This window comes from Lissotriton vulgaris, chromosome 5 (assembly GCF_964263255.1).
Source record: "Lissotriton vulgaris chromosome 5, aLisVul1.2, whole genome shotgun sequence".
In the NCBI taxonomy this organism is placed as follows: Eukaryota; Metazoa; Chordata; class Amphibia; order Caudata; family Salamandridae; genus Lissotriton; species Lissotriton vulgaris.
Window position 1 is genome coordinate 456,697,394 of NC_141693.1, and position 72,089 is coordinate 456,769,482.

Consider the following 72,089-nt stretch of genomic DNA (forward strand, 5'->3'; position numbering starts at 1 on the left):
ACGTCAACACAAACTTGGAAACAAGAAGGCCTCATGGTTCAACGAGGATCTCAAGAAGTCCAAGAAACTGTGCCGCTCCCTTGAAAAGGCCTGGAAAAAAGACCCATCCGCCAGCAACAAGGACGCCTTCAAAAGCGCCACCCGTACTCACCACCAACTCATCCGTAAAGCCAAGAAAACAGCATTCAAGGATCGACTTGACAACAACGCCCACAACAGCAAGGAACTTTTCAACATCGTCAAGGAATTTTCCAAACCCTCGGCCAACTCCAACGACATCACCCCCTCTCAAATCCTCTGCGACTCCCTAGCCTCTTTTTTCCACAACAAGATTGCTGACATCCACAACAGCTTCGACAACCAATCCGGAAGCCAACCCACCCTACCATCTGCTGACCATCTTCCCCCCGCAAACATCCTTAACGCCTGGAACCCAATCTCCACGGAGGACACCATCCGCCTGATGAATTCCATCCACTCTGGATCCCCCACAGACCCATGCCCTCATCACATCTTCAACAAAGCAGACTCCGTTATAGCTCCGCACCTCCGAGACGTCATCAACTGCTCCTTCAATTCTGCTATCTTCCCTGAAGACTGGAAACACGCTGAACTCACCGCCCTTCTGAAAAAACCAACAGCAGACCCCACCGAACTCAAAAACTACAGTCCCATCTCGCTTCTTCCATTCCCGGCCAAAGTCATCGAGAAAGCCGTCAACAACCAGCTCGCCGCCTTCCTCGAAGCCAACAAATCACTCGACCCCTCACAATCTGGCTTCCGAGCCAAACACAGCACTGAGACCGCCCTCATCGCAGCAACAGACGACATTCGAACTCTACTGGACAATGGAGACACAGTCGCCCTCATCCTCCTCGACCTCTCTGCAGCCTTCGACACAGTCTGCCACAGCACCCTTTTACAACGCCTCAGAAACATCGGAATCCAAGGAAAAGCACTGGAATGGATCACCTCGTTCCTCACCGGAAGAACCCAGAGAGTCCGCCTCCCACCATTCAAGTCAGAGGCCACTGAAGTCATCTGCGGTGTACCTCAAGGATCCTCACTCAGTCCCACCCTCTTCAACGTATACATGAGCCCCCTCACGGCCATCGCCCGCCAACACAACCTCAACATCATCTCTTACGCGGATGACACTCAACTGATCCTCTCTCTCACCAAGGACCCCAGCACCGCCAAAACTAACTTACACGAAGGAATGAAAGAAGTCGCCGAATGGATGAAACAAAGCCGTCTGAAACTGAACTCAGACAAAACAGAAGTCCTCATCTTAGGTACATCCCTGTTGGACCTGGGCCTCTTGGCAGGGTCATCCCTAAACTTTTTGCCTTCCTCCAATACTCTCTCTGACCTGTTTTTGTTGGTTTAATGACTCTGGGCACTTTACCACTGCTGACCAGTGCTAAAGTGCATATGCTCTCCCTATGAAAAGTGTAACTGTGTTTGGTATACCTGATTGGTTCATTGGATTTACTGTCAGTCCCCAGTAAAGTGCACCAGGAGTGCCAGGGCTTGTAAATGCCAATACTGCTAGTGGGCCTGCAGCGCTGGTTGCGCCACCCACAGAAGCAGCCTTTTAAAAATGTGTCTAGGGTCTGCCATTGCAGAACCTGCGTGCAGTCTGGTACTGTCATGCTGGCTGGGCAAGTGCACCCACTTGCCAGCCCCTAAACCTTCCCTTAACTTCATATTAGTCACCCCTATGGTAGGCCCTAGGGCAGGGTGCATTGTAAGTGTAAGGTAGGACATGCCCTGATGTGTGTGGCATGTCCTAATAGTGAATTACAGCCAAATTCGTTTTTCACTATTGTAAGGCTACCTGCTCCCCTTAGGCCAGGATGGGCTGCTGGAATTATTACACTCTATAATCCCAGCAGGCTCAGGGAGCATGGTAGAAAATAATGTTTAGTATGCCTGAACTCAGAATAATAAAATACTTCTTTTTATAAAGTTTATTTTAATATCCTGTGTTTGCAAATGCTACTTTTAGAAAGTTAGCATTTGCTTGCCTAACCATTTCAGCCCGCCTCTGCAGTATGTGTATCTGACTGTCTGGGATGTGTGAGTGACAGGGCTGGGGGATGACAGGTGGTGAATGCAAGGATTACACCTTAGTGGGAGGTAGGAGTTTCCCTGGACTATGCATCAGGCTGTGCTCTGCCACCACAATGCTGGCTCCGCCCCCCTGGGGAGCGACTGATGACTCAGCCTGCACCTGGCCCAGGAAGGGCGAAGCCCCATCATCAAGATACTCCTGGCTGCCCCTGTCCACACAATGCTGGCTCCACCTCCTGTGGAGCGTCTGATGTGCCTGCCCTCACACTGAATTCAGAAGCCAGAAGTACCCCCAACAAGTGCTCAGAGGCTGAGAGCAGTTATGCAAAGGCCCCCCTGGCCTGTGAGAACAAAAGAAATGCAGTATAAAGGTAGGAGCCCTGCTCCTAAGAAATTAGAATCCTGTTTTACCACAAAGAACCTCTGCCCGAATAGAAGGAGAAGAAGACGCCGGAAGGACTGGCCTGCTGCTTGCCTTGCTGAAGAAGGAGAGGAGAAGACTTTTTGAAAGACTTTGCAGACTTGTGCTCTAAACATTCTCCAAGGGCTTGATTGAGCTTGCCCCCTGAACTGAACCCCAGGACCAGTGGGTTCTCCTGTGCTTTGGCTCGTCCCCTGCCTGAGGCCGAGTATTTCCTCCCGCCGGAGGTGAAATCTGCCCCCTCTCGCCCCCTCCTAGGGCCGTGGTACTCGGGAGCCAGCCTGCCCTCTTGCCCTTGAGAGCCTCGCTCCGACCGGAGTCGCTCTCTGCCCCAGGGCTAAGGCCGGCCGCTCCTCTACCCCTGCCTGTCTTAACGGAGCGCCTGAGCCTGATTTTGACCCCTCCCGCCGGAATCCCGAGGACGTGAGCCACCTGTAGCCTGGACGGCCGCCCGTGCATTGCCTTTGCACCCGGCCGCCCCGCTGTGCTCTGCCCCCAGGAGAGGCCGCGCTGCACTGAGAAGGGAGCCCCCTCGCTGTACCGTCGGTACTGAGGGCCCCCTGTGCTGCGTGTCACCCCCGGAGATCCTCCGCTGTCAGACGGGATCCCAAAGTGCTAACCGGACCGAGTCGCGCTGCCTGTGCCGACTCGGCCCAACCCCATCAAAGAAGAGGAAGTGTTCGTGAAGTGCTCCTCAAATCACCACCGGGCTCGGGCCCGCAACTTGTGTTTCCCCCGAGCCGAGCAGAGAAGCATTCCTGAAGACGACATCAGCCTTCCCTGTGCCTTGGCCCCAGAGGCTCCTCTCATCGCCTGCTTGCTGCTCCACAGCTCAGCCCCCACCTCTGGAAAAGGCCCAGGGTTTTTCGAGGCTCTCTGTTGTCTCCATTCAAAGCCTACCGCGAGATGCGTGAGAGTTGGTAGGGGCCGAGTCAGTTTCACCCTTGAAGGCAGGAGAGGCGCTGCAAGGCACGCCGAAGGCCGGGGAGAGACCCAAAGCCCCAGAACAGAGAGAGGCTTTCTTTTGAAAGGCAAGAACACGGAGAGAACTGTGGAATTTGAGACACCAAGTGAGACACCAAGGGAGATAAAACGTAACAGAGCTAATGTTGGAACATTGAAGTTCAGAAATCCGCAGTAGAAGCAAATTACCAAAGAACTTTCCCTTTTTGAACTGAAACTAAGAACCTTTGCCTATTTACAACCTGTGGTGCACCAGAAACGTTATTTGGTCTTGTGATAAGTCTGACCTAAGAGATATATATATTTTACATAAAGAAGCATATTTTTATATACTCACAGCCTGGTGTCCATTTGTGGGGGGATTGGTGTATTTTACTGTGTGTGTGATTACAAATGCTTAACTAACTAACGCCTGGAGAATAGCCTTGGCTGCTCACGCCACGCACCTAGAGGGTGAGCAAGGGTCATTCTAAGGGGTCATCCTTCGCCCTGACTTAGAGGAGAGGGTCCCTGCTTGTCACAAGTGCATACTTGCGCCAACCAGAGACCCCCAATTCTAACTTTGGACGCAGCGGTGAGGATTGGCGAATTTGCATTTGTAGTTGACATACAGTGAATTGCTGATCACCACATAGTGAGAGCAGACCTATAACGCAGCCACAGATATCCATTTTGTTTAATTTTGCTGGGAGATCTCCATGTGTTTTTGAAGACGTCATGCCTGGTTCAGTGAGGATGGAAAAGGCAGCAACCAGATGCTTGTCGCCAGAGGAGTTGGCAGACAGGGCAGCAACCAGGGCACATGAAATGGAGATGGCGAGATTAAAAGGACAATTGGAAATGGAGAAGCAGAAATTGGCAATGGAAGCGCAAGAACGCCAAAGAGCTCACTACTTGAGGATGAGAGAACTTGATTTGGAGCTTGAAGCCAGGAGGGCTTCAGCCCAACATCCAGAGATTTGTGTAGCTCGCAGATGGAGCTTTGCTGAGTTGGAGGTGGAGTCCAGCTCAGCTGGTGGCAGCAACATTCAGGTACCTAGTGCTGACAGCATAGCGCGCGCACCTAGAGATATGGCACCTGACTTGGAGGGGGTTAACTTACACCAGGAGGTTCAAGGGCATGAGGTAGCTCCAGTAGTGCGCAGCGTCCCTGAAGGGAATAGGGTGGCTGGCGTAGGAGTTCATGGTCCTAGTGGTGGGAGGGATCCCCCCATGGTTGAGGTCCTGGTGGGTGAGTGTAAGGACCGCCCAGAAGAGTGTGGGTTGTGTGACAGAGACAGTCCGATACTGTCTGGCCAGTCTCAGAAGAATGGTGTGGAGTATGTGTGTGAGGCGCTGGATGGTGAAGTGAAGGATAGTTTGGTTAACCCTGCTAGGGGGCTGTGTAATCCAATTGTGGGAGAGCATACTTTAAGTCCCAGTTTTCCAGAGCTATGCCAACACCTGTTTGAGAGTGAGTTCTCTGACCCCAGGGAGCTCACATTGAAGGCAGACCTTGTGGTGGATTCCAGAGGGTCTGGAGAGGCATTGGGGTGTGATCCTGTGGGGAGTGGCTCAGGTATCTTCCAGCCCAGAGCGGTGGAAGTGGCACAGAGTAGCCCAGCTAGGTCCTGTAGTAGTGAGAGGGGTGTAGGGCCTCACGTCCTGTCCTTGAGGGGAAGGAGTGAGAATGGGTTTTGTCCCGGTAGTGCCCAACCTCAGTCTCAGAGCCTGGATGGTTCTTTAAGGGAACACCAGGTGGGGAGCCTAGGCTGTCCGGAGGAGTCACCCTCTGTGGGGGATCCCCCAGTGGCTAGAGAAAGTGGAGCCTCTGTAAACAGAGGTCCAGTAGTTCTGGTATCTGGCAGTACCGCTCCAGTTGGGAGGGTGCAGAGGTCCAGATGGAGGGGCGAGAGGGGGAAAGAGTCCCCAGTGGAAGAACCAGTGGGTCAGGGGCCAGCTGGCAGGGCTGCGTCCCCAGTGAATGACCATGGGGACACCACTTCTGTCCTGGGGGATCTTCCCGCACTGTCAGAGGGACAGAGGCTGGGAGATCTGCGCCAGGCAGACTGTCGCACGGCACATGAGCTATGTGCCACCCTCAGGGGGGGCATGCGTGCTCCCCGGGAAGTCCTGGTGCGCCAGGCAAGTGTTCAACTGCAGGGTTGGGTCCCTGAGTTGGAGAGCCAGGTTCAGGTGTTGTCTGACCTGGAGGGTGGGACCACTGTAATCAGTGTCCTGACCCATGTCACTTCTAAGGGTACCACTCCAGTGGGGAGTGGGCAGTACTCTGGAAGGGGGTGCAGAGGGAGAGAGTCCTTGCCTCTGACCCCGGTGCAGTTTGAAGGTTTAGACCCTAGGATAGAGGGCCAGGTGCAGGGTGTCCCCCCTGACCTGGTGCCCCAGTTGCAGGATAGCACCCCTGAACTGGTGGGCGAATTGTGCAGGTCACCTGCCTCAGGTGCCCTGACAATTGTGGAAGGGGGTACCACTCCAGGTGGGAGGGTACAGAGCCCCAAGGAGGAGGACCGGGTGTGGGAGAGCCCACCCCAGTTTTTTGTCCAGTCGCCAGGTACAGGCCTGGAGCTGGTGGGTCAGTGCCAGGATGACATACCTGACCTAACAGGAGGGAGAGTGGACAAAGGGTGCCAAGCACCTAAGGCTACTGCCCCCCGCTCTCTGAGGCCACAGAGGTTTGAGAGCCCTGAGAGGCATGAGGCCTGGGTCTCAGCCCTGACTACTGTCAGTGGCCACTGTGATTTAATGATTGTCTGTTGGGACACACCTGTGAGCAAGTTAAGGTTAGAGGCTGCACAGGTGGTGTCCACAGAGGAAGAAAAGGGTGCCCCATGGATTAGCTGGGTGAACCCTGAGAGTATGGACAGAGGATTTGAAATAGGTTCAGATTGGCGTAGAACTGGAATGTGCCCCTGCTGTTGCGGGCCAGGTCCAGGTTCTATCGCCCAAAGCAGGGAAGCCCATCACAGTGGTGATTGGTCTACCCTGCGTTTTGGCTGGAAGGGGGTTGTGTTGGACCTGGGCCTCTTGGCAGGGTCATCCCTAAACTTTTTGCCTTCCTCCAATACTCTCTCTGACCTGTTTTTGTTGGTTTAATGACTCTGGGCACTTTACCACTGCTGACCAGTGCTAAAGTGCATATGCTCTCCCTATGAAAAGTGTAACTGTGTTTGGTATACCTGATTGGTTCATTGGATTTACTGTCAGTCCCCAGTAAAGTGCACCAGGAGTGCCAGGGCTTGTAAATGCCAATACTGCTAGTGGGCCTGCAGCGCTGGTTGCGCCACCCACAGAAGCAGCCTTTTAAAAATGTGTCTAGGGTCTGCCATTGCAGAACCTGCGTGCAGTCTGGTACTGTCATGCTGGCTGGGCAAGTGCACCCACTTGCCAGCCCCTAAACCTTCCCTTAACTTCATATTAGTCACCCCTATGGTAGGCCCTAGGGCAGGGTGCATTGTAAGTGTAAGGTAGGACATGCCCTGATGTGTGTGGCATGTCCTAATAGTGAATTACAGCCAAATTCGTTTTTCACTATTGTAAGGCTACCTGCTCCCCTTAGGCCAGGATGGGCTGCTGGAATTATTACACTCTATAATCCCAGCAGGCTCAGGGAGCATGGTAGAAAATAATGTTTAGTATGCCTGAACTCAGAATAATAAAATACTTCTTTTTATAAAGTTTATTTTAATATCCTGTGTTTGCAAATGCTACTTTTAGAAAGTTAGCATTTGCTTGCCTAACCATTTCAGCCCGCCTCTGCAGTATGTGTATCTGACTGTCTGGGATGTGTGAGTGACAGGGCTGGGGGATGACAGGTGGTGAATGCAAGGATTACACCTTAGTGGGAGGTAGGAGTTTCCCTGGACTATGCATCAGGCTGTGCTCTGCCACCACAATGCTGGCTCCGCCCCCCTGGGGAGCGACTGATGACTCAGCCTGCACCTGGCCCAGGAAGGGCGAAGCCCCATCATCAAGATACTCCTGGCTGCCCCTGTCCACACAATGCTGGCTCCACCTCCTGTGGAGCGTCTGATGTGCCTGCCCTCACACTGAATTCAGAAGCCAGAAGTACCCCCAACAAGTGCTCAGAGGCTGAGAGCAGTTATGCAAAGGCCCCCCTGGCCTGTGAGAACAAAAGAAATGCAGTATAAAGGTAGGAGCCCTGCTCCTAAGAAATTAGAATCCTGTTTTACCACAAAGAACCTCTGCCCGAATAGAAGGAGAAGAAGACGCCGGAAGGACTGGCCTGCTGCTTGCCTTGCTGAAGAAGGAGAGGAGAAGACTTTTTGAAAGACTTTGCAGACTTGTGCTCTAAACATTCTCCAAGGGCTTGATTGAGCTTGCCCCCTGAACTGAACCCCAGGACCAGTGGGTTCTCCTGTGCTTTGGCTCGTCCCCTGCCTGAGGCCGAGTATTTCCTCCCGCCGGAGGTGAAATCTGCCCCCTCTCGCCCCCTCCTAGGGCCGTGGTACTCGGGAGCCAGCCTGCCCTCTTGCCCTTGAGAGCCTCGCTCCGACCGGAGTCGCTCTCTGCCCCAGGGCTAAGGCCGGCCGCTCCTCTACCCCTGCCTGTCTTAACGGAGCGCCTGAGCCTGATTTTGACCCCTCCCGCCGGAATCCCGAGGACGTGAGCCACCTGTAGCCTGGACGGCCGCCCGTGCATTGCCTTTGCACCCGGCCGCCCCGCTGTGCTCTGCCCCCAGGAGAGGCCGCGCTGCACTGAGAAGGGAGCCCCCTCGCTGTACCGTCGGTACTGAGGGCCCCCTGTGCTGCGTGTCACCCCCGGAGATCCTCCGCTGTCAGACGGGATCCCAAAGTGCTAACCGGACCGAGTCGCGCTGCCTGTGCCGACTCGGCCCAACCCCATCAAAGAAGAGGAAGTGTTCGTGAAGTGCTCCTCAAATCACCACCGGGCTCGGGCCCGCAACTTGTGTTTCCCCCGAGCCGAGCAGAGAAGCATTCCTGAAGACGACATCAGCCTTCCCTGTGCCTTGGCCCCAGAGGCTCCTCTCATCGCCTGCTTGCTGCTCCACAGCTCAGCCCCCACCTCTGGAAAAGGCCCAGGGTTTTTCGAGGCTCTCTGTTGTCTCCATTCAAAGCCTACCGCGAGATGCGTGAGAGTTGGTAGGGGCCGAGTCAGTTTCACCCTTGAAGGCAGGAGAGGCGCTGCAAGGCACGCCGAAGGCCGGGGAGAGACCCAAAGCCCCAGAACAGAGAGAGGCTTTCTTTTGAAAGGCAAGAACACGGAGAGAACTGTGGAATTTGAGACACCAAGTGAGACACCAAGGGAGATAAAACGTAACAGAGCTAATGTTGGAACATTGAAGTTCAGAAATCCGCAGTAGAAGCAAATTACCAAAGAACTTTCCCTTTTTGAACTGAAACTAAGAACCTTTGCCTATTTACAACCTGTGGTGCACCAGAAACGTTATTTGGTCTTGTGATAAGTCTGACCTAAGAGATATATATATTTTACATAAAGAAGCATATTTTTATATACTCACAGCCTGGTGTCCATTTGTGGGGGGATTGGTGTATTTTACTGTGTGTGTGATTACAAATGCTTAACTAACTAACGCCTGGAGAATAGCCTTGGCTGCTCACGCCACGCACCTAGAGGGTGAGCAAGGGTCATTCTAAGGGGTCATCCTTCGCCCTGACTTAGAGGAGAGGGTCCCTGCTTGTCACAAGTGCATACTTGCGCCAACCAGAGACCCCCAATTCTAACAATCCCCCTCTGCAGGGGACGACTCTTGGTGGCCGGAAGCCCTTGGAAAAGCACCCATCCCGACAGACCACGCACGGAACCTTGGCGTCATCCTGGATTCTTCACTCTCAATGAACAGACAAGTCAACGCCGTATCCTCTTCCTGCTTTAACATTCTTCGCATGCTCAGAAAAACATTTCGCTGGATCCCCTCCGAAACAAGGAAAACAGTCACCCACGCTCTAGTCACGAGCCGACTGGACTACGGAAACACCCTCTACGCAGGTACCACCGCTAAACTCCAGAAGAAACTACAACGAATCCAAAACGCCTCAGCCAGGCTCATATTAGACATCCCACGCAACGAACACATCTCTGGTCACCTTAAAGACCTCCACTGGCTACCCGTCAATAAGAGGATCACTTTCCGACTGCTCACCCACGCACACAAATCACTCTACGACATCGGACCAGATAGCCTCAACTCCCGACTGTCCTTCTACACCCCCTCCCGCCAACTTCGCTCTTCCAGCCAAGCCCTCGCCACTGTACCTCGCATCAACAAGACCACCATGGGAGGCAGATCCTTTTCATACCTGGCTACCAAAACATGGAACTCACTCCCCGCTTACCTTCGCCTCACCCAGAATCACCTAGCGTTTAGAAAGCAGCTTAAAACGTGGATATTTGACAATTGATCCTCCTCCCCTTCCTAAGCGCCTTGAAACCCTCTGGGTATGTAGTGCGCTATACAAATCTTGTGACTTGACTTGACTTGACTAGCACAGGGGCTCCTGTGAACAGGACGGTTGCACGCCGCCATCGCCCAGCACCGGGCGACCCAAAGTTCATCAGTCAATACCCCACCCCAGACAGTTTGGTGGTGTAGGCCTCTACTTCTCAGGGTGCATTCCCTTCCACCCGTCTGGATAGGGAACCAAGAGACTGGACACTTTAGGGAAGAAGTTGTTTTCTTCGTCCTGCCTGGCATTGCGGTCGGTGAATACTGCATGCTTATTGGGCCATTTCTCCCACTCTCTTTGGGAGACGGTTGCGCACGTGCTACCACAAGTCCCGGAGGAGGCCCGGGCTGTGCTCTCCCAGGTTGTCAAGTACAGGAGAGATGCAGCAAAATTCACCATTCTGTGTGGTTTGGATACGACCGATTCGCTGGGCAGGTCTATTTAATCGATAGTGGCCTTGAGGCACTACGCCTGGCTTCGCACAACTGGCTTCTCGGGGGATGTCCAAGCCAATTTGATGGACATGCCCTTTGAGGGAACCCGCCTTTTTGGGGAAAAGGCTGACTCTGCCCTGGTCAGGTTCAAGGACTTTCAAGCTACGGCCAGATCCTTGGGCCTCTCCTCCACTCCTGGTGGCCAGTATTCCTTTAACCCTTTTTGTCGCAAAGGAAGTGGTATCCAGCCGTGTCAGCCCTATCCTAGCCACCATCCTGCACAGACTTCCCAAGCCACGCGTGGATATGGACATGGTACATTCAGTCCTTGGAATGGAGGTCAGAAGTTGTCCGCCACACTGCCACCTGCAGGCTCCAAGCAATCCTAGGCTCATTCTGCGGGACCACACTACTCCAGTGGGTGGGAGAATTTGTCATCATCTTCCCCGCTGGAGATCTATAACAACACAAAAGTGGGTCTTGTAGATCGTCCAGGAGGGCTATTTTCTTCATTTCCTTTATTTTCCTCCTACTATTCTGCCGAGTCAGGAACGGTGGCGGGGGATTACTTAAAACTGCTCCAAGAGGAAGTTACGGCTCTTTTGGCCAAAGGAGCTATAGAAAGGGTTCCAGTTTCAGAAGTAGGCAGTGGCTGTTATTCCCGCTACTTTCTGATCCTGAAGAAGAACAAGGGTCTTCGGCCCATTTTGGATTCTCGGACCGTTAATCTCTTCCTCAAAAACGAGAAATTCAAAATGCTCACATTGACTCAAGTCTGGTCTATCTTAGACCAAGGAGACTGGATGGTAGCTCTGGATCTGCAGGATGCCTATTTTCACATTTCCATCCTGCCAGGCCACAGGTGTTACCTACGGTTCAAGGTAGGACACGAGCACTTTCAGTTTACAGTTCTCCCCTTCGGCCTTACCAGTGACCCTTGGGTGTTCATCAAGGTGATGGCGGTGGTTGCAGCTCTTCTGCACAGGTTAGGGGTTTCAGTCTTCCCCTACCTCGAACGACTGGCTGTTGAAGGCGTCCTCACCCCAGGCAGTCGTCTCTCACCTTCAGACTAAGGCGGACCTCCTGCATTCACTGGGGTTCTCTATAAACATGCCCAAGTCACACCTGACTCCTTCTCAGACGCTCTCTTTCATCGGAGCTGTTCTGGACCCTGCAGTTTCAGGCTTATCCTCCAGAGAAGCAAGTCCATGATATTCAGGTTATGATTCCAACATTTCATCCTCTATCCTGGATTTTGGTGAGGTTGACTTTGAGGCTGTTGGGCCTCATGCATCCTGTTGGTAAAACACGCGAGATGGCGTACGCAGGATCTGCAGTGGGAGTTCCAATGGGCACAGCATCAGGGAAATCTCTCCGACATGGTTCAGATCTCGGAAGGAACTGCGAAGGATCTGCAGTGGTTGTTAACGAACCGAGATTTGGTCAAAGGCAGACCTCCCTCCCTTCCCCAACCAGATCTCACAAACGTGACAGATCTGTCACTTTTGGGATGAGGCGGACACTTGAGAGGGATGGAGATCAGGGATCACTGGTCTCCAGCGGAGACGGGGTTCCACATAAACGTGTTGGAGCTCTGAGCAATTCGCTTGGCATTGAAAGCATTTCTTCCCTCTGTCAAGGGGAAGTTGGTGCAGGTGTTCATGAACAACACTACCGCCATGTGGTACTTCAACAAGCAAGGTGGGGTGGGGTCATGGACCCTTTGTCGAGAGGCCCTGCGTCCCTGGGCATGGCTAAAACATCAGGGCATAACACTGGTGGTTCAACACCTGGCAGGTTCTCTAAACGCCAGGGCGGACGATCTCAACTATCGACGCCTAGCGGATCACGAATAGAGTATCCAGTCAGAGGTGGCGCAAGGTCTCTTTCAGCAGTAGGGAGAACCTTGCTCAAATTTGTTCGCCTCCGAAGAAAACGCGTAATGTCAGCAGTACTGCGCGCTGGAGTTTCCAAGGCGGCTATCGCTCGGCAACGATTTTCTGCGCAAGTGGAGATCGGGCCTGTTGTACGCCTTTCCGCCCATACCACTCCTGCCCAGGGTTCTGAAGAGGATCAGGGGTGACCATGCCCAAGTCCTCCTTGTGGTGCCAGACTGGGGAAGGAGAGTCTGATATTCAGAGCTTCTGAGCATGAGTTTCGATCCTACGATCAGGCTTCATCTGGTGGAGGATCTTCTGTCGCAGCAGCAGGGGAGGGTTCTCCACCCGAACCTGTCAACTCTGGTCCTCCATTCGTGGAGATTGAACGGCGGCAGTTGATGGCTTTTGACCTTCCTCCTGAAGTCTGTAATGTTATTCTGGTGGCCAGGCGGCCTCCACTAAGTCCGTATACGCCTGCCTTTGGCAGAAATTTGTATTATACTGTACAGAAAGGTCTATTGACCCTATTTCTGCTTCTCTTCCTACTGTTCTTTTATTCATTCTGACCCTTGCCCAGTAGGGTTCTGCTTCGGGAACTCTCAAGGGTTACCTTTCTTCTCTGTCTGTTTTTTTGCGAATGCCAGACCAAACTTATCTCTTTAAATCTCCTATTTAAATAGATTTCTAAAAGGTCTGGTTCACTTGTTTCCACACACGTCTTTTATTATGCCACAATGGGACCTTAATTTGGTCCTCACGTTTTTGATGCAGTCCTTTTGAGCCTTTGCACAATTGTCCCCTCTGGCTGTTGACTATCAACAGCTATTTTTTCAATTTTCCGGGCCTGCTGTAATACGTACACGCCGGAAAGGAATCCCTTCAGGGAAGTGCATCGTAGGACTAAATAGCCACAAGCATTTTATTACCTGGGGACATCAGAACCATCGCACACATCGATTAAAGGACCACATCAGAATTACCAGCCAATGGGGGAGTAAGAATAAGGAACACATACACACCAATTGATGAAGGAATAGCGATGGGAATAGAAGACAATCATTAGAAGTTTGACAATAATCCCAGTGCAAAAACCGCCTAAGAATATCACAAAGTAAGAATTGGGATATTAGTTCCTTACCGCCGTGTGAACGCACAGGTGATGCTGTACTAAGGAGAAGTAAATTGTTTGGTCCTGAAGAAGGTGGTTGTAGACCAAGTTAACCGCCAAAACGCGTCAATGCTACATTGACAGTTAAATCAGGAAGGGTCAACACTAGTGAAGATATTGGTTATGAGATCCAGCCTAATGTTGTACCACAAAAAACCTTGGTTAACATTCTAAAGACAAAGTGTATTGTCGTGGGGTTGCTCTTCTCCAATACAATTGTATGAATTATGTACTGTAATGTGTTTTTAATTGCTTATTTTATTCACATTGAGTAAAATGTGTTTTTAATGTCTTTTATTGTTCTAAATAAAATAGCCAGCTGTGTACACAAATGTTGAATTAATTACTTTTTTTCTTTTACAAATGTTTCATGTATGCATGTGTTAGTTTCCAACATTGGTTGGAACAGATCTTGATGTTGTTAGCGTTCTTTCATGACCAGCAACCAAAAGGGAAAAATTGTTTTTACATTAAGTAATGTAAGTGCTCCATTCCCTCTTGGTGAATATAGAGCCGCTCTCATTTCTTTGAGACTATCAAAACCGCCTTCTTAATGGAGATTACATCGACCAAGAGGGTGAGTGAGTTACAGGAGTTACCCAGCTTGCCTCCTTATGTTATGTCCTTTCAGGACAAGGTGGTGCTTCGCACCAGGGGATCTTTTTTACCAAAGGTTGTGACCCCATTCCACCTGGGTCAGTCCAGCATTTTACCCACCTTCTTTGCTCCCCCACATCCCTCTAAGTAAGAGGAGCGTCTCCATCGACTGGACCCAAAAAGAGCATTGTCGTTCTACCTTGACCGCACTAGAGAGTTAAGGGTGGATGACCAACTCTTTGTGGGGTATGTGGGTGCAAAGAAGGTAAAGGCAGCACAGAAAAGAACCATCTCTTGCTGGGTTGTTCTCTGCATTAAAATCTGTTATGCCTTGGCGAAGAAGCAGCCCCCTGAGGGTTTAAGAGCCCATTCCTCCAGGGGAAAGGCTGTGACTACGGCTTTGGCATGGGGTGTCCCTGTCCAAGACATCTGTCAGGCAGCGACGTGGGCATCATTGCACACATTTGCGAAACATTATTGCCTTGACGATCAAGTCCTGCAAGACTTTTGAGTCTAGTCCATGAGTGTGCAACCCACCACCGGGATGGTATGGCTTGGGTAACTGATTCAAAGGTAAGGAATCTGCAGCTAGAAGTCTCTATCAGATGAACAAGTTACTTACCTTCGGTAACGAATTATATGGTAGAGACTCTATCTAGCTGCAGATTCCTTACAGCCCCACCCATGCCTTCCCGTTTTGCGGACTGATTTAGTAGATCTAGGGTTACTCCCCTTTCAGGGACCTAGTTTTGCACACGTTTATATCAGTCACTTCGTGGCTCTGCCCTTCTGGTGTGGAAAAACAAAAAGTACTGATGTCAGCGCATGCCAGGGTGGCACCTATGTAGGCATAGCAATGTCGTAACCGACGCAACCGACGACACGCGGAGCCGAATGGAGCCACCTGACATCGCACACAAGGGATATTGCTCAGCAAAAGTTACCAGATCCAGCCTGACAACTGGGAAATTCAAAGGTACGGAATCTGCAGCTAGATAGAGTCTCTACCAGATAATGAGTTACTGAAGGTAAGTAACTTGTTCCTCTTAATGTAGAAATCAATTCTTTAATCTATAATCGTCTCCCTGATACATTCAGATTCTCCAAATCTTTGTCTGTGAAATCCAACCTGTATGTCATTTGTAAAGCTTTAGACTTCTCAATGTCAAATCCATACATTTGTGCAACTTCAGAAAAAGTCTCATGCACACTTCTTGCTTTTCTCATAATATTTTTACATAAGAATAACAACTCATCTTCCTGATATTTACTCAGTCTCTCTGGACTAATTCTACCTGTAATATTTTTTCCCAAATCTCCTTTCAATGTATTTACATCTATGTATGCATCTTTATTCTGACCACTGCAACCAGGAGCTATGGGCCCGATTCACAGAACTAACTTAAAACAAAATCCTAAACTTACTACCATTTTGGTATTTGCAGAAGGCACTTACTAATTTTGGTATTCACAGAAATTAGGAGTCCTAACTTTAGGACTCCTAAATGCCTTCTGTGAATAACGAAAGTCTTAAAGTTATAATTTTTCTCAGTTTAGGAGTCGTAAAGTTAGGACTCCTAACTTTAGGACTCCTAAACTGAGAACAATCCTACCTTTAAGACTTTCGGAATTCACAGAAGGCATTTAGTAGACCTAAAGTTATGAGTCCTAACTTTACTACTCCTACTCTGAGAAAAGTCCTAACTTTAAGACTTTCGGTATTCACAGAAGGCATTTAGGAGTCCTAAAGTTAGGACTCCTAATTTCTGTGAATACCTAAATGAGTAAGTGCCTTCTGTGAATACCAAAATGAGCAAGTGCGTTCTGTGAATACCAAAATGGTAGTAAGTTTAGGATTTTGTCTTAAGTTAGTTCTGTGTATCGGGACCTAAGATTTTACAAAATTTGAGGAGTTGGATGAACAATTTAAGTCCAAATACAAGACCTATGCAGTACGAAGCTCTTGAAGAGTGGGATTATGAAGCATATAAGAGAGAAAGGGACAGACAACAGAATATGTACAAAAATACAGTGAGTCGGTATTCTGAAGCAAAATGGGATGCTCTGAAAAAATTGTGGAGTAGAGATACTGCTGAAGGAACTAGGATGTTTCCAGTGAAGGAGATTGAGTCGACTGGAGGAGAAAAAAATAAAGAGAAAAAGAGAAATACTGAATCACAAGAGAAGGATACTAATATGAATAATAATACAGATGATTTTGTTGAAGAGATTTCTTGAATACATTATTAATGAATAGACTTCTTAGTATTAAAAGTACCATTTGCTGGAAATGCCAAATTGTCATCTTGTTCTGTATATTTCCTCCAATTTTCTAGCAAAGTACAAGTATGGTATCCCCTTTCTATCGCCATAAATGATGCAGGCGTACCTTCAGGAGCTATAAAAACTCTTTCTCGAATCATTATTGGCTGATCTTTGCAATACAATGTTTTCACCAATTTAATAATCTTCATGTTTTCTTTTTAAATCTGTAAAGTTTGTGCTAGTAAATATGTTTACAAACTCCCTTACGTATTATGCTTCTCTGCTTCCAATCAATGTTATTTTACTCTGTCCAATCTCAGCGCGACTCACACCAACTAACCTATTACAGCGCTGCACTTTTGGTGACGTGTACTCACTACTGACCAATACCAGCGCGGATCTTTTTTACGTCAATATCACTCCTTCTACTGAACCTCCCTTTACAAAATCAGCGTCAATGTATTTTCAAGTCTTTTGACAAACAATAGCGAACTACATAAAGACAGCTTGTCTGCTCCACTAAAAGAAATACAAAAGTATTTTCATGCACTCTACGCAATTTCTACACTCCAGCACAACCTCAACCAGGGCGATAATGCTCTCTGACAAGTGGATAATTCTCGGGACTTACCCAGTTGCGCTTTCTGAAGTGACCCAAAGAAACCTCCACCACTTCACTCAACAAAAGTTCCTTGTGCAGTAACTTTCAGTTTGAAGACAGCCTAGTGCCACCTCAATAACAGACAACACACATAAAGCTTAGTGTATGCCACACTAAGACAGCCCTTAGGTTTATCCCGGGATCTCAGACCTACAACTGACACATTGGGAGATTTTTGTAAGCTCACTTATCCACACCAACCATTATATAATAATCAGAAAGGTAACTCTATTGATGGGCCCATAAGTCATTATCACTCAATTAACAATATCAAAGGTCCTCCGATGAATCTTTGGTAGAGCTAAAAGTGACTAAATAATGAAAGACGGAATGCTATTTCTCCACGAGGACCTACAATGAAGAAATACGCTATACATAGATCATTATAAACATATCCAAATGTAACTCAGTACCTTAGAAATAAAGACAAACACTATTCTTTTCTCATTAGTTTTTCTTGCTATTTCATAAAATGAATGGTCAAGTACAAAATACAAATTAGAATGTCATTATTTGGTTCATAAAAGTACAATATAGATTCACAATAATCATAACAGTTCATTCATGAAACATCAGAACATCAGGTATAGAGGAGAGAGAGAGAGAAAAACATCAGCTGAGCAACAGTTCACTTACGAAATGAAATACTAATGCACAGCGTGCAATTAGTCTGAAAAGCTAACCCCATGGCCGTTAGGGTGTAGCGAGTGCAGCATCATCAGCGGATGATGTGCAAAGTCTCTAGGAAAGTCTCTTAGGATCAGCAGGTATTGCCAACCAGAGAATCAGGAATCAGCATGGCATTCAGCATAACCACGAACGCAGAGACAGGTTACCAATCTTGTGAACGAGCCGAGGAACACTTTCTCACACAAATCTTTATAGCACGCTACTTCCTTTCTTCCATTAAAATGTTGCAATCTCTCTCTTCAGCAAGCCTCTCTATTGGTTATTCACGATGACATGACAATCTACTGACAGTGAATTTACTACTATTTTCTAAACACTCTTGGTCTAAATATTGTATAACTTCCAAGAGAGGAAGAGGAAAGGAACCTGGCTACAAATGTATTCTAAACATTAAAGTAGTTATATTCATATCATCTACAACCCTCGCTTAAACAGGAAAGAATTCTGAAGACCTATTCAGAACAGGCAAAATATCTGCACTCTAGGGAAGCTTTTGTAACATTTGAAGGACAGGAGCATGGAAAAAGCATGTCCTCTAATATGAGGAAGACAGAATAACATTCAGTTAGTATTATTTTCATTATTTTAGCTAAGAAAAATCAAACTATCGAGCCTTGTGCACATTTCACTCTCGTGTTATATTAGTAGTTTCACCCAAAGCATGCATTTGGGTGGATTTCATTGAGAAGATTTTATTTACAAAAATCGTGCTCCATCAATCCTCTGAAGCACTACCTGGTATTCTATGATGTTGAATCACTATATATAAACTTCCCACAAGTTGATACTTTCTAGGACACTGAATACGGGCTGATTTGACTCCCACCTCATTTGTCATGAAATGTGCAGCGATTTCCATGTAAAAAAACGTTTTCTTATTTCAGGACCAACTGTATTGGTAGGTCAATTGGACCTCCTTGGTCAGCACTTTTGCCCCAAGCATTGGCGAATATTTACGTGCACCGTTTCGAGACCATGCATATTTACCCCGGGTGACAACCCTTTCCAGGAGAACCACAAAGTGTGGAAGAGTCATATAGACGACAATTTGGTGATTTGGGAGGGGGACTTAACCTCTCTGAACAGAGAATGGAATGGCTAAACACGAGAAATAATAATCTTAAATTCACCTGTGAGTATAGAAAGGTTTCCCTTCCATTTTTGGATCCATTGCTATACCCTAAAAAGGAGGAGCGTTCTGAGACCTGTGTACAAGAAATCCATTGCCCTTAATTCCCTATTATGCTACAGCTTCCATCCATGAGCACTACGAAATAACCTTCCGTTGGGGCAGTTCCTCAGGATCAGAAGGAATTGTACTGAAATCGACAATTTTTTTTTTTTTTTAAATTTTTAAAACCTTTATTGAAAAAGTGCACACAGCTATTCAGCCTGACATCCCGGAGGCAAGGCAGCATCGTGAATCAGAAGAGCAATAGTGCAAGAGCGTTTTTAAAACAGTACTGTGAAGGTTGTTTTTATATTTTATATAATAGAAGGAACATTAGAATAAGGAAAAAGGAAGACGCCAAGGGCGTCGAAGAGTGGCAATGGAGCAGGGAGAGCCTACGAGGTGCCAGAGCGGGGCAGGGAGTAGCGTATACTTGAGCACAAGTATAGAAAAGTAAGCAGGATATAGGGGGGGAGAAGGAAAGAACAGGATTCAGCAGTGTATCATAAAACAGTTGGTGTCACAGGTTATGGCGACAATGTTCATCCAAAGAAACAGGTTCAGGGGCAAGCAAATATCTCCCCTGTAAGCATTCCAAGCCCCCCACACTTTCGACCACTTCCGTGGTTTACCCCTGGCAATGTAGACCGTCTTTTCTCTAAACATGCACCAATCCATGTTGGCTTTCCACTGTACCACCAGGTCCGAGACGTCGGTGGTTAGGCTGGAGGTCTTGAGATCGAGGGACTTCACTCGGTCGTTAGTTTTCCCCAAGTCAGCCCTGATAAGAGTAAGGTCCACAGCAAGAGTGTCCACCTTGTGAGTCAGGACCTCATGTTGGTTTTGCATTTCTGAGCGAAGTCCCGCAATGGCCCCCAGAACGTCACTCAGGGTAGGCTCAGAGCCTTCAGGCGAGCCCGCACGATGAAGGTCTTTAGAGGAGGCCACCACAGTGGGTGAGGTCCGTTGCTGAGCATATCTGTCGATTTTGTTTAGCTGCGTCTGGGCCGCCCTACGAACACCTCTGTTCGACGACCTGTCGGGGTCCCCTCTGCCAGCCATGTTGGGTCCCAGAGGAACAAAGGGCTACTCCGCCCGGGCAAGGGGCACACGAACAGAGCCGAGGCAATGTCAGTAATCACACCAGGCCGGTAGTAGGCGACTCCGCAGCCAAAGCACTCCGTCAGCAGTGACCTCGAAGAACCGCTTCGCATTCCAATCGTGCGGAGCGTCGGTGAAGGCAGCAACCACCCAGGAGACAATGGCGCATCCCTGGCACGGAGTTCAGCTCGACGTAGTTTCGTCTAGGAACCACCAATTTAGACGCGGAAAGCAGCTCCCGTATCTGCGACCAACCACCAAGTAGAATCCACTGACGTGGAGCAGGATTTCTAACAGGATATTTGCGGAGGGTCGGAGGGTCCGCGGAGGTCCGAGCTTACGCGGCCATCTTGGTTGCCCGCGAAGCTCCTCCAGAAATCGACAAATTTAAGCAACACATAGCCACATTGGGCACCTATTTTGCCCCACAACAGTATCCACAGGACCGTATTCACAGGGCAGCAAAACGAGCTGGGAACAACAACAGAGAGGCTCTCCTCCAGACCTACTCTAAACACAACTCAGACAAATTGGTTTGTGTCAGCACATATAGCCACCTCACAAGTACTATTAATAGGTTATTAATAAGAATGAGCACATTCTTAACACAGGAGACAAAGTGCTCCTAAACCCCTGTTTGAACTTAAACCGTGTAAGAACAATGGAGACCTACTGGTCCATACCAGACCACGTTCCACCGTTTAGAGAGGGTACCAGGATACTCTGTTGTCTCTGTCCCTGCTGAAGGGTCAGTTTCTGTGTGGCTCCTGTTCAGTGTGTCATCTGACACAGCCTACTATCCGGTTTGACCTTGGCCTCATGACACCGCGAGAACTGATAAACATATTAATCGCAAAATGGAGGGGGTCATCTACCTCATTACCTGCCCCTGCAAGTTTCTGTATGTTGGCCTGACCACCCCCAAAGGTGAATCGAGGATAGTGGAACACTGAAGTTCAGTGAGATGCAAGAAATCACACACCAAACTCACAAGATAGCAACTTACATATGGGCTTAATGAGGATGACATGAGGTGGGTGGTCCTAGACAGACCCTATTATACAACTAATATGGGCACTCTGGAGACAGTACTCTTCCAGAGAGAATAACTCTGGACTTTCAGAGTCAAAAGTAGCACACAGGGCTTGAATGATGATATTCCGTGGACTATCCTGTAACATCTTGGTGTCCAGCCCATATGCTTCGCTTTGGTTGACTCTTGCATCTCCCTGAAGTGCTTGTTGTGCATGTCAGTCACTCTCTATCCCGTTTTTCCATTCCCTCCTACTACTGATAAGATAGCCTGTTGCCACTTCAGGATATCAATGCTGGGCAGAGAGATAGGGATCTCTACTAGGTAGCCCTGATTGACTGGGGTCTTACACTGGGATTTATATAATTTTTTATATTGTTGTCACATTTTTTACCTGGTTTTCACAATGACCTTCAATGTCCTTTGCGAGTCACCACCTCTGGACCAGAATGGTTGCCTTGGGATCAGTCTTCCCAGACGCCCCTTCATTGAAAAGGGCTATTCACCTTGTAGACTGATGGCATCTCCCATTTACAACAATAGCTCCATCCACTCAGTCTTTGTTGGGTGCTCTGACCAGACTACCCTATAAATAGTTCCTTAAAAACCAACACTCTTCGCCCTGTTGACTTACTATTTGTGGGACCAGTTTGTATGACTCTTCGAATATATCCCTTCAATTACCTAAGTACATCTCGTAGAGCAACCCTGCTATATTCCTCACGTAGTTGTAGACCATTGTACGCTCCTGTTTGATAATTATCAGCAGGGACATCTGTTATCACCTTTCACCTCTGGATGATTGAGTGGATTTTACAATGAGACTACATGTCTCACTGTTCCCAGCCCCTCCCCCCATTCCTCATCGATGCTTCTCAGTCACTGGGTGCCATTTAAGATGACACGCCTGGCACTGTTTCTCCACTCTCGCCACTGTACATATTTCTCTCAGTGACTTTTCAGATACATGGCTTCGGGGAGATTTGGGGCATGTGATATCCCTTGTTTAACTACTCATTCCATTGTTTAAAGGTCACACCAATTCTGCCTCTGCCACAACTGTGTTGATCTGCCTGTGTCCGTACCGAGTCCTCTTTGGTTACGACCAGATATCTCGTTTTCCTTACATGGCACAAGAAGCTTACATACCGTGTCTTACTGATGCCTTAATTGTATAGGAGCGTGGTCCATCACAGGGATTACTTTTCTTAGGGCCCGGCTTTAGATGACAGTGGCTACTTCACCCTGCCATTACGTTGCTACTCTTCCTATAGTCGAAGCACGATCATCTGTTATTGAATGTTCCCTTCCTTGACACGGCACGACTCCCGAATGAGCCACATAGGGCAGACTTTTATCCACACTCTACAATGTGTGTCATGCTTATTGATGGCACTTTTCAGTTTAATAATGACTTCCAAAGTTACCCCGTCCACAGCTGCATTTTTTCTGCTTGTGAATGTAACATAAGCACACATCTTATTGTCAGGATGTCCTCAAAAGCATAGGCCATAGGTTACAGAGCAGACGTGTCCCGAATATAGACACAAGTCACACACATGGGGTCTCATATATCAGACATGTACCAATAGATGTTAATCAAGGGTTTGACGTTAATAGCTACTTTTGGTATAGACCCTTAGGAATGATTGGACTGGTTTCTCTTGCTTTCTATGATGCAGCTCTGCGGGCAAGGCGGACTTTTAGGCTTGAGAGTGAAGCATATCTGTCCATTGTGGGTAAAATGTCCCATATTCTCTCATTGGGCATGAACTTGCTTTTTGGTGTTGGGCACTAGGCGCACTGAACTGAATTTATACACAGGGTACCGCAAACGTGTCCCATTGCAATGATATGCAATGATGTTTGAACGCTTCTAATTTTCATTTCATTTTGTTTTGTATTTTGTAGAATGTCAGTGGACCCTGAGCTTCGTTGAGCCACCCTGTTCCAACAAGGTTTACCTTATTGAAAGGAAGGTAAAATCAATTTGATTTCTTAGCAGAGTGACTCCTTTTTGTTCCTGGTTGAAGAACCGGATTAACCCACTTACTGGGTCTGGCTGGCGGGGGACCCACCCAAGCCTTCCATACCCTTCATACGTAGTAAAAGGAGACACAGGAGCCTTCGTCTGCAGGAGGAACCCAGATTTATTCAAATAGTCCAGGCTATGGAACAGAGTTCCAAGCTCATCAGAAACAAGACAGAGGAGGCTGCTGCTTTACTCCACAGCTTACAAGCCTTTTATACATGTTCATCTCAGTCTTTTGGCTGTTAGTTCATTGTTCAATCAGGGCAGTGTTTGCAGTTGATAACCAGATCCAGACGACGTTTGTAGATGGTGACCTGGTCAAGGCTTCGTACACAAATAATTGTTCACTCTGCTTGATCAAGGCTCAGTCTTTCAGGTCATTGTGTAATCACCTTGATCAAAGCCCAGTCTTTCAGGTCATTGTTTAATCACCCTGATCAAGGCCCAGCGGTCAGACCATTGTCCAGATAACCTGATCACGGTGTCAAGGATGTTTATCAGGCTGGGAGCAGAAGATGGAAAACAAATCATTTACACAGGGTGTGAGTGCCTCATGGCTTTCTGTTGAACTGCAAGAACAGGGGGGGGGTTGGGTGTGCGACAGTACTTGGGCAGGAATGCAGGCTGCAAGATGGCTGTTGTCGTGTTAGTTAGATTTTCCTCAGGCATCAGCAGAAATGACCAGGTTAGTCGTGTGGAAGTGTTTGACACAAGATGGCAATGAAAAAGCAATGGAGTCTCGGTACAAATGATGCCGATCAGAAGGACGCTTTTCCTCATGGTGAAGGCCTTGGAACTCTTGTTAGGGTCAATGATAGGCAGAAACATATTGACCACATAAATGTGTTATAGTTGTTAAAAACTCAAAAAAGTGCAGGCGCTAATTTTTAACTCTATCCCAGAGGGCACCAGAATAAAACTAATTCAGCCCATCCGGAGATAGTTTTATTCTCAGTTCTCTTTTTCATTATTTGTACTCTGCCCTCACTCTAAACCAACATCTGCTCATCGGATTCAAAACACCCCTGCTCCTTCCTTCTTGGAGAGTCTTAGCCCACACCAGGTACCTTGCAGTCCTGGTGAGAGGAGGGAACCCAATGATAAAGCATGTCATCTTTGGTTGAGTGAGGGTATAGTCCCTAAAGAAGAGTTATTCCTTGACACAGATTCCTTATGTAGTTTTCTTTCCCCCCCCTTGTTGGATACTAGATATACATTTTGTGTGTTTCAGTTATATTTAGAGACTCGTACGTTTCTGGTAGGGCTTCTCTCTCTAGATCCCTGGTGTGCATTGAGTTCACAAAGTGTACCAAGGCCTCTGAATCTCAAAATAAGCATGCCTGAATTTTAAAGGTCTGAGATTGATTTTTAAGTGCAGTGGAACACTGCAAACACTGATAAATGCTTTTAAATTCTTGTACCCAAGAGATGTTTCTCTTTGGCTGGCTTTTGCAGCTATGTTTTTGTTAGAAGGAAATAAAACACTGCAGGTTTGACATATAAAATAATTCTCTGGCTCGAAATGTTCCTTTCTGCAACCCTGGAACGGGTTTATTATACTGTATTGTTCCCTCTTGTTTGTCAGGTTTAGAGGTTGAGGATGGGGGAGGTTTGTTTGGCTGACATGGTCGTGCTGGGTGGAGGGGGTGTAGAGGAAGGGGGGTCCCTAGGGCTGGGTTCAGAGCAGGGTTAGCCAAATATTGGATAAATTAAGCAGGAGAAACAGACAGCTCACCTCGCTGTGAACTTTTCACCCAGTCACCCTGCTCTTCACCCGGCCTTGCACAGGTGGAGCGGCGACCGGGCAGCCCCCAGGCCTCAACCGCGCCTCCCTGAGGGGGCACTGACAAAAGGCGCGTCATTGTTTTAAAAAACTGAAAATCAAAGCGAACACGTCCCGAGTCCCTGTTCTCCTGTAAAAACATGGAATTCATTTTCTGCTTGTCTCTATAAAAAAAAAAACACGCCGCTCCAGTTAAATTCCAATTGGAACAGAATGCGTGTCATGCTGGGGCGCACAAAGGAGCGCATTAAGCCACAGTATCCGAGTGCCGAGGCTCTGCAGTCACTTAAGGGGTATTAAGAATGCATTTGACCCAAGCAGACGACGGCAGTGAACCCAGACTTCAGCTTTCCACGGGATTTTTTTAATTAGATCAAATGAAATCGGCGGTTTCATGTGTTGGGGACGCAGCCAATGATGGCGATCCCACATTTTCTCACTGCATGCGCAGCTGTCTCTTTCTGTGCATTACTTGGTTGTGGTCCAGTTTCCAGTTGACAGGCGCCCCGGCGGCGGGAACCAAAGCTTGCCGTGGATAATCATGTTTAGCGCCTCTGTGGGCAGTCTCCGCAGAGGGGAGAAACGCTGGCCTCATATTTAGTAGTACTACTGGCACGAAAATTGTGTCAAAGGTTCACGGAGCAAACCAGCAGCGCAGTAACTGGACCACCAAGGTAAGGCGATATTTTGAAAAAACGCATGAATATTACAATATTCATACAAATGATGCAGATTACGATTGAAACTAAAAGAAACGTGAATGGAAAATAATAACTATGCACGCAGTTACCCCGAAACACCCATAAATGGTAGAACGTTTAACACAGTATATTTTGCTGCTCTTGCCTAATCAATAGGTACCTGTTTGATTACAACACTTTCATGTCAGTGGTGAATAAAGAATGGAAGAAGATACCACATGGAGACCAATTCAGTACTTAATTTGCAAAAGAATAAATGCCGGCCCAAAGTTTTGCTCAGAAGTCAGCGGATGGCGCTATCGAATGTCGAGGTTACCCCAAGATACCAAAGATACATAATCTTGATTACACCTAATGTCCTTTCACCCACTACCCAACTCTCACAGGTTTTGTTCGTCCTTGCTTTCAATCTTTACCGCTGTTTTCCGTCTTTCTGTCCCTTCTTGCGGTCCCTTACTGAGTTTTTCTCTTTCTGCATCAAAGTCTAATGAGAGAAAATAAGTACAGGTCCCTGAAAAATGAGTGCCGGTGGGCCCCACCTGCAACCACCAGCTCAAATTAAGCACTGGAGACCGAAAAGAGTGAAATACCATGTCCCATATCAGACACACATAGATTATTACTGTTTTTTCACAGGTAAATGTACATATAAGATAGTGTTTACTACAACATGAACTGCCTTTGCCTGAGTTTTCTTAAATCCTTATTACTTCACATGCCCAGACCTACTAATCTTCTGAACCCCGTTTTATAATTGTAAATAGCGCTTTTGCAACTCTGCTCCCATGCCATTTTGGTTTGGTAGCGGCAGGAGCCCAGCAAATATTCAAGACTGTAACCGCAAGTCTGTCTGTGGGCGAACAACCTCAATGAAAGGAGCTCTTCTTAAGGGCCCACAACATTCACTCCATCTTTGACTGTACTACAGTGCACTTTTCAAGCAAAGCCAACTACTTTTACAAGAAACCTTTAACAGCGCAACTCCTTCACACAATGTCAACAACATGCATTTATCATACTCCTCCGCAGGGCATTCTGCCTTGCTGGTGATGTATGATTCCATCACCATGCTGTCATGCATCCCGGCTTATAGTCCTGTTACAGGCCATGATGCTACAGCAAAGAGTTACCTGGCTGGGTGCAAAGCTGCTAATCTCCCCCTATTAGACACAAATCTGTTCCACAACATGGTTCATCCTGTTATACCGGGTGAGCATGGAGGACAGCTGTAGATCAAAGAACACTGTATTCTGTTACTGGCCAATTGTGTTGCCTATGTTGTAAGGGGGAGTAAAGGTTCTTACAAACATCCAAGGAGCATGCATTATGTTTTTGTATGAACATTAGCTCCTGCCCCTATTCTACACTGTTGTTTTCTTACTTCTTCTCAAGATTAACCCCTTCCATGCTCATGACGAACCCCAGCCGTCATGCACTACGGTGCTCGTGTGCTGATGACGGCTGGGGTTCGTCACAGCCCGCCCCTGTTCGTGCTGTTTACAGCACACCAGGGGAATCGCGGCCGCATCGAAGGGGTTAAGCCAGTGGTCATTCCCTGCTGTTTGTTACACATTTGACTCCTCAGACAATCCTTATGGTTTATTCGAGCAGAGGGTACATCTGTGGTGAGTGAAGCCACTCTGAACTCATATCAGCAATAACCATATCTAGAACTACAAAATTTCCTTCATTGTGGGCCAGAATTCCTCACCAAGACCTAAAGCTGGAAAACAATCATAAAAACATGTCTTGTTCACCTTCTTCAGTTTACAACAGCTCCCTTCCACATAAGCACAACCATCAAAAGCCTTGACCAGGGGAGTAACGCAGGACTCTAAGCCCCTGTGGCGCAGGAGGGCAACCCTCTATGGTGGGCCCTACCCATCATGAGGACGCATTCAGCACAAGATCAATGGATATCTGTGAGATATCCAAACTCAGGTGCCCCTTTCACATTCTGCAGGGGGGGGGGCATCATTTAGCGTTATGCCACTGGCCATGACCTAGCCAGCAATACAAGACACTGTATCCCTGAAATAACCAGACACATCTCCAATCTGTGCATCTTTCCTTATGATGCAGCTGCAAGCCACCAGCTTTATTGCACAACTGAAAGAGAGGACATCTTTAAGAACATGCATGTGAGAGTTGTTTCAGAAGATCTCACAGGGGAGGGATGTCATGGGAGCCTATTCTTCTTCACTCTCTACAATCTTATACTGACATAGAAGAATAGGGATTATTTATATCCATTTTGGGACAGTTATGTCTCTGGGAATTGCAAGGCCTTCATCCACAATATTTTTGGCATGGTACATCATTGGGCATTCCCACACTTAAACTAAAACCACTATTTAGTGGGAGAAGGGGTTGTATTCTTTTTTTAGACAAGGGAGAAAAGATCTTCCAAGGCCAGCGAAAATAATGTGAAATTTAAACAGTATTCAGTAATCCAATTCACTAATGTTTTCATGGTCCCTTTTCTCGTTTAAAAAGGGAGGATGAAACTAAGGTTGTTATCAGCAATGGACCAGGTCTATTAGTACCCTTCAACCAGAAATGGTCTACATGTTTTAGCCATCAGTGTAAAGCCCAGTGAATCTACGGCTTTCTTCAGGACCTCTCCATGAGCTTACAGATCTCCACTGTAGTTGGGTCAAGTTTTGCCTTATTAAGATCATTAAAAAAGTATCTGAGATTGCTTCCATTCCAGGCACAGAGGACAGCAATCCATGCTGTAATTACATCATGCATAGATTATGTTAATATCCGAAACCTGGGTCTGCCTGACTATCTGCTCAACAGATTGCAGACTGTTCAGAACGCAGCGGTTAGGCTACTTTTAAAAGTGCCTAGGGGTCTGTCGATTGCACCCCATTTCGAGGAGCTTCATTGGCTACCTGTTAAGGAAAGAATTCGATTTAAGGCACTCGTCTTGACTCCCTGAGCTTTTTATGGCACAAGTCTCCACTATCTTTTGATGAGGCTACAGCATTATCATCCATTTAGAGCCCTACGTTCGTCTGACGCCAACTTACTCTCGGTGCCAAGGTAAAAAAAAAGAAGTGGGATGGGTGTCATTCTCCTATCTTGCAGCTCAAACATGGAACCAGCTCCCACTCAATTGCAACAAGATCAGGGGAAAGTATCTCTTTAAGAAATCTGTGAAAAAATGGCTATGCGATCGGGCCTTTCAAGGGCTTTACTCTGTGGATTCGGTGAATGGTTGCAGTTTATTTAACACCAGGACACTCTGATGAGTAGATGTTTGCACTTCATAAATTAAAATTGTTATTCAAGTGTACATCTCTGGCTATTAAATCATAAATATGAGAAGCCTAACTGATAAGACGGTTTATTCTAGGTAGACACAATGCGCATGCCAGTGATCACAAAAGTCTAGACACCATGTACCAAAGCATGTGAAATTACTCAATCAACTAGTACGACTAGATTATACTATTTTCTCTTAACCAAGGGAAGCTAATGGGATGGGAGGAAGAAAGTAGTGAAGCACGGCGGTGGTCTACCTTTAATAAATGTGTAACAAGAGTGTGACAAGCGTTTCTCTTTCCTGGGTTAAGCGAAGCCTGCTCTGTATCAAGCGTAATAAGGACAGTTAATAGTTTGTGTTGCTTGCTCACTTCAATGATTTTACAGGCTAATCTTGTGTTGTCTCCAATTTGTCAACCTTTGAGGAAGCCTGATTGTTGGACATAGATTATTGTAGGCTAGAGAGTATAGAGTCATCTTACCATGATAGAAGCAAGTTGTTTTACATCGTAGTTGAAGAGTGCAAATGGCAGTAGGACCTGCATTCCGTGGCGTCTTTATCTGGTTTAAACAGAAACAGCAGATGTGAGGGCAGCATAGAATCTGTGACTACATGTGACGTTAGGAAAGAGTTGAACACTCAGGGCTTGATTCATAATGGGCCTACGCACTCGTGACGGAGTCCCCACAGTTGTGACGGAGCCTCCGCTCTCGGGTCGGAATCTCGGCAATGAGAATTCTCATTGCAAAGATTCCACCAGTGGCGTAGCAAGGTCAGGTGGTACCGGGTGCAGAACATTTCTTGTCATCCCCGGCTTAACGTACAAATACAAACAAATAGCATGCATCATAACGTTTACGTTATTTACAACACTCAATATCATAGAGAAGAGGATGATCACAATGAATCAATGAACTAAAAAATGTAAAAAAAATAAATACAGCATGGCACTTATAAGCTTCAGTAATAATGCACAACTAACAACAATGCTCTGGGGTGAGTGACCGGCATGGCTGCGGATAGGATTGGTTGCGGGTTCAGTGATGAGTCACTGGTTGTTTACGTCTTGCTCGAGTACAAACCGCAGAGAAAGACTTCGGCGGAAAAAAATACCCCCTCCCCTTCCTTATCCATACGCTCTCCACTACACAGCGTCGAGTTCAGCCGTGTATCGTTACGTTTGTTGACTGAACTAAAAAGTTTCAATACATATTATGTTGACTTGTTGAGGTTAATTAATTGTCAGACAAAGTTATTAAACTTGTTTTAAATAATATATATATATTTTTTTAAAGTGTTGTGAGCCCCCAAATTTTTTTTATTTTAAAAACACATATTTTTGCCATTTTGTCACCCCCCTCGGTGATGACACCCGGAGTGGCTCGCATCCACCACACGCCACTTCCTACGTCACTGGATTCCACCCCCAGTACAGAGACTCCCCCATGACAGCCAAACAGTCATGTGCACTTTGCACGGGCTCAGACCAATCACAACGCTGCATTGCAGCGTTGGGATTGGCCATGGAAGCCTGGGTGTGCTTTCAGGTTGCTATACAGCCGAGTGCGAGGAAAGAGACGGAGAAGAGGCGGAGGACGCAGCGATAAGGTAAGTGTTGTTTTTTTTTTTTACATTCCCCATCCTAATCCCACCCTCCCCGCCATCGCGGATCCCTGCAGGCCGCCACTGGCTATGACGTGTCCTCACACTTGTTATCATAGGAGCTCATATGACATGATGCGCCACTATTTTTTTCCCTTTTCCCTGTTTGAGATGGCGGACACAGGAGTAAGCATATTGTGAAAAAGTAGCAGCCCAGTAATAAATTGCAGCTGCAGGGCATCTGATATATATATATATATTTTTTAAGGAAAGCATTAAAAAAAAAAGAACGCAATGATCGAGACTGGAAGAGCACGGAAGCAATGGAGTAGCAGGTTATAGTGTATATTTCATGAGGCATGAGAGAAAGAGGGGCTGTGGTACATTAGCATGTGCAGTAAAAGGATTCTGGTCAGGAAGGAATAAAAAAAGCATTTGTTTTTTATTGCTCCTCCAAGGCAACACAAAGGGAAGGATCGAGACCTTACAGTGGGAGGGAGGAGGAATCAGGGAGGGAAAGAGATAAGCATGGATGCGGCGGGGGGAGCACATCGCAATGGAGGGTGGTCAGGAAGGGCTGATCTAGTATGTGTGTAAAGGCCTTGTCCTGACTGTGAAATGAGGCTGGTCCTGGACATATCTTGGACCTAGAAGGGCACACCTAGTGAGCCCTCAGTAGTGTGACAGAGGACAAGGGTCCCAGTCACTGGTTTACATGTGTAGCACAGTGGTAGCAACATTCTGTGTTGTGAAGTGATCCTAGTGTGAACAGGCCTTTTTACCTGTGTTACAAGAGTCAGAACCTATTGGCTCCCTCATATCAATTCTTGCTGCCAATGGTGAACCTAGAATCCTAGTGCCGAGATACAGAATGCGTGGATCAATGCATGTGGTGTGTGAAAAGCATGTTATATGCTACATGAGTGCCTGAGTAAACTAGAGTGACACTGCCGTGCTGGTTCCATTTTGGAAGGTCCTGGCCTGCTCATCTGCACAAGATGGAAGTGAGGTCACTTCCCTAAACATGGAAGGGTATTGCTGACATTCCTGAGAGTGGGTGGACGGAACCCTGACAATGAAGTTGGGAAAGAGGCTTTTCGGACTTCAACTAGGTCTTTTCTGATACAGAGGGCAGCTGATTCATCTTCCAAACTGCCATTTGGTGGATGGTAGGCGTGAAGGGTGTGACTTCAGCTTTTGCTGTCAGAATGTGAAGGGTCCTTTTGGAAGGACTCAGCCTTTTATCTGCCTTCCTGATCACTGTCAGGCATGGCTTTTGATAGCTGTGGGCTGCTCACATGTATTTGTGCCTCTGTTGTGCGTGCCTCTAGTATGAGGATGATTCACTGCTGTGCAGAGCATCAATCAAAACAAAGGCTGAGTCTGGAAGACAGCCTGAAAAGGACACATGAAAGATAACCTACCCAGTTTTGGATGGGCAGACACAGAAGCCACGTTCCCTGTTTGCCATAGTTGTATGAGAGTGGAACCAGTCACACTTCTTTTTCTAGTCCCAACTTCTCTCTGACCAAGAAGGTGTGCTCCTCACGGTACCAATAGAATTGATGCGCAGCCAGAGCTGGGGTCTACCTGACACACAGCTTCCCAGAGGTAAGGGGATATTACCTAGAGTCTGATCTGGAGGAATATCTGCAAGTTTTGTCCTGGAAGCCTGAAGAGAGAGTCCTGCCTCAGCCAGTCGGAAGGAGTGAGCTGACCCAATAGGAGAAACTGGCCGCTGGTTTGGACTGAAGCAAGTGACCCTACTGCTGTGGTCCGTGTGGTTAGGGTGCTGGTCACTAACCGAAGCATTTCTGTGCGAGCACCATCATCATAGCCATGGCATTTGTCCAAATGTTCCTGAAAAGTTTGCCCAAATGAAGAAGGAACTGGCTTTAGCTTGTGGCACATGCTGTATGCCAATGATAGGGGTTGGCATGGCTGCAGCATCCAGTGACTCATGGCTGTGAGGTCTCTTCCACCCAAGAAAAAAAATCCTGCAAACCCATAGTGTCAATCCCAGTGTACCACACTAACCTCCCTGAGTGGCTAGCCCAATACTAGCGCAGTGTGTGCTTTGGTCATGCCAAAGACAAAGTACAGAGCTGCTTTCTCATTCTGTGCCAAAGTGATTGGCTGCCATGGAGCTAGAGATGCATGTACCTGGTCGTACTTAGCCATCCATTCCCAAAGTGCCTCTAATTTGTAAAGTCACTGACAGCACCTTGGACCATCAAGTAGGGCTAGGACATTATCGCATCCAAGAAGGCTGAGTATGGCTTCTATTGAGACTCACCACATCGGAGGAACTGGCCCGCTGCAACTTTGAGGTCCATCTGCTGCTGACATCACAAGAAGCCCAGAAAAGGGCCACCGTCAGATGCCAGCGTCTGCCGTGCCCTCCACTACACCCCTTTTCGTGGTCAGAGTCACTAGTGAAAGGTCACAGATACAATTGGCCAGTGGACAAGGAAGTAAGGGTTTGGAGAAGACATTAGGGCAGAGAAAGATATAGCTACAATTGATGCCTGCACATGTACAGTATGAAACCCAAGATAAAATGGAGAATAAGGATACAGTCCCTACCCTTAGCTCAACCATCGATCTCGCTGGTAGGGAATTCTCATCCTGGATTACCAATTCTCTAGACTTAGCTCTCCCAAAAAAACCTCATCGTAAACCAAGGACAAAAGCAACCTCTCCATGGTTTACCCAAGAAATACGCCTTTTAAAGAAAACCTGCAAGAGAGCAGAAAGAGTCTGGAGAAAAGACTTTAATCCCATCAGCAAAAACAACTACAGACTGATGATTCTCAATTATAAAAAAGCTCTTAAAAACGCACAAATCTCCTTTTACAGTGAGAAAATTAGCAAAGCAGCAAATTCGTTGAGGGAGACGTTTCTCACTTTGAAAAAGCTTCTAAAACCCCCCACTCCCCCAGCTGCGCGAGACCCTACAACTGAACACTGTAATGAGTTAGCCAACTTCTTTGACTCAAAAATTCAAACAATACTCAAACAACTTCCGCCTCTTTCCCCCTTAGACCCCTCCCCCCATCCCACCTCCCAACATCAGAGCAAAGGCATTGAGCTAAGCAAATTCCAACCCATCAACGCGGAAACTCTTGGTCTTATACTACAAGCCCTCAAAAGCGGATCGCCTCATGACCCAGCCCCGATGAGACATCTTAAGCAGGTGGCCCCGAGCATCCTACCACTTATGACCAACTTACTAAACACCTCCTTTGAATCTGGAACAGTGCCCATAAGCTGGAAAAAAGCGGTGGTGAAGGCACTCATAAAAAAACCAAACCTTGACCCGGACAACCTGGCCAACTTCAGACCTATATCTCTCCTCCCAGGTATTAGTAAACTGGCGGAAAAATACATAAACTCCCAGCTCTCACATTATCTGGAGTCCAACGAGCTGCTAAAAACCTCTCAAACTGGCTTCCGCCCGGGCCAAGGGATAGAAACAGCAATGGTGGCGGTAGTTGAAGAAACCAGGAAAGTCATCGATGCAGGAGGATCAGTGGCGGTGATCCTCCTGGACCTCAGCGCAGCATTCGACACCGTCAACCATAGCATCCTTGCCCAACGCCTGGAAAACCTCGCCATCTCTGGGACGGCCCTCAAATGACTAAAATCCTTCCTCCACAACCGCTCCTTTCAGGTGGCAGAGGGAGACTGCATCTCTAGGGAAACCCCGATACGTTGCGGAGTGCCCCAGGGCTCCTCTTTGAGCCCTACACTCTTCAACGTATATATGGCACCTCTTGAACAAATCGTCGTCCCTTATGGCATTAAACTCCTGACCTACGCGGACGACACACAGCTGGTCGTCTCCCTCAGCCAGTCAGAACCCCCCACCATCGATCTATATTCCTGCCTGGAGAATATAGTCAGCTGGATGAGCGACTCCCATTTAAAGCTCAATGGGGAGAAAACCGAGCTAATGGTACTAGGCAACCAGTCCCTCTTCCGCCCGGAGTCTCTATGGCCTCCCAGTATGGGCCCACCACCAATCCCCAAAACTGATATCAAAAGCCTGGGGATTTGGTTGGATGATAAACTCACGCTCAACAGTCAGGCCAAAAAAACTGCAGGAACATGCTTTGGCCTGCTCCGCTCCATACGTAAGATCCTCCCACTCTTACCATTCCAGTCAAGAAAATTGGTCATTCAGGGCCTCATACTGTCCAGACTTGACTACGGCAACGCCTTATATCTTGGTTCTCCAAAAAAAGTCATCTCTAGGCTACAGGTGGTGCAAAATGCGGCCGCCAGAATCCTCACTGGCACCAAAAAACGCTGCTCTGCCAAACCTGCACTCAAAGAACTCCATTGGCTCCCTGTGGAACAAAGGGTGCATATCAAGGCCATGTGCCTAACACACAAAATCTTGCATGGAAAAGCCCCCCCGGTCCTGAAAGACCTCGTGACTCCCCATACGACAAACAGAACCCTACGCTCTACCAATGCCCACCTGACCAAAACACCCAAGATCAAAAAAACACGTTTTGGAGGTCGACAATTCTCATTTCAGGCGTCCAAGATGTGGAATACTCTTCCACCAGACCTTCGGGCCCAACCGAATCTCCTAGCATTCAGCAAATCCCTGAAGACATGGCTGTTCCCCTGATCTCTTCCTTCCCCGCCGACCCCCTCCTCTGGAGATCATAGTGGATTTCTGTTAGCGCTGGGACGCTTTCGGGCAGCCATGCGCTCTATAAATCTCCAAAATAAATAAAAATAAAAATAAAAAATAAACTGTACAGGGACATTCAGGAGTGTTTTAGCTCCATTGTATAATATGATCCCGCTTGCCTCAAATATAGAATGTTCCAAAACTACGGTTACGTTGGCCCCAATAGAATGTTCCAGCATATTCAAGAATGTGCCAGAATATTCTGGAATGTTCCAGAATATTCCAGAAACTACATATACACTATGGGCACATTGGCCCAAGTAGAATGTTCCAGAATATACCAGAACCTGCTCACATGTAAGCAAAGACTACTTAAGGCACACCCCTTCATCTCTGCCCTGCTTGGCAATCAGCAGTTCCCAAGAGAAACAACCGCTTCCCTCTGCGCTCCAAGTTTCCAGCACTTACTTGAGTTGGCACCATCATCGGGTCTGGAAGACTGCAGCCACCTCTCGTCATCTATTTTAAGAGTTGACAGACACAAAAAGACAAAGAAAAGAGTCTTAATCACTGCATACAATGTCAGATAAGTAGCATGAGCGCATAGATAATAAGGAAATTAGTAATTATCAGATGGTTGCTTGAACTATGCTACGAATGCCCAGAGTGCTTTTGTTTAAGGCTCTAGACAGAACAACTATGATAATTTCTTGGACCATTTGCACATGAGCCTGAGAGACTTAAAGACATGTTATGTGTTAGACAATCATACAAGTCTATGAAAACATGAACATTTGAACCAATAATAAATTAGATTTGGCGTTCAAGTAGAAACCGAGTGTAAAGCGAACAGCAGTACATTGTGTGAATGTATAGTCAAGAGAGGGTATTTAGTTTTAACATTGTTCTACAGTGCAGTTAAGTCGTACATGTGAGGGTAGAAGTAGCACAAAAAAGCCTGTAACCAATGAGAGAGAAGGACATCTCACTTGTTGTATTCCTGAGTTAGGCCCATGTAGTGAAGCAGCCTATTTCTTACATTGTCCTGTTTTTCTACAGTGACCTTTTGGACATATTTGAATGTGCGACAATGTTGGATTAGTTTCCCTGAAATTAAACTTATTTACACACCTAGCTTCGCACAACGTTATTACAATGCCCTGAACATCATGTACAAGGTCTCTTCATGCACTATGCACAAATGTTGTCTCTATCTTCATCCACGGAGCGACAAGGCTATCTACATATCCATAACTTCACTAACCTATACACACATCGCAAGGGTTCTGTCTATTATAAAAGATGAGCATCCCGACAGATTAGGAGAGGAGGCACTTCAGCTGACATCAAGGGTCCTCGCATGCTGAGACTTCATCATGCAGCGGCCTGACATCTCGTGAGGGTGTCCAGTTCATGACCAAGAGGGGGATCCTTCCTTCTCTCCCTTCAGGTAATGGGGTTGGATCGTCCCTTGGGGAGATTCTTGGCTATACACCTACACTCACTTTCGGTACACTTAAAGTAGGGTTTGTATAGTAGGAGTACACTCGATTACTGCCTTGTTTTATATACCTACATATATACATTGTCTTAGCACCATGGTAGAACTATTTCTACTATTTACGCTTATGTTGCTTATAATCACTTTTAGCTGCTTCTGTCTATTAATCATTGCAGCACATGTGTTTTATACAAGAATAACATTGGTTCAATAAATATACAGAAAATGTCACTCTGTATACCACTCTGAGAATAAGTGAGCATGAGTGAGCATGAGTGACTGAATGAAAGGTTTTGGTATTGTTGCCACGATCCCTGCAGGGTCAGGGTTGTCTTGTTCAATGGTTGCCAGAAACCATTTGCTCCCTGGTGAGGTTAGGGGGATTACAGTGGCACTGTGAGCTATCTGGTCTCTAGGCAACATAACATCTTTAGCGGGGGTGTCCAGAATAAGCCTAGGCACCAAGCCCCTAGTTTATGTTGTCCAACAAACACGAAGTTCCTACAGATTAGTGGAAACTACACGACGTGGTGACACCAACATTGGTTAGGTTCTTATTCAACGGTAGTACAGTCGTGCTTTCTCAGAGACCCCTACCCACATTTAAACCAAAGATGGCCGAAGTGGAAAGGGTAATAAATCCGCCTCAGCTGAGTAGGTATACCCTATGTATTAGCTGTAGGTTATTCAAGCTCGGAGGACTATAAGTTTCCTGCATTAAGCATACCATATCTCTATAATTATTTTTAAATATCCCTCTTTTAACAATGACTAAACAAACAGGTGAGGACATTGAAGAGCAGGTAGTTGCTCTAAATATTACTGAAAATTGCAGACAGGCAGTTACTATGAAAATATTACAACATGGCCTCCTGGCAACGGGTGGAGAAGTTACCTCCACACTTACATTGAAATTGAACCACCTGAAGAATATTTTCCATACGTGGACATAGAAGTCCCGTTAACTTACCAAGAGTATATTCATTGGTTTAAAGGCGCCCTACCCCATACCACAGAACACATGAGACTCAGTCTGCTCAGTAAATAAGGAGAAACCTGGCCTGTCTTTGCTTCTTAAACACCGCTTCTAGACACTGCTTTTCTACCAGCAGAAGGAATGCGTTTACTGTATAGGGACTAAAAAAAATTAAACTTTTTTATTTTCTTTTTGTTATAGATACTTTATTATACAGTTAGGTAAGTATCCATGTAGGTTGCTATTAGACACCAGCCAGACATATCAGACTCAATACACCTCGTAGGGCCCATTACAAAGGGTCAGATTCACAGCTTTAGAATCAAAATCTGGTTCATTCTGGAGCAATTCTCCAAATCGATTGCAGACATTAGCTGCAGAAGGATGTGGGAGTCAAGGACTATTTGCTCAAATATCTGAAAACACTGCAATATCCACTGATTGATTTGGGGACCAAGGGGCAAAGACATATTCCCACAATGTGGGATGAGCAGTCAAAAGAGAGCAAAAAACATCAGGCTAGGATTCAGCAGCTTCCGCCTGCGCTTTGCTTTCGGCAATCATTCTATGTTTCTGCTTCTTGAAGCACTTCCAGGCATTCCCATGCGCGCCTAGGTCTGCATATCATGATCGAAAAGCCTTTGCAACTTCCTCACACTGTTTCACTTCCCTGACACAGTTCTGGATGTAGCTTTTTCTTTCCCGCTGATGGCAAGCTTGCATCCTTTGCTGGACTATCTGCACTGTCGCCTGGTCAACTTTATGTTCTTTTCTCCATTGCATCTCTGATTCAAAATTGCATAGGTAATCTTTCTCCATACACTCAGTCAGATCTGGGACAAGGCGGTACTGACGGTGATAATAGTAATACCTGTTCTTTTCCTGCTTACTGTCAATCAAATCCCAGAAAATGTCACTGGCTCGCTCATCCACTGCGCAGTGATAGGCCCCAACCAGCAGCAGCGTGTGGTTCAGCAGCAACGTCTCAAGCTTGATATCCAGGATGCGTGGAGGCGGCTCCTTGTAGACATCTTTATACCACTTGCCTGGCATCTTCTATTTCACTATGTAGAAACTTAGTAAAAAATTACAGGAATCGTACATAATACATAAGAACTCTGACAGTTCAACCTGCAAGGGCTGCACAACAAATTTGCTACCCAGGGGGATTAGCCCCAAACGCTGAACGCTGTTATGGGAAGGATTCTCACCAGTCGGGAACAAATCCTGTTCTGGATAGCGCAGAAAACAGCATAGCTTAAAGCAGTTTTCCCCCATCCGTGCCCGCAGGAAAAACAGGATATTAACAATTTGCTTGCAGGTATGGAGACACTTGCATCCGGGGGATCGACAGTACTCGTACTACTCGGGGCGTATAGAGTTCATTCGCGACTGGGTTATGTGTTGCTCCCCCAGGGCACCTTCCAGGACATTTATGAGGCGGAATACATGGCCCGGGGTCTGTCTGATTACTCTCCCCTATATGTCCGAGTGGGGGAGAAGCCCCGCACCGGTCGGGGGGGGTTGGAGATTATTGGCTTGGGACTTACAGAATAAGGAGGTGCTCCAGGATCTCTGAGCCGACACTAAAGTCTTCTTTGCTGAAAACATGGGCTCAGTGCAGTCTGGGGTTATGATCTGGGAAGCCTATAAAACGGTGTTACCAGATAGGGCCCAGAACCGGATAGCCTGGGAAAAGAGGAAGGCTCAGGAAGAACTTGCCACATTGGAAGCCCAAATTCTTACCCTAGAACTGTGGCACCTCACACATAGGGACCCGCAGGTGTTGAGGCAGTTAACAGACGCGCAACACCAATATCGGGCTCTGGCCACGCAAGAGGCTAAGGCACAGGCCCAAGCGGCTTTACATAGGCTGCACGACGTGGGCGACAAATCGGGAAAGCTCCTGGCGTGGCTTAGTAGTAAAGAGATGGAAGCCTGTTGGGTGGAAAGTGTGGGAGACTCCCAGGGAACTACATGGAAACAAGATACACAGCACTATCAGCAGTTCTATGAAGCCCAAGACCTGAGGGCGCCCACGGCCATATCCGAATACCCGATGGGCATTCAAACCCCATCATTGAACGATGATGATAGGGAGGGCCTAGATTCGGACATGGCTATAACTAAACTACATCCTGGGAAAACCTCGGGCCCAAACGGCCTCGCTCCAGAATTTTACAAGAAGAGCGCCGATCTCATAAGCACACACCTCCTGCAGCTTTTCCAGGATGCCTCTCAAGAGGGAATCCTACTCCTGAACCTGCGAACGGCCATGATTATACCTATCCACGAGCAGGGGAAGCCCCCCACGGACTGTGCTTCCTATCGCCCCATCTCCCTCCTTAATATGGCGGTGAAAATATTAGCGACTATCCTAGCCATGCGGCTTCGTCAAGTCATCACTAACCTAATGCACCAAGACCAGACGGGCTTCCTGCCTGGTTGGGCGACACAGCTGAACCTACGAAGGACCCACAACAGTCTCATGGCGGTTCAGGACCGAGATGACCCGCACTTGCTACTGTCCCTAGAAGCGGAAAAGGCGTTTGACGCGGTACACTGGCCCTTCCGGGAGGCCACCTTGGTTACATTTGGTATAGGCCCTAAGTTCCAGCAATGGATAGGTCTGTTATACAGGGATTCTCGGGCGAGGGTAAAGGTGAATGGCCAGATTTCCGGAGATTTCCCCATCAGAAGGGGCACCGACAGGGATGTCCACTTTCTCCACTACTCTTCGTTCTTACAATAGAGAATGTGGCCTGCGTGGTTAGGCAGAGCTCGGAGATTCGGGGGTTCTGCATTACCTCAACGGATGCTGGGTAAGAAAAGATTTTGCTTTATGCGGATGACATCCTGCTTTATATTATTCATCCGACTATCACGATCCCCGCTCTATTTGAAGTCATAGACCTCTATGGGGTATGCTCTGGTTACGCCATAATTTGGCACAAGTCGATCATCTACTGCTCACGAGCTACGGCTGCCTGGCCCACTCTCCCAGGGGCTCTACAGAGAGCACATACCGGGTTTAAATTCTTAGGGATCTACCTTACCACAGACAGGAGGCTTTCATACCAGAAGCACATCCAGCGGGTCATAACCAATTTTGCAGCAGATGCACAGAGATGGAAACCCCTCCCCCTCACAATCCTAGGTCGGGCGGCTATGTTTAAAATGATTACCCTGCCCCGTTTTCTTTACGCCCTCCAGAATGAGTACTTTCCCCTCTCCCGCCAAACCTTTTGGGCAGTAGATGCTGAGTTACGTTCCCTTCTATGGGAAGCAGCCGAGGATTGCATTGACCACACTGCACCGCAAACAATACAATGGGTGGATCTGACTACCCGATATAGAGGCCTACTACTGTGCGGAACATCTAACCCCGGTGAATGAATGGCTCCATGCCACGGCAGACCACCCCACCTATAGGCTTGAAAGAGACACTATGGTGAACCACACTACGGGCCATATGTAGGTAAATAATATTTACCGATTCCTAAATACCGAATTTTACCGATTCAGTATTCAGGAATCGGTAAATGAGATGTAGGTAAAAAAAATCTGTAAAATTTACTGATTTGGAAAAATTTGGAAAGTATGTACAGAATCTGTATTTACCGAATCGGAGATTCAAAACACAAGCAATTGAGGAATCAACCAATCCGGTGCATCCACCCCACCCCACAACCAAGCAACTGAGGAATCAACCAATCCTGTGCATCCACCCGACCCCACAACCAGGAAGTGGCCACACACATGCAGGTGCAGACAATCAGAACCTTCTGGAGAGCTGGGAGTGGAGAGGAGAGCAACTGAGCCACTGGCTGAACATTGCTGAGGAAAACGGCAGGATTGCATCCAATGCACCTGAGAGGGAAGGAGCAGAAAGAAAAAGGAAACTGAAGTTCAGTGCAAGTGAGCTTCGGGTTCTTGTGGACGAGGTGGTAAAACACCACAATAAGCTTTTTGGAAAGCAGTCCCTGCAGGTAGCAGAAGCAGTCAAGAGGAAGATCTGGCTGGCAATCCAGGCGCAGGTCAATGCTATTGGGGTGAGCCCACGGTATATTGATGACCTAAAGAAAAGGTGGTATGACCTTCGGCTCATCACCAAGAGGAAGCTGGCTGCACAGAGGAAACAGGCCAGTCTCACAGGGGGTGAAAAGAGCAGGGCACCTGCCCTCACTGACCCCGAGCAGCTGGTTGAGTCAACCCTGGAGCCTGAGAGTGTGTCTGGAATCGGGGATGCAGACAGCTCAGCCAGAGCTGCCACAATACAAGTTAGATGCATGCACAGCAATCCTCCGCCCCCTTCCCATCCCCATTCACCAATGTGGCTGTGTGACTCACACTCCAGTACAGGTTTTATATATACCAGCAATGCATTATGGGAGATGTAGTCAGTGAAACACCCATCATGACAGTCAATACACTAAACAACAAGGCATGCCACACACATCAGTTAGAAGCAGCAGAGGACATTAAGATAGTGTGACAGGAATGTAATTTAATTTTGAAATGCAGGGCTGCAGGAACACTGAGCTAATGCCCATTTCTGTCCACAGGAGAGTCATCGTGCAGGACTGCGCAGTAGTACCCCGGAAGGGTAGGATAGATGATGCCAGCATAAGTGCAGGTCCCAGCACTCCACCACCACCGGCATCAACACCCCAGGCACCCGCAACACCAGATCCAGCATCGCCACTGCTGATTGACTCACCAACACAGCAAGCCTCACCAGAACTCTCAGCCTCACCAGCAGCAACAGGAGGCATGCTGTTGCCACTCTCCATGTCATGGAGTCGTCCTCTGAGGACACAAGGGGGGTGACACAACAACTTGTCCACTGGAGGCAACAAATGCTGGGCTGCAGTCCACCTCCAAGGGTGTGCACACAGGTGCAAGACGCCGCAGGTCCCGGGAGCACAGCCCAACTCAGCAGGGTGTTGGGGTCTTCAGAGGGCTGGAGGCCAGTATGGTTAAGGTGCAGCACCTGCAGGGGAAGGCAATTCAATCAGTACAAAGACAAATGCGGCACCTAAACCAGAACATGGTCAACATTGACAGGGGCATCAGCTCTATGGCGCAGGGCATCAAGGAGATGGCAGAGGGCATGCGGGACATGTCCCAGTCTGTCATGGTGCTGTGTGACAGACTGGATGAGGACAGGGCACAAAGGCGCAGGGAGAAGCACAAAATGGAGCAGAACACCAGGGCAGTGAACCGCCTGGCAACTGCCACCTCCCTGCTCTGCAGGCGCTCCGTGGCAATGCAGGAGGGGCTTGTGCACTGCTGCACTGATGTCTCCAGGGGGATGGGGAAGGTGACATCCGCACTTTAAGTGCTGCTGACCACCCAGTCAGCCAACACTGGTACTCTAGTGTGGGGGAGAGTGATGAGACCACCAGCAGGAACAGTATTACCCCCCCCCTGTACGAGACACCCAGAGGAGCAGCAGGTGGCATTCTGCGGGCCCTGGCTCAACAGCCAGTGAGGATAGCCAGCTGCAGGCATCCAGCACTATTGTGCGTGGGTGCAGACATTAATGCTGCCCACACCGTATAGAACATATTTAGGGTGAAGTAACCCATTACTACCTATTAAGGTTGTCGCCAATTGGACTGACATGGTGTGCCATTTGTTAAATGTCGTAGTGCCCAGTTATTAAACTATGTCATGCACATGCAACGCCTGTGTGTCTCCTTACTTACATAAAAATAGTTGCGTGTGATCTCGCCCGTCTTAGTCTCCCATATGTTGCTGGCGCTACTCCTGCTGCGTAGGGCTCTGGCTGTTTAAGTCCATCATCAATGTCCTCATGATAAGTAATTTCAACTTCTGTACCTTTTTTTGTGGCACAGGTTGCAATGATTTTACAGCAGATGATGGATGTGTACTGACGTGCACCTCCGCTTTTGTGGAGGCAGCGGAACCTGCTTTTCAAAAGTCCAAAGGTGCGCTCCACAACGTTGCGTGTTGATTTGTGTGCCACATTGTAACGTCTCTCACTCCGAGATGATGAGTTCAGGTAGGGAGTGAGGACAAAGGACCGCACAGCATAAGCGCTATCGCCTAGGTGGGAAAGAGAGTGCCATTAGTTGCTCACAATAAAACACATTCAGCTGCAGTTTTTCCCTGGGTGTGTCACAGTGATTAACCTAGCAGGTATCCTTCCCCAAATTCTCCAGCAGCCAGGCGTGTGTAGATCCCACAATTCTGGAAGATGTACGAGTCGTGGGTACTCCCAGGAAATTTGGCAACGATGTCAGTGATTATGTTGCCAGCGTCGCAGATTACCTGCACATTTATTGAGTGGGTGGACTTTCTGTTCCTGTAGATGTACTCAGTGGCTGCAGGAGAGCTGATTGGAATGTGTGTCCCATCGATGCAGCCTATGACGTGCGGTAACTGTGCCATCTGGTAAAAGTCTGTCTTGGTTTTCTGCAGTTCCACCTGTGTGTTTGGGAAGCTGATGTAGTGATGCATTCTCTGCATCATGGCGTCCAGGAACTTTCTAAAGAAACAGGACAGGCAACTCTGAGACACCCCGCCTATCCCAGCTATCACCCCCAGGTAACTGCCAGATGCAAGGAGATTTCCCCGGAGGCTCATAGGAGGAAAAAAGAGGAAGCTGTCAGATATGGAGTCTGTTTATGTAGGATGGACTTATACCCGTCACCACACCTTTTTGTGTTGGGTTCATTTCTCTTGTGCTGGTTTTTAGGGTAGTGAATGGGGGGCTATTTAGTGCCTAGGGAGCTTGGGGTAGAGCTCGGTGCAAAAGGGCTTTTAAACAATGGTCCCAAACAAATTAAGAGTTCGGCGCAGAAGGGACTCTTATGCAATTGTCCCCAAGTAAATCCAGAGGTTCAGTGAGAGAAATGAAATTATGTCGCTGGGCTCACACCACAACTACATTGGGCAAAAAAGGACTTCCCCTCCTCTTACCCGTAGCCCGCCCTGTTTCCACCACCCGCTTCCCGCAACCCCACTCCCTGGTCCCTCGAGCTGCTCTCACTCAGCATCCTCTGGAGGACACCACCAGTCCTCACACCAGCTCTCGTCAGGTTCCCCGGCTTCTCCTGGTGGTCCGGCGTCTTTTTCTTTGGGTCCGCCGTCTTCCACTTCAGGTCCCACGTCTTCTCTGTCTTTAGCGCCCTTGCTCCCGGATCCGCTTCCCGATGTCCACGCACAGGGTCCGTCCTCACTCCTCTGCCCACTCGACTTCCTTCCTGTCGCCAGCGCGCCACCGGCCTCAGACACCTCCCCTGGAAATCAGCCTCCCTTCATTGGCTCGTAAGGATTGCTTCCTGAGTCATTCTTTGGGGGTAACAAATCTTCCCATTTCCTTGATTCTAAGGCTAACAGTTTTTTTAGTGTGGTTTTGATGGTGGGGTTATATCTTTCAACCAACCCATTTGTTTGTGGGTGGTAGGCAACTGTTCTGATCTGTTTGATTCCTAATTGGGTACAGACCTGTTTCATCAATCTGGACACAAAGGGCGTCCCCTGATTGGTTAGGATCTCTTTTGGAAATCCCACCCTTGATAAAACACCAATCATGGCTTTGGATATGTTAGCGGCATCTGGCCGACGTAGGGGTATGGCCTCAGGAAATCGAGTAGCATAGTCTAGTATAACAAGTACATACCTACACCCACTTCGGGAAGGCAACAAAGGTCCTATTATACCCATGCCTATACGGCGGAATGGTTCGTCAATAATAGGAAGTGGCTGTAACAGGACTTGGGGAGGATGGTAACGGCTGTTTCTTTGGCATATTGGCCTTTCCCTACAGTATTGCTTAACTTGTTGGTATATTCCTGGCCAATAGAATCTCACTAGGATCAGTTTCTCTGTCTTTTCTGCCCCAAAATGAGTAAGTGGCTATGGGCTAGATATAAAACATTTTCCCTGAATGGTCCTGGGATCAGTAATTGGGCTCTCTGGGCAGGATTCCCTTTCCTATACAACATATCATTGTTCTTAAAGAATAAGGACCTAGGTGCTGTGGGTCTTCACCCTCAAGGGCCTTATTCCAAGCTTCTTGTAATGCTGGATCTTCTTGTTGATCTGCGTGGAAACTTCTGTCTGTTTCCCAGGGGTTTTCATCTGGTATGATAGGTACCACCAACGGTTCTTTCCCCTTTTCGACTCTCCTTTGTTTTTGGCTCTTTCTAGCTTTCGCAGGGGGCCACTCTTTATCCTCATCTTGGGAAAAAGGGGCTGCCGACAACCATTCTTCTTCTGAGGGACGGGTATCATGTAACAATTGAGACAATTTAAGATAATCATTCCCTAGTATAGCCTGTTCAGGTAAGCGTGGTATTAGTCCAACTGTTAAGTAGGTTCCTGGATCTTGGGGATGTTATATTTGTACTTGAGCAGTGGGATAGGGCTTCGTATCACCATGGACACACTGAATAGCTACAGTCCCATCTATTGGTCCCACGTTATTACCTAGGCCTTGAGGCCTTACCACACTATGCAAACACCCCGTGTCTGCCAGCGCAGTTACTGGATGTCCGTTTACTGACACGGTACACCTATATGGGGGTAACTTCCTTTCTGATGGAGAGCAATATTAATTTCGGGCCATCCCTATGGGTTCCTCCTTTTGGGGACAGAACCTGGCGATGTGTCCCATCCCTCCACATTGGAAACACTGAGGACCCATAGGTGGGGGTCGAATGAGAGGGGTACTTGGTATAATAGCGAGGACTTTGGGTTTCTTCACTAACGGGGAAAGGGAAGGACGATGTGTCATGGGTCCCCCTGATTTTCCAGTAGACTCTTCTCGTCCTTTTTGTATCTCCTTTGCTCTATTGTAGGCACTAGCAATCTCGACGGCAGTTTCCAAGGTGAGATTAGCCTGTTGCCGGACCTACCGTTGTATGGGAGGGTGAAGGGAGATTAAATACTGTTCTAAATAGATCTTGGCCAGAATTCTGTCCTTATCAGTGGTAGCGGGTTTTAACCATCGATCCGCCATATCTTTCATCCTAAAATACAAAGCTCGAGGTGTTTCATGGGGGCCTTTCTTCATTTGTCTTAATTTTAGCCAATAGGTTTCATCGTCCACCCCTAACCTCTCCATAATACACCTTTTTATGTCCGTATAGGGAACTACCCCTTGAAGGGTATCGGCCTAGTATGCTGCCTGTAAATCTCCCGATAGGAGAGGGCCAAATATTGGCCCCATTTATCTGCTGGCCAGGATGCTGCGGTTGCCATTCTTTCAAAATGATTGAAGAAATAGTCTGGGTCCTCCCCACTCACGTATCGCTGTAAGACTACAGAAAGAAGGGTAGTGGGGCCTCTCTGCTGTCCAAGGGCTTCAGTAATTTTGTCCATTGCAGCTCCATGCGTTTGACCTTGCCCAGTGAGTTGTAACTTGCCCCGGTCCTCTTCAACTACTGTTAGGAAGCGTTCCATCACCTTCCCCAGATGCTCCTGGTTTTCTGCCATTTTCGCTAATGCAGCCTCCATTTTGCCTCTGAATCCCACTTCTGACACCACTTGTGGGAGGGCAGGTTTGATAAACAGGCGAGGAGGCTGTATGTATTTACGAAAAGGAAGGTTTTTATTGTCAACAGTGGAAGTGATATGTGGTTCAGGTTGTTTTTCCTCCTGTTCTTCTCCCGAAGTGTCCTGGGTTGAACTTGCTCTTGACGGGGATGCCAACGGTGATGTTTCTGGCTCCTCCTCCTTGGTGTCAAGGTGATCTCCCCAGAGGCTCATAGGAGGGAAAAAGAGGAAGCAGTCAGATATGGAGTCTGTTTATGTAGATGGACTTATACCCGTCACCTCACCTTTTTGTGTTGGGTTGATTTCTCTTGTGCTGGTTATTAGGGTAGTGAATGGGGGGCTATTTAGTGCCTAGGGAGCTTGGGGTAGTGCTCGGTGCAAAAGGGCTTTTAAACAAATTAAGAGTTTGGCGCAAAAGGGACTCTTATGCAACTGTCCCCAAGTAAATCCAGAGGTTCAGTGAGAGAAATTGATGAAAATTGTCCTTCTTGTCGGCATTCATTTTGTGTCATGACTCCATTGTTTTTGCATTGCCATTTTGTATCAAACACCTCTGCACGACCCTCCTGGTCATTTCTGCTGATGTCTGTTGAAATTCTAGCGGTCACGACCACCCTGTCCTTCCTGCTCCTTGTGGTTGAGCCAATTTCGAAAAAGGGGAACCAAGAATTGGGCTCACCACCCTCGGACTGAACTCCTGCTCACATCCATCCTGTTTTGCAAGACTTGGTCACGCCACTGTCCCAGAACTTGTTTCCTTCACATATCAGCAAGAGAATCACGTTCCGTCTCCTCACCCACGCACACAAGGACCTCCACGACCTGGGCCCCAGGTACCTCAACAACCGCCTGATCTTCTACACTCCCACCTGCCAGCTACGATCGACCAGCCACGCCCTCGCCGCCGTTCCACGCATTCGAAGAGCCACCATGGGGGGAAGATCCTTCTCCTATCTGGCAGCCAAGACTTGGAACTCCCTCCCCATCCACCTCCGTCTTACCCAAGACCACCTCTCCTTCAGGAAGCAACTCAAGACCTGGTTGTTTGAGCAGTAGCGGACCCCCCTCCCCATGCGCCTTGAGACCCTCCGGGTGAGTAGCGCGCTATACAAATTTCTTGATTGATTGATTGATTGATTGATCCTGTTGTTCAAGATCTGTCTGTTCTCTCACGTACATATCCTGTTTTGCAAGACCTGTCCGTAATCTTTGTACCATCTGTTGCAGCCCCGTCCTGCCTAAACAAAGAGTGGTGTAACTGCATTTTTCTGACTCGGGCGCCAGGCCCCCACCCAAACTGGTTTCTTAAGGTGGGGAATGTGTATATAAGGCCTGTAAGCTGCAGAGTGAAGCAGCAGCCTCCTCTGTCTTGTTTCTAACGAGCTTGGAACTCTGTTCCATAGCCCGGGCTATTCGAATAAAACTTGGTTCCTCCTGCAGACGAAGGCTCCTGTGTCTCATTTTACTAAATAAGAAGGGTATGGAAGACTTGGGCGGTTCCCCTGCCACCGAGACGCAGCAAGTGGGTATAAACGGTTCTTCAAAATGAAATTATGTCGCAGGGCTCACACCACAACTACATTGGGCAAATAAGGACTTCTCCTCTTACCCATAGCCCGCCCTGTTTCCACACCCCGCTTCCCTCAACCCCACTCCTTGGTCCCTCAAGCCGCTTTCACTCACCGGCTCCGTCGCAACTCTCCAGATTTGCGGCCACTCCCCAGCATCCTCCGGAGGACACCACCAGTCCGCACACCAGCTCTCGTCAGGTTCCCCGGCTTTTCCTGGTGGTCTGGTGTCTTTTCCTTCGGGTCCCGCGTCTTCCACTTCAGGTCCCGAGTCTTCTCTGTCTTTAGCGTCCTTGCTCCCGGATCCGCTTCCCGATGTCCACGCACAGGGTCCGTCCTCACTCCTCTGCCCACTCGACTTCCTTCCTGTCGCCAGCGCGCCACCGGTCTCAGACACCTCCCCTGGAAATCGCCCTCCCTTCATTGGCTCGTAGGGATTGCTTCCTGAGTCATTCTTTGCCACTTCCGGGTTTCCATCGACGTCGGTGTCTCGCTGTAAACAAACAGGAGAGGGGTATGGTTGCTGTAGTCCCCCGACAGAGTCCAGGCCGTTGCGCGAAACCTGTTTCCGCAAGTCCTCCTACGGCGATACCCCGGTGAGTCCTTCCTGTGTTTCCCGCACTTTCTCACTATGACTTTATAGCCAAGGGTAAACTCAAAAGTTTCAGTTCGCTGTAGATGGACTTTGGGTTGCACGCCTCCCAATTTTTTAAGTACGCACAACTTTGACATGCTTGGCAGGCGGAGGGCTCCTTATCCTCCTCGCTGCTGGAGTATGCACCATTGGAGGGACGCCTACTACATGAACACATACTTACTAAGGCGGTCTCGCTGACATATCGGAGCTTGAATAATAATGCACCAGACAGGTTGGGGAGATGAGGTAGTCCGGGGCACTAAACTTAGGTACACTTGAGAACATAGACTGGGAGGCAGCTTTAATGCACCACCGTGAGGTGGCCATTAAATCCTGTCTTTGTCTCATTCAATACAAGATTCTACATAGGGTCTATTACGAAAAGGCCCGGCTCCACTGTATGGGCTGCGCCAGAGACCTGAATTGCCTGCGATGTGGACACAGGGGGATTTCTATCATACAATCTGGGGCTGCCCCAACATACAGATTTACTGTGAAACAGTGTTGGGTGATCTGAGCAAGGTTCTAGACATAATACTACCAATGGACCCTAAATTCATACTGATGGGCATTGCTGGGGATGTAGACTTAGGCCGGCCACAGCTCATTTTCGCCATGTTAGCTCTGGTGTTGGCAAAATAGGACATATCTCGAACATGGGGAGCGACAATGCCACCTCAGCTCTGATAATGGAAGACGGTAATGCATATGCACATGGCCGCACAGAGGGTCACATATAAGAGAGGAGCTGCCGAGAAAGTTCCGTAGGGTATGGGGGATATGGAGGGTATATTATGGGCTGGATGGAAGATTGGGTGATGATTAGCGGCCCTTCCAGAGGTCCTTACTTTCCCTCTAGACATGACCGCCGACCCGCTCGTCTCCGAACACTCCAGACAGGGAAGAAACGTGAGACACTGCAGTGGAGAATGGTGAATGGGTTGGACATGCAAGCTCCAGACACCCGAAGGGATGACGATGTGGGACTATCTGTGATGCGGATTGTATATGTATGCCTTTGCATGACTGTAACTTAAGGGACCCAGTTTTCTTTTGTTTTCTGTTTTTTACAAAATACAAATAAAAACCTTTCTGAAAAAAAAAACTAATTGTTTGCAGATGGGGATGGCTCCCCCGGATAGAAGACTGTGCCACATGGGGTAAAATCTTCACTGCCGTTTATATCAGAACTTATGGTACCTTCTCAATTGCTGTAATACCAGATGCAGTGAAACAAATACAGAACGAGAATGAGGCTGAGCCTGAAGTGAACTTGGGAATGAAACTAATGGGCAATTTTGCTCAAGTAGTGCAATTATGTTAAGTAACATTAAAGGGGAGGCTACAGTAGTGGCAATACGCCAACGCCTAAGTAAATTCACTCCCGCACAGCAGGAGCGAGAATTACCTAAGATTATCGAGGACACATTTGTTTCACTAGGTAGAGATAATCTGGGAGCCAGACCCTGGAAAACAATAGTTAAGAGCAATTGTGAAAAAGATAACTCAAAGCAGGCACCCAATTCTTCCAAGAAGAAATAGGATAACAAACAAAAAAATAAACAAAACAAAAGAAAGTCATGGGGTGGGTCTCCTTAACAGGAAGACACGGAGCGAAAATACAAAATTAAGAAACTGAAAATATTAGAAAGCCTGACAGGTATCAGGTTACTGATACATTTTCCCCTCATTTCTTTCAGGAGTCATTCGAAAACATTCGGAGAGAGACAGATGGTGAGAACACAGATCGGAAGAGCAAGTGAAGCCGAAAAGGGAGGTACATCCGACTTCAGACTACATTATTAAACAGGAAGAAAAACAAAAGACTCCTAAACTTCAATTTAGAAAGAAGAAGGTAGCTGGGATCAAAATTAGAAATGCCCAGGCTACTGAGGACTCTGCTTATGAACGAAGAATAGATGATGCTGCACAGCTCGGCAGAAGTCACACTAGCTCGCCAGAACCTTATGGATTATCTGGTGGCAGTAGCGCTGCATGAGCATATCACAGTGGAAACACCTGAAACAAGGGTAAGTGTCCCACATCGTTTATACGAAATAACGCTCCAGATGGAGGGAGACATACACAGACAAGTGAAGCGTCTCTTTTGGATAACCTGACATATGGTTACAACATCTTTTGTCTGAAAAAAGATTGGCTGCCTGAGTTCGTAATGGATTGCTCAATGGATTGCTCAATGGGGAAGACATAATTTCACCTACCTCGTACCAGAATCAGTTAAAAACTAATACACGCAGGAGTGGGTATTGGTGCTTGCTCCAGCACTCTACCAAAACCATGTTGGATGGGATGATGAGTCACCTCATCACAAAATCCCATCAAAATCCATTCCTCAACCACAAAGACAAAACCCATTAAAAAATGAAGCAAAGAAACAAGTTAGGGAGATCCTAGATCAACTTGAGTATCACAGAGTGATAGAGAACTGTACCTCATCCATGCACAATCCCTTGATTCCTGTAATGAAATCCAATATTGCACACCATCTAGTCTTGGACTAAAAACATTTTAAACCTTCAACATGCACGTTTGAAGTACAAAATGCACATAGTGCCGCACTAATGAATAACATTGTGCGGTAAAAAATACAAAACAACATTAGATATCTCAAATGGATTTTTCTGCCAAAATATAGCACCTGGGAGCAGATATTTGATAGCATTCTCAGCTCTAGGTCCTCAACGCCAATTTTGTCAATTACCTCGGGGTATAAGAATAGCGTTAGGCTGTTTTTAGCCAGACTGACAGAGTTACATTGTCCTATGTTGATGACATCTATCTGACGGCCGATGAATTAATGGAACACTTGACTAGAGTGAGTAGTCCTTGGGTTTGCTCACCTGGGTTATAAAATCAATTTCAAAAAATCAAAATTTGCCCACATCATTGTCCTATTTCTAGGATACGAGTTGTCAAGTGAAGGTAAAACCCTGGTGACACATTTTTTAAACAGCTGTTCACTTCTCCAACCTCCGATGACTCTGAAAAGACTACAACCCATTTTAGGATTTTTAAATTTTGGCAAAACTTACATTTTGAATTATGTAGAAAGGGTAAAACCTTTCTATGTCTTAATGACACCTGATTTTTCAGTGCATCATTGGACACAGGAACATACAGATATTTTACATTCTGTACAAGCTGACATGATAGCTTTGAAATATTTACACGTGCGTGTTAACCACAAGTAACCTAATAATCTGCGTAGTCGATGGACCAACCGGGTACACCTACATAACTTTCAATGAAGGTGATACAGTTCCTATTGCATACAAATCACATTTGTACACAAACACTGAAATGCGTTTTGCATCCAATGAGAAAATACAGCGGTACAGACTGCTGTAGTGAGAGAGAGCACTAGCGCAGGGAAAACACATAATTGTCGTGACCTCAGTGCCAACCTTGGAAGCTGTCACCTAAGCAAGCATTCCAAATGCAAAAGCTTTACATCCAAGATGTATTCAATGGGCTAACTCTCACTGCAACAGATGTAGATTACAGATTCGACTTTACATTACAAACAAGCATTTTTGCAGTACGAACAAGAATATTCTCTGACAAATGAAATTATAACTCTAGATCAAAATGAATGCATAATTTACACCTATGATTCTGTACAAAACAGCAATATTTGGTGGCATGCGCAATTGTAAATTGGCACATGCATGACGAAAAGTTTCGTCCTGGGAAGATACACACTCAGTCCCTAGGGGACTGTACAGCGCAGCTGGCAGAATGCAAAGCACTGATACTGGCACTACAAAATACAGATCGTGAATTCCCCACTGTTATTAGAAGGTTGTGCCGACAAGACCTGCCTGGGTCCTGAAGATTGGGGACCTGGTCATAGAGAAAATAGTGGACAAGAAAGAATTTGGGCCATTTTACAGAGTGCATGTACCTGTCCTGGCTATAAAAGGCACTAGAACTGTACCATACCATACCATACCAAAACATTTATAGAGCGCTCGGCTACCACCAACGGCGGTGTCCCAGCGCTAAATGGTCAGGCAGGGGAAGAAGGACGGGCTAGGGCAAATCAAACAGCCATGTTTTCAATGTCTTCCTAAAAGTGGGTGCCGAGTCTGCTTTACGCAGGTGATCAGGCATAGAATTCCAAAGAGCGGCTGTTCTTATGGCAAAGGCTCACCAGCCACCCTGGATTTAGAAAAGCGAGGGTCGTGGAGAAGCATCTGCGAGTTAGATCGCAGGGTTCTGTTCGGATGGTATTTCTGAAGTCTCTGTTTCAGATAACCTGGGTATCTATCTCTTGTGGCTCTAAAGGCAAGAGACAGTGCTTTAAATTCAATTCTCCTTTACACTGGGAGCCAGTGAAGGCTGCGCAAATGAGGGGAAATGTGATGTCGGAGAGGCACATTTCTGATTAACCTGGCTGCAGCCTTCTGGACTGTCTGCAGCCTATGAGTAAGATAGGCAGGGAGACCCAGAAACAAGCTTTTACCATAACTGTTCTTCTTCCACCCCTTGCCGGTCTTAGAGACAAAAGGTTTGTCTCCATTGATCCGATCAAACCACATTATGAGGCCGATTCTCAACTGTATGCCACATGGGTAGCCGCCGCACACCTCTGGCTATTGTACAGGAAGGTTAGATGGAAGCTTTAATAATGGAAGAAGAGTATATTCTCCAAAGAGAAGCTGTAAACAACAATTAAATTATACTTCTCCCTGTTGAAACAATTAAAACTAAACAATCAACAAGTACCGAAATCTCAATTCGTAAAATTGACGACGTCTATGTGAATATGCCACAGACTGAGGCCTCTCCAAATTCCACAAAACCTGCTGAGCTTCCAAAAATAGACCGGACAATGTCTGGTTACTTCGTGCATTATGACGAGTTCCCCAGAGCTGCCACCACTGCCTCTCCCTTTCAAGCTATGCATTTATGCTTTCTACTTTTGGCTCAAAAAATACTTATTTCATCTCACCCTGGTTACACCTCTGGGTTGCAATAGGGTTTTTTCCTGGTACTTTGGATTGGTGACTGTCTTTTTCCTATTCCTGAATGGACACTATCTCCCAGGACGCTCCGCAGTACATCTTGTGAACTTGGTTTTTAAACCTCATGGATCATCACACCATGAACTAAGGGACCTGTCCCTGGTGAACATTACAGCAGTTCCAGTTCCTGAAGGAATAGTATGGATCAGGGTATAATATGATGTGGTTGGTCCTACGGAACATTTGCAAATTCCTTATTTGTTTACAATGTCTTTAAATAACATCATCACGTCTAGTACTTTCTCTGATGAGTGGGACGTTGAAACTGTGCACAATTTGCTTGCAGATCTAGAGCAATCCGCTGCATTTTCTAATAATGAATTGTATGATGGTACATCTAACTATCGAGACATGTTCGGTTACCAACATTATGGTCACCATTTTTTACACAAAGCTAGTACCACTGAAGAACCGGACCTTTTAATGGCCCAGTGGCGCAGGGCACGCCTGAAATCTTCTAGTTCACCTGTCAAGGTACACAGAGACACAGAACACTCTACTCGTGAGGAAGAGCAAGTATTTATTTGGCTGGAGCCATGAACAGTGGTCCCAGAAGTAAAATACAAATAAGTTCTCGGAGTCTGCTGCTTGAATGAACAGCGTACAAACTTTTAAAGCAATAGACGCACCCATATCCAACCCACATTTAAACAAACTGAACCAATCAGTCAGTGAATTCCTTGTTTGCTAAAGTGTGGCGTGATCATCACGTGCTTCAGTTCTTCACTCGTGCAACATGTTTTGCAACATAGTTAATCATGAACATGTCTAGTGACTTAGACCACCCACCACAGGGACAGACAGGCTTAACCACAAACATGAGTCACAATGCACAAGGATAAACGAACTCTACCTCAAACATGGGCCATAATGCAGGTCAGGAGTTCACACAATCCCCTTGGTATAAGGATTGTTCCTATTGAGCAGAGTCAACAATGAATGGTTTACTTGTTAAGCAGGCGTTGCATGTGTTTTCGGGGACAGGGAGTGCTGAGTGATGACTCGAGAAGTTAGGCCTGGGTGATGGCAATACAAAAATGGAGGCTAAATACAAAATGGATGCAGTATTTAGAGATTTCATATTTCCACAGTCCTCCCTTTTGCCATACACAGGTAAATTCTAGTCTGAGTCTACATTAATGGCCATCAGTTCAGAGATTTGTTTTTGCAACATTATTTGTGTATTCTTTTCTTTCTTCCTACTTATAGGTCGGGGTATACAGAATGTAGCACAAAGGCCACAAATGGCCGGACCACATTGTAAGCTAAAATGGCTCCAATAAATGTCATAATCCTCCAACCCCAGGTGGACAGTATTCCCCAGAACCATCCTGTTAATGACCAATCCCCTTCGTCTTGATGGATAGACTCAGCTATCTTATGTAGTCTTGAGATGGCCTGGTATACCGTAGGGGCATTATCAGCAATACAAATACAACAGCTAGATCCAATTAATTTGCATACGCCTCCACGGTCAGCGAGAATAATGTCTAATACCATTCTATTTTGGAGCGTGACAAGGCAGTCGGCAGCAAGCTGTGCTGTAATATTGCTTAGAGCTCCAGCTGTTTCATTGACAGTTGCCTCTACAATTCGAATAAGTTGTTTTATGTCTCTACTGTTGGCTATTGCACCCCAGAATGGAAAGAGCCCTTTTAAGAAGTCCCCTGCTTCTTGTCCTGTTGTATCTAAGGTAGACACTATTCCTCTTTTCTGTAGGTGGTGTTTGGCATCTGCTGTATATGTAGGGGGTAGTAACCAAGCAATGTAACAAGTGCCTTTCCAGTTACTGGGTAAAGAAGTGTAGGCTTTACTCCCACTTACGAAATATGTGTTACGTGAGGGTACCATATGAGGCCAATCTGTCCCATTTAAAGTTATAGTATACAGACATTTACTAGTACCCTTGTTCTTTGATCCTCCCTTCTTAATACAAAATGGTGCCTGTTTGGATGTTACTAGAAGAGTCTTTCCCTTGTGAGGAGTTTTATTAGAGGGCAAGAAATACAAGTCTGTAGATCTGTTCTGGCGATCAGCATATTCTGACTTTTCACTGATCATTCCATATTCTCTCTTTCCATCTGGCCAACACAAATGATACAGGTATAGTCCAAAATCCCATATGTCCACATTATTTTTGTTGGTATCAAATGCCCAACTGGCGCTCAATTCCCACCACGCACTTCAAGAACCGTTAAAAAAGAAAGGAAGAGGGATATATGGTATCCCGGTGCTTACAGAACTTGGCAGAAAATCGCACACCCAACAATTAGTGGTGTTAATGGCCAATTGATGTTGATGCAACATAGAGACAAACGTATTGTTGTGGAATTCGCTCCTTCTTAACTCAAGATGTGGGGATAAAGTAACATGTGAATGCATTTCACTAATAACTTTGTTGGTTGGCTGTGTAAAAGTCATATGACACACCCATCCTATACAAGAAATCAAAATACATATTAGGACCATTATTATTAAGGTTATGACACAATGATTATACAATAATTTACAATATTTCTTTCTTTTTATCTGCATTTTGTTCATTGTCTTAGGGTCAATCAATTCCATTCTCTAGGTGTTGCCCGTGATTGGTGGTTTCTTCACTCAGCCGTGGTTATTTGCAGTCTTATGATCCTACAGGTCCCGCAGGCCTAGATGCCACTACTCGGGTCATAAGTCTGAGACTTTATCACGGCCCTGCAACTCAAGTTCAATCAGAATGTTGTTGACAGGAGGAAATCATGGCCAAATAAATTACGGAGGCATTGCTGAAGTGTTCTTGTTTAGTCTTGGCCTCAAGTTATATCTCATTGAACCAGGTACAGTTTGAACTTGAAAAAGGAGGTGAGGCTCAGTGGTGTCTAATCTCAATGAAGAAGGTACTGCTGCTTGGAGGATATTGTCATCCTCTTTCTCAGATTCAGTTAACTTAAGCGTGCATCACTGAAAGGTACAAATCTTGGAACTTTCTCACATTCCACGTCTCCTAGTCCATCCTTCACCCATCGATCATAAGGTAGGGGCAGGGGTACTTTCTTGCAATGTACCCCGTGCACCCAGTTTCTTCTTCCAGCAAATTTAACTGCAGTTCTTGTGGTGAGTAATACCTACTGCGGAGGTTTCCATCTTGGCTCAAGATTCTTGGTACTCTGGAAGTTTTTGATGCAAACCCAATCGCCTGGGTGTATGGAATGGCCCTGGTCTGTGGAAGCTGGAGGCAAAGCGTCATGCACCTGTTGATGGAGGACAGATATTTTTTTAGTTAATTCATTCAAATAATCAATTAATATAGGATATTCTATATCAGAATATTTCCTGGGTGTAGGGACACCCCAAACATTAGCTGGACGTCCAAACACAATCTCGTAGGGGCTAAGCCCCATGCGCGAGTGCGTTGTAGTCCTGGTTGATAGAAGGGCAAGAGGCAATGCGTCAGGCCATGCCAGGCCCGTAGTGGCTTGTATCTTTGTAAGCTCAGCTTCAAGGTTCCATTATAGCGTTCCACTAAACCTGCTGATTGCGGATGATTTGCTGCATGGAATTTCTGTCGAATACCTAGACCAGTACAAACTTTCTGCATGACTTGGCCTACAAATTCACTTCCGTTGTCATTCCCAATGATTCGGGGCAAGCCGAATCTTGGAAAGAATTCCTTCAAAAGGGCTTTGGCAGTTGTTAAGGCCGTATTGTCTTTGAGGGGATAGTCCTCTATCCATTTGGAAAAGGCACATACCACCACAAGTACATATTTTAGGTTGTTACACCTCTCCATATGAATGTAATCTATTTGGAGGACTTCAAAGGGATATGTCGGTAGTGCAAAGTGTCCTTCTGGAGTTGGCATTCCCTTTCCTGGATTATACGTCATGCACACCATACAATTTTTCACTAGATTATCTGCGTATTTGGGAATGTCGGAGTTTTGCCACACTGGTGCTAAAAGATACATATTCCTTTGGCACTAATGTGAGCTGGACCATGTGCCATTATCACAACTAGAAGAACATAAGCATTAGGTAGTAGCCATCTCTGTTGATCGGACAAATCTGTCCAACAACCAGTGTCATCTAGCCTACCAGTCATTTCCCTCCATTTGTCTCTCTCTTCTTGAGTGGCTTCTGCTTGTATGTTTTTCACATTTTCTAGAGTATCCTCACACATTCCGCTGTCCATATTCCATCGTGCTGGACCAGCCATATACATTCGGTTGGACAAGTCTCTGGCTGTTTCTTTCGCTACTTGGTCTGCATAAGCATTTCCTCTTCCAATGTCATCTGTTATCTTTTTGTGGGCACTACATTTAATAATCGCTACTTGTGTGGGCAAAGTAAGTGATTTGAGCAAGTGACTAACTAACTGCCCATGTTGTATTTTTGTCCCATGAGAGGTAAGAAAACCTCTTTCTTCCCGAAGGCGTCCAAAATTGTGCGCCACTCCGAATGCAAATTGACTGTCCGTGATTATGTTAACCTTTTTGTCTCTCGCTAATTCGCAAGCCCTTGTCAATGCTATTAACTCTGCTGCTTGAGCTGAATTGTATGATATTCTAGCTGTCTCCACTATTGTGTGCAACGTTGTAATCGCATAGGCTGCTGTAGTATCGCCATTAGACAATTTAAAACAGGAGCCATCAACATATAGTGTTCCATTAGGATTAGAAATTAGAGTATCATTGAGATCTATTCTACCTTTTGTCTCTTCCTCTGTTCTAAAAATACAATCATGTTGTTCAATAATGTCTGAATCTGATGGAAGTGGTAGCAAGGTGGCAGGATTCAGTATATTACATCTCTTTATGGTGATGTGGCTTGCTAGCAATGTTAATTCATAACCGGAAAGACGAGCACTAGTAAGGTGCTGCATTTTTGTTTTGTTCAATAATGTATCTACAGCATGGGAGACCATAACAGTAAGTGGAGAATCTAATACCAATCCTGCTGATTGGCAAATTGATACTGCTGCTGCTGCTGCTGCTTTCAGACAGCTTGGTAATGCTCTTGCAACAGGGTCTAAAACTGCTGAAAAGTATTCACAAGGGCGTTGTTTATCGCCAAAATGCTGTGTCAATACTGATAATGCACAACCTTCTCTCTCATGGACATACAATATGAATGGTTTGGTATAATCAGGGGTTCCTAGTACTGGTGCAGAACATAAGGAGGACTGTAAGTCCGAAAAACTTTTCTGACATTCTGGTGTCCAAGGGAGAGGGTGCGGTGTATCTTTTAGTGTTAAGGCTAATAAGGGCTTGGCTATCAAGGAAAAAATTGGTATCCACTGGCGACTATAAGAGGTAATGCCTAAGAAAGCTCATACCTCCTTTTGGGTGTGTGGGATCGCCATTTGTGAAATAGCTTGTATTCTTTCAGGAGTCAATCTACGCCCTTCTTTTGACAAGAGATAACCCAAATAAGTAACCTCTTGTTGACAATACTGTAATTTAGACAAAGAGAACTTATGTTTGTATTGAAACAAGTGCTGTAAAAGCAAAAGAGTAGCCTCTTTGCACAATGACTCTGAAGCTGCTGTTATTAATAAGTCATCCACATATTGTAGCAGGGCAGTACCTTCTGGTAAAGTTAATGCATCAAGCTGAGATTTAAGTGTTTGACTGTAGATAGAGGGACTCTCACAATAGCCTTGAGGAGCTCTACAAAATCTAAAGCTGCACCCTCCTAAAGAGAATCCAAAAATATCTCTGCTATCCTCAGCTATCGGAACGCTAGAAAATGCATTCTTGAGGTCAATAACAGAGAACCATGAAGCAGTAGGAGGGATCATCATAGTAAGTAATGCAGTGATGTCTGGAACAACAGGAAATTGAGGCAAAACCAATTTATTGATTTTGCGTAAGTCAATGACAAAGCGATAAACAGGAGGCTTTGTCGGATCTGTACGTTTAATTACAGGAAGAACAGGGCTATTACACATATTGCCTCTTGTTTCTTCAATAACACCCTTCTGTATCAAATCAGATATTATTAAAAGCAAAGCCTGTTCACCTTCATTGGATATCTTGTATTGAGGAATACGTGGCAATTTAACATTACTCTTTAATGTAATAGAGTAGGGCGGAATTTGCAACATTCGCCATCATTAGTAGGACCTTGCGCCCAAAGGGAGTCAGGCAACTGTTGGAGCTCATATGGCAAGGCATCACTAGACAAATATATTGGAGATACTATTTGTTGACCTAAGGTCAAATGTACTGCTTGAGGGGAGTAGTACAATGTAGCATACAATCTCTTCAAAAGGTCAAGACCTAACAAATTCTCAGCACAGCCAGTAGTAAGAATAAGAGGTGCCTTCAAATGATATGGTCCTACTGATATGGGCAAGGGACTAGAAACAGGATTCTGTACAGGTGTTCCGGAAAATCCTACTGAAACATTTGTAGCGGCAGACAAAGGTGCCCCGGGGAGCTTGGAGCGAACAATGGAGCTTTTAGATGCGCCGGTGTCCAATAGAAATTGTTCCTGTACCCCTAATGTAGTGACATTGACATAAGGGCCACTTTGATCTACAGGAATAGTCACAACTCCCTCACTTTGTCCTAGGCTATCCTATTGAGAAACAAAGGCTTGTCCCTCTTCTCCTAGATAATCATCAGTATAATAGTTTCCTGTCTGCCCAAATTGTTGATCAAAATAATTCACTGCATTAGCCTGTGGCAGAAGTCGTCGATTTTGTATCATCGTCCCTCGTCCCCTTCCTTGTGGCACAGACTGATATCCACCCCGTCCTCTAGTCATTAGTCCCATATTGTCTTTTTCGACCAAGTGTGGACATCTATTTTTAAAATGACCGTCTTCCTTACAGTAAGCACACTGATTAGGACCAAGTGGTGAGCGCAGAAAATGATATCCCTGACGTTGATACTGATATGGTTTCTGAATTTGAGGCGCATTCTGAGGGATCCTCTGTTGGTCCAGTGGAGAATAAGCCTGTTGCAAAAGAACTTTTGTTTTAAGATCTTTATTTTTCTTTTCCATCCTCTCTTTCTCCTCCAAATCCCTATTCTCATAATACTGGACCATCGTCAAAATACCTGAGGGCGTTGTCACAGGCCATGCACTCTCAGACATCTTGAGTCTAGTAGATAATTCCGGTAGTAAGTTAGAGACAAACTTATCCACGAATAATCTTTGGCCACCTGGTGGGGCCTATCCTGCCCACTATGATCAACAAATGATTCCTCAAAGCGGGTAAAGAAATCAGACACCGACTCATCTTTCTTTTGTTTACAAGCGGATAATTTATCCCAGTTAACTGCTTGGGCAGGCATTAAAGTTTTCATAAGTGTTACTATTCTGTCAGGCAATTCTGCTATCATTGGGTCTGGTTTAGCTCCACCCACTTGTCTTTGGTCTGCTTGTAAAATGGCAGCCCAGTTACCACCTAACTCGGCTGCATGATCTTCCCTACGAATCTTATTCCATATTTCAGATGGGACTACTTGGCCCATCAACATATCTATATCGGATAATGTTAAAGTACAAGAGGGTAATGTCTGTGTTAATTCTTTATAGTAACCTGCTGGGTTTTTACGTGGATCAGGTAATACTTGTTTTAATGCAATATCCTCTGATCTCTTCCATGGGACATGTACCCAAACTTGCTGGAAATGAGCAGCCACAGGTGAGCTCCTGCTACAGCATCACACCATACTGGTTGTACCTCTCGCATAGGGTATGTTCTACCTAATGTATCAAACCCCCTTGCTTCCTTATTTCTACAAAACAGGACATCTCAAGATGTTATTACATTTGCTACTGCATCTTGATAATCCTGTCCTACTACTGCTCCAGAAGCTACTTCCATTCGTAATTTCATTAATTCCCTAGGTGGACCATCCTCAACTTCACTCTCCGACATTTGAATTATTATTTCACACATGAGGTCAAAAACATAACGCTGGGTAGATGAGGGCTATTCAAGTCAAGTCAAGTCAAAAAGGCTTTATTTCGACATAAAAAATATCTTAAAAAGCATACATACATATAAAATTCATTTCAAAGCATTAAGAATAAAACGTATAAAAGACCCCTTGCATAATGTAAATCTGCAATTTTTGCTATTATTTTTTAGGGGAAGAGTATATAAATTACCTAAAAAAGGTATGTTTATGAAACAGACCGCAAAGGTAAAAACATGATTAAACAATGTGTCTAAGTCTTTTTGACCGAATCCGCCATGCCCACCCAAGATACTTCGAGGTGGCGCATGCGTAAAATGTGCGAGTGTCTGAAAGTAATATCCTTAGTGCCACATTACAATGTCTTGTTCCCAGTGTAAGACACATGGGTTTTAGCCATTTCATCCGTGGAACTTTATAGGCAGGACACTCGAATAAAAAGTGAGGGACAGATTCATGGAGCTGTGGGCAGAAGGGGCACCACGGAGCAGTCTGGTAAGGAGTTTTCCAATGGCTTGTAAGTTCCATTACGGGGAGAAGACCTATTCTAAATTTGAAATACAGGGATCTTTCCCAAGGGGCTGAGATAATGTCCAAATACAGTTCTCTAATGGGGACATCTTTGGACTCCATAAAGTTTCTAGTCGATTTACAAATCGAGGCAGAAGAGTTTCTTCTGTTTGCCACCCAATTCCAGTAGAGTTGTTTTAGCAATGATTTGGGCGGGGCTGTCTGTTGGTACCATGCTTCTTCCAGCCCCAGATTGGTAAGTAGTACTTTGATGTCCGTTAGCCACTTTATTTTTGCCCAACCTGTAGATCTGATTATCTCCCGCAGGCCATCCGCATAACTTGAGAGCTCAGGAACTCTCCAGATGCGGGCCCACAGAAGCAAAGGGCGTAACTTTGCTTGATCTTCTATCGCCCGACAGCCCATGTCCAATTGCAGTGGCAGAATGGGGACAGATGGACCGAGGGACATCAAACTTCTCAAGAAGGTGTTCTCAGCTCGAGTAAGCTCTTTCATATTTGACATTCCCCAGAGTTCCGCCCCATAGAGAGCGGCGCTTACTCCTCTGGCCGAGTAAATGTCCATTACTGCTGCTATAGGTTTAGTGGAGGCAGCTCTCTGCTCCTTCAGCAGGGCCCCAGTTACTCTTTCCAAATTTAGCAACATTTTGGTCAAATGATAGTCCCATTTCATGGAATCCACCAGCCGGATACCCAGATAATCGAATGTCTTGGTCCTTTCCAGTGCAACGGAACCCAGTGTTGGAGGAGGGCCAAGTTTTTGCGGGGGATTCAAGATGAGATACTTTGTTTTATCTGTGTTAATGCAGAGTCCTCTTTGCTTGCAAAAGTCATCAAAACCAGAAAGAAGCTGCTGGAGGCCCATTGGGGATTTTGACAGAAGCAAAGTATCGTCCGCAAAAAGCAGAGTGGGAATTAAACGACCTGCCAAGCGGGGTGCATCTGCTGGTATCCTGGTCAAGTGGTCCACCACCCCATTGACATAGAGCGAGAAGAGTGTTGGGGCAAGTACGCACCCTTGCCGCACGCCTCTATTTACGTCTATTCTTGAGGTCTTTTGACCATTCGGACCCCAGCGAATTTGGGCATAGTTTTTTTCGTGGAACCTCATGATCAGGTGGAGCAGGTAAGGTGGCAAGCCAAGATCGCATAGAACCTTCCATAAATTATTTCTGGGGACCATTGTGAAGTCACAGTTTGGATATCGGTTGACCCATACATATTTTCATTCGTCATCCATTTTCGAGCTTGAGCTCGGAGCATTGTTTCTTCATAGGAATCAAAGCGATTCTGACTCCGAAGAGTTCTCTTCATAATTGGGAAATTTCAGACTTTATCTAATATGGGTGAAAAAGCTGAAAAGAATCCACTCTCCTTTCTTCGAACCGTTTGTGAAGTAGAAGCTTATGATAAAGGAGTAGAGGTGGACACATGTGTTGATGCGGGAGATATCACAGGGACTATTGGACCAGCAGAAGTAGCTGGGACCACTACTGGTATCAAGGATTGAGGCATAATAGGCACTGGCGGAGGAGCAGGAGCTGGTACATAAGGCGGTGGAGCAGACAACATAAGGGACATTAAAGGGTCTTTTTCATTCTCATCTATTGGCGGAGAAGTAGGAAAACCAGATAACACCTATCTATCTCCATTCTATGTCTCCTATCTACTATCTCCATGTCTTTCTCAATTTGTCATCCTCATGTTTCTGAGCTTTTTGTATAATAGACATACAAACTTGTTTATTCGGAATTTCCTGTTGCCTAATTTCTTTTTGCTTTGATTCTTTTCGCCATATGCGAAATGAATCAAACATTGCCGGCCGGACTTTTCTCTTAAATAATCTCTCCTCTAAATTGTTCAACACACAGGGCTCGAAACTACCATCCCCGGGCCATTGTAAAATACCATCGTTCTTAGTGTATTTTTCCCAAAGGTCCATAAAAATGATAGGCCCAGTTCCATGCTTTGAATAAACTTCATTTTTTGGAGTTCCTACCGGAGGCACTGGACAAGTATCTTCCAGTCGGGAGTCCCTTGAACAAGTGCAACAGCACCACTGACGTAATTTGCTAAAACCAGGCATCTTTAAAAATCTCTGGTTCGAAAAACAAACATCAAGAGGTAAAATTAATTATGTACTTCTCAATCCAAGTACTTAACCCTTGGTTTCGCTTTTGCAAAATGCAAACAAATAAACCATCTAAGACTAAAACCAGACAAGTGGGAGCTACCCACTCTTACCTGACCCAATTCTTTTCTCTCCGGTAACGGTCCGTCTAATGTCTCGCTCTCTCAACCAACCAATGCGACCAAGACAGGGAGTCAGTCAGGGCGGCAGTCAGGCAGCCTTCGAGAAGGAGAAGTAGCGCTACAAAAACCTCAGGTCCACAAAGACATGCAGGGGTCTATTAGATGGTGCGCTTCCTTCAGAGTTTGTTCACGAGACCTCTCACCAACCTCCGGCTTGACCGCAACCACTGAAGACACCCACCCAGGGACGCCAATTGAAGAACCGGACCTTTTAATGGCCCAGTGGCGCAAGGCACGCCTGAAATCTTCGAGTTCACCTGTCCAGGTACACAGAGACACAGAACATTCTACTCATGAGGAAGAGCAAGTATTTATTTGGCTGCAGCCATGAACAGTGGTCCCAGAAGTAAAATACAAATAAGCTCTCGAGAGACTGCTGCTTGAATCAACAGCGTACAATCTTTTAATGTAATAGATACACCCATATCCAACTCACATTTAAACAAACTGAACCAATCAGTCAGTGAATTCCTTGTTTGCTAAAGTGCGGCGTGATCATCACGTGCTTCAGTTCTTCACTCGTGCAACATCTTTTGCAACATAGTTAATCATGAACATGTCTAGTGACTTAGACCACCCACCACAAGGACAGGCAGGCTTAACCACAAACATGAGTCACAATGCACAAGGATAAACAAACTCTACCTCAAACATGGGCCATAATGCAGGTCAGGAGTTTACACAATCCCCTTGGTTTAAGGATTGTTCCTATTAAGCAGAGTCAACAATGAATGGTTTACTTGTTAAGCAGGCGTTGCATGTGTTTTCGGGGACAGGGAGTGCTGAGGGATGACTCGAGAAGTTAGGCCTGGGTGATGGCAATACAAAAATGGAGGCTAAATACAAAATGGATGCAGTATTTAGAGATTTCATATTTCCACACCCCATGCATTGTTTATATTTACACACAATGGGAACAGTGCCCAACGCCGCCGAAAGGTAGTTCAAAGACATTTGTACAAAAGTTTGCCTACTTTTCACGTTTTGATACATCTGACCCAGCCTTGGATTATTATAGGCATGCACCTATACCTACAAAGAAAAATATGCTTACAAACACTAAGCTGATATACTCTGCTCCTTTATTTTCAAACTGTCTATACAGGTTTTTGACTTTTGGAAAGACACCATAGACACAAACTCTGTCTTGGGGAGAAAAGATTGGGAGGTTCAGGGTACAGAGGCCTTATCTAGAGCATGCCTCAAATGTATCAAATGAGTTTCCTGAACAAAACAGTGCCAATAACTTCATCTCTTCATATAGCAAAAATAAAGGATTTGAATACACCGCGTATTACCACATTCTCACGCTTTGAGAATTAGCAGCACTTAACACACTTCAATGAGGATACACTAGATACCATGATACGTAATTGTTCTTTCAATTCATCAGACCCCAATTGGAAGGAATGGTTGGTTTGGCTGACAGACACAAATAGGTGTCAATCTAGATTCCTGGGTAACACCAAGGGGTTTAGGATCAATAGGCCTGCTCAGCGATATGTACAGCTAGAACACTTAGGGGTGGTGACGTCATATAGTGTTCAAAAGTTGCACCTAGATTGACTAAAAACCTCAACACTTTCCCAAATGAAGCATCACTGTGACATAGATCTCAGGCATTTTTTATTGGGTCCCCGGTACCCACGTCAAAAGCGCTTTTTGTCTTGAGGCTACCCAAAAAGGGTTTCCCGGCGCCGAGACACAGCATAAAAGTAGCAGGGGGTTTCAGGTTGCTCAAGTTATTATTGTTCGAACAACCAGGTCTTGATGTTCTTTCTGAACCTGGCATGGTTTTCCTCTTTGCGAATATAAGGAGGAAGTGCGTTCCAAAGGGAAGATCCTAAGTGGGCAAAGGATCTGCCTCCCATTCCTGCAAGTTTGAACCTTGGTACACAGAAGTTGGCAGCTGATTGTGACCGAAGGTTGCGCTTGGGAGTGTAGGGATGGGCAAGAGCTAAAAGATATTTGGGTGCAGTACCTGCTTTGATTCTGAACATGTAGTTCAGGGCTTTAAATCTAATTCTGTTTTCTACCCTGAGAGAATGAAGCTCACGACGGTAGCTCGAGAGGACACCCTGTTGCACCCCTGGAATTGTGATGTGCACCTATGTTGGGCATGTGTGTGTGCAACATGAAACTTTGAAAAATGCACTTTAGTGCATTTTTCAACGTTTTTTGCAAATTACCGACCAGTTCAATTGCTCCATAATTTGCGGCCCCAAATAGCGAAATCTCTATTTAAAAGAGGTTATTGCATTGCATTTAAGGAATCACAAATTGCGATTCCTTAAAGGCAATTGCAATTTAAGAAATCGTAATAAATTTTGATTTCTTAAATTGCAAGTGCCAAACACTTTGATGCATCACAAAAGCTCTTTTTGCGAGCGCAAAGGACCGATTTGGGCGAATCACACCGTTTGTGCTCGCAAAAAAGGTTAATGCATGTGCCTGCAAGCCCCTAGTTTATGTTGTCCAACAAACGTGCAGATTCTAAGAGTCAGTGGGAACTACATGACACACCCAACATACATGTACAGAAGTTAATCCAAAGTCAGCAGCTACTTCTTCTCCAGCCTACCCTTGTTTCTTTCCCCTTCAACTCAGCACCAACTAGGACTAGTGTGATGTAAAGAACACTTGTTCTGACTAGTGCGTTTGGGAGTCGGTGGCCAGTCTTCATACATCACTCCCACTGGGCCAGAACAGCACAGGTTAGTCAATCCAATTATGAAACTTTTCTCCTTTGTCCGACAGATTGCCAAGCCCACATATTAACCAGACCCAGCGATGGATGTTAGCAAGGTTCTCATTTCCCTTTTAGAAACCATAACCATGCTCCGACAGGAGGTTCAGGCTTCCAGAAGTGAGACTCAGGAACTCAGGAAAGATTTAAGAACCATTCGACGAGAGATAGCAGGGCACTCGAGAAAAGGGAAGGTAGAAGCTGGGAAAGGTGCTACCTTGGAACTTTGGACTTTACCAACTAGTGTGTTCAGGGAGTTCTTGTACCTCATTTCCTTAGAGGGGTCCCTTAAAACCTACCAACTCTTAGTGTTGTTACTAACTGGTCTAAGCCAGCCTGTTACTACCAGACAGAGTTCTGACCTCATGGGGGGAGCACCATGCACTCAGAGGTTGAGAACAAAGCCTGTCCCGGGCAGAGGTGTTCACACCTTCCCCCGGTCAGTAAGAGACATCTATGGCAGGACGCCTCAGAGGACTTGCTGCCTCTAAAACACAACCCCAGCCTCTCCTGATAGAGGAAGCAGGCTCCGTCTCCTGTATTTACACCCATCCGAGGTAAGACCAAGGGAGAGTAAAGGTCGCAAGGCTCTGGGGACGTGGAAGCACAGCTGGATTGAAGATGCCCCGGCTGGGCGGGCTGGGTGCAGTGAAGATGTGCAGCTGGGCAATGGCGCGCAAAGAAGCTTCTCACGGTCAGGAGCTGGTACCTTAGAGCAACAATTCTGGAGCTGCTGGGCCACTGCTGAGGTGGGCCTCTGAAGTCCTCAAGTCCCTGAGTGTTGTCCCGCTGTAGAGTTGGAGTCCACCTGGACCTGGTTTTGTGGGTTTTTGCAGTAAGGTGTCTGGTACCCGGGGTATTGGTGCCTTGCAGCGCCGGTGGGTCCTGGGGCCTCAAGACTTGGTCCAGAGGCTGTGCTGACCCTCCAGAGCAGGTGCACATTTTCACTGGTAGTTGCAGACATTGGGCAGGTTGGGGAGTTAGATGACACTGGACTGAAATTCGCTGTCATCATGGTGGAGGAGAAAATAGTGTCCTCTAAACAGTATATTCCTGGAAGGACTTATCCAGTCACCAATGCTGACAATGGGACATCAAATCCATCTCATTGCGATGGTGCCCTTTGACTGAGGAGGAGTTGCTGGAAAGAAATTGGTATCAGTGTCTTCTTCAATCTCAGTTGACTGTTTGCTTGGTAAAGATTTGGCATATTTAGCCTGGTCAGAGACAGAACCTAGAAACCATGAAGAAATGCTTGGAACCCCACACTGGATGTGCATAAAAACCAGAGCACGGAGCAGAGCCCAGAGAGAAAAAGAGGTGCTGAAGTCTGGACTAATGGCGCACACCTTCAAGAGAAAAGGTAGGAAGACGGTGGAACCAACTTCCAAATAGACACCAGACCCTTCTCCTCTGAAGGAAGAAGCCCCATGAATTGGAGCCTTACCAGTCTAGACTTTTGGGCTCAGGGAACCCTCTAGGGAGGAACTGTCCCATTCCTGAATGCTTGCAACAGCAAGCTGCTGCACAGGACAGAGGTGATATCAGTGGTTCCCACAGGACCTATGGGAAGGAGGGTATCATTTACACTGAGGCAAGAAACCTCAAACCAGGTGCCACTAGGAGAGTGGTATTACCTCAGGTGTTTAGGGAATTTCTCCTCACTTTGGCCCTTAAAATCCCCCTAGCTGGGCACCTTGGCCAGACCAAAACTTGGAGTTGTCTAGTCAGCCACTTCTACTGGCTAGGGATGCATCAGAAGGTGAAGGGTTTTTGTAACTCTTATGTCACCTGTTAAGCTAGTGGCAAGACATGTGACCACCCAAAGGCCCCCTTAATTACACTAACCGTGGTTGGGGTTCGTTTTGAGAGGGTAGCAATTGATATCCCCTTGACCCTCCTACAGCATTAGGAAACATATATTCTGGTGGTACTGGATCATGTTACCAAGAATCTTAAGGCTATTCCCCTTAGGACTACCAGTGCCCCTGCGGTGGCTAGGGCCCCTCATTGGTATCTTTTCCAAGATGGTGTCATGATTCCATATGAAGCCACACGTGATTCCGTATGAAGCCACACGTGTATGGCTCAATTACTAATTTGGCATTATTTGCTGTAAAAAACCCACCCCTTTCCCGTGCACCTGCACTCCATAAGTATGTATATGTATAATATGAAAGCGTGTTCGGTGCACTATGTGATGTATAAACATTGTGACTTTGGTAGGTAGCATTTAGAAATATGAAACCTCTGATTGTCGTTTTTGTTTTAATGTCTCGTGATGTACATTCATTGTGCCTTTGTTTTCCGCTTTGTTTTCCAACACTAAAATTGCCCTCAAAATGATTATTGCAGAAATTGTTTCAGGATACATCTTTTAGTTGTTCTCTCGCATGTGCCAGCCTAAATTTGGCCGAGCGCACGCATTCGTGGCCAAGCACATGCATACGTAGGGTGCGGCTGGGTGTGGTCCGGTATTTAAACCGCACCCAGCCTTCTGGAAGGCGCTTTGCCTTCCGCCTGCTCCAGCAAGAGGACGTGTGTGCTCCCACTTCCAGAGAAGACGCCGCTTACCTGATGTACGATCTCAACGGCCTGCGGTCATCTCCGGAGTAAAAGCCTGGCATCTTCTTTCAACTTCAGGATCTGCAAAGACAAAGATAAGTTTAATGATTTTCTAAGTTAAGGCGCCCTTCGCAAGAAAGGTTACCGGAACAATTTTTGGAACACTTCTTCAGAAAATAATCTTCAGGAAAAAACTTTGGAACTTAATGTAGGTATTTAGGAATTTAGAGTTTTGTGTTAGGGAAAAGGGGCAGAAGGTGAATTCTGTAATTTGGAAAGGCGTTATTTCCGAATGTGGTTTATTTGATTCTTCTTGTTGTGTATTCGTTCTTCTTGCCATAAAAACCTTAGTTTCTAGATTTGGAAACCAAAGGATATAAAGACACAGAAAACAATCTAGTAGGTCCAGAAAGAGAGATAGGCCCTTGTACAAGGGGGGGGGTAACAAGTCAAGAGAAAGGACATAAAAATTTAACCATTTTTATTTGTTTATTGCAGAACTATTTTAAAGGAAAGGTTTGAATCCACAACAGGACAACACAACACGACGAGACAACTGAATCTCACCTGACAAGTCTGACCAACAAGACAAGAAAGACATACTGGACTGACAACAGCTGTTCGCAGGTAGGCAAGAGATGGTAGTTCTAAAGAGAGAGAGATAGTAGAAGTTGCAGAAGTTGCGTCAAAAAGAGGATTAGATCTAGAGAAGTAATTGAGTAATTCTTGTTGTTTTGCAGGTCGACAGCAAGAACATTTACGTCCAGTACCGGCCCTCCTCCCCTTTGTCTAGCTCATATCTTGTAGTGTTCAATACTTCCTCCAGGAAGGGGTTAGTCAGTCAGTCAGTCATTAAAACTTTATTTGAGTTATTACAACCATAAAAGTATACACTATACATTTATAAACTTTATAAAAACACGAGTTAAAATTTATAAAATTGCAATTCAGTCATTTCCCGGAGGATAACCCTGGCAACATTATTTCTAACAGTATCCTCCTGAGATGTTAAAAACACATGAGAAAACATATCTGACTAGACCTTCCAAACATAATACATACATTAGAGTACAGTCTCGATAACATATGCCTATAACTCTGTATTCTGGAGGAGCTCCCTAACTCGAATCATGTATTTCCCCAAGGCGCAGGCTATATCCAGGTTTCCCATCCCCACCAGGAGCTCTGCAGCCTGCTTCCTATTCGTAATCCTGTAATTTTTGAATAACGGGCCTAAAATCTCCTTACGTATATCAAGGGTCCTCCTGCAGTCTAATAAAACATGAGTAATGTCACAGGTGGAGCCTAATGTACATGTGCAATTACCATTACTATTAATCATGAGGTTTTTAACCCTGGTATTTACATAACAGGGGTTTACACCCATTCTCAATTTTAAAACCTCTCTTCTTAATTTCTGATTCGGCAGCCTATCCAAGTACGGGTAAGGATGATCTTCTGAATTCCATACTTGGATCATATGGGACACTGATATTTTTTGCCGAAGGTACTCGTGATCACAAGTACGGGACACATCCGCTCCCAACGACCGTAGTTCTTTTTTGCCTATATTGGTGTGTCCTAACTGGGCATCTAGTTCTATTCCTAACTTCCCATAAGCTTCCTTTAATGAGAGTCTGACTTCTTTAGCCCATGATAACTCACTGGAGGTAATTTCCTCTCTACACCACTGTGATATTTTTCTGGGCGCCTCCCCTATCTCCAGACGCTGCCAAAACCGTATTAGTGCCATCCTGGTTGTAATTGCCCAGGAAGTGACTCCCATCTCCAATCTTGCTGCCTGTACCATAGCTGA

The 72,089-nt window shown here is 46.3% G+C and overlaps 1 pseudogene; it reads right to left on the reverse strand.

Moving 5' to 3' along the window:
* Nucleotides 1-37,942: 37,942 nt before the first annotated feature.
* LOC147711082 (NADH dehydrogenase [ubiquinone] 1 beta subcomplex subunit 10 pseudogene) lies at nt 37,943-38,476 on the reverse strand (annotated as a pseudogene).
* Between the last annotated feature and the right edge of the window lie 33,613 nt (nt 38,477-72,089).